The sequence below is a fragment of the Salmo salar genome, chromosome 25 (genome assembly GCF_965601325.2).
Source record: "Salmo salar chromosome 25, fSalSal1, whole genome shotgun sequence".
Classification (NCBI taxonomy): Eukaryota; Metazoa; Chordata; class Actinopteri; order Salmoniformes; family Salmonidae; genus Salmo; species Salmo salar.
Genome location: NC_138315.1, coordinates 7,913,652 through 7,985,740, shown reverse-complemented (window position 1 = coordinate 7,985,740; position 72,089 = coordinate 7,913,652). Strand labels below are relative to the sequence as shown.

Genomic DNA, 72,089 nt, shown 5'->3' with positions numbered 1-72,089 from the left:
GAACACATACACCACAAAGGAGGACATTCTTGACACTGTCAGAAGTCTGAGGCACAGAGGAGGTAGACCCCTTAACACTGGGGCAGCCCTCCAATACGTACGGGACAATGTCTTTACTGCCTCCTCTGGAAGCAGAAGCCAAGAGGGCGTCCCTCAGATGCTGATACTGCTGAGTGGGGGAAGGTCCAGTGATAATGTTGACATACCAGCTTCTGCCCTGAAAGAGAGTGGGGTCTTGATCTTTGCCATTGGAACCAGAAATTCCAGCAGAGAGGTTCAAAGGATTGCCACTGATCCTAGTTTTTCCCAGTCTGTTTCTGAATTCTCTGACCTCCCCAGCGTCCAGGAGCAGTTTTTCTCCTCACTCATAACTGTACAAGTTGAGGCCACACCCATAACCCCAAGAGTCATAGGTAAGAACGGATGCGTTATCTAGGACAACTAAAGCAACACACATATTTCAGTCTCAGGTTCATTGAAGCAATGTTAACATATTTTCTGTTTTGTTTCTGAAACTCTTAGTGGACCAAAGCATTGCCAGAAAGGATGTAGTATTCCTGCTGGATGGTTCTGATGGCACTAGGAATGGCTTTCCAGCAATGCGTGACTTTGTTCAAAGAGTGGTAGAGAAACTCACTGTGGAGGAGAACAGAGATCGAGTCTCTGTGGTCCAGTATAGCAGAGAATCAGAGGCCCACTTCTATCTGAACACTTACACAACAAAGGAAGACGTTGTGGACACCGTAAGAGGCCTGAGGCACAAAGGAGGGAGACCCCTCAACACTGGGGCAGCTCTCCAGTATGTCAGGGACAATGTCTTTATTGCCTCCTCCGGAAGTAGGCGCCTTGAAGGTGTTCCACAGATTCTGATACTGCTGAATGGTGGAAGGTCCTTTGACAATGTAGATACACCAGCGTCTGCTCTCAAGGAGCTTGGTGTCTTGGTGTTTGGAATTGGAACAAGGAGCTCTGATAGCAGAGAATTACAAAAAATATCCTATGACCCCAGTTATGCTCTTTCCGTGTCTGAATTTACTGACCTCCCCAACGTCCAACAGCAGCTTCTTTCTGCTATGAGCACTGTCATTGTACAGGTCACAACCATGACACCAACAGTAATACCAACAATACTAGGTAAGAAAAATATGGTTTTGATCAGTTCCATTTGAGTCTCTTATATCAGGATTTGAGTATTAGATAGCTTACACATTTTAGGTAGATGCCTCCCGTGGCCTTTCATGTTGGATTTATTTCATACCTCTGTAGGAATGTTCTCTATGATAGCACTCAGTCCAATGCACACATTGCCACTTTCTTTGAGTGGCTGTTTGAGATTAGGGAAAGGGATGACTTTCATGTGATAGAAGAAGCTTTGTCCTGTTTTTCCCTTACCTATGCAACATTTAATAAAACTCTTTTTCTGAACATTCACATTCTCTAGTTGAGAGTCAGGCTCCCAGGAGGGATGTCGTGTTCTTGCTGGATGGATCTGATGGCACTAGGAGTGGATTCCCAGCAATGCGGGACTTTGTTCAAAGAGTAGTGGAGACACTCGGTGTGGATGAGAACAGAGATCGCGTGGCTGTGGTCCAGTACAGTAAAGATCCAGCAGCCCAATTCTATCTGAACACATACACAACAAAAGGAGAGATTCTCAACACTGTAAGAGGTCTGAGACACAAAGGTGGGAGACCTCTTAACACTGGAGCTGCTCTCCAGTATGTGAGAGACAATGTCTTTACTGTCTCCTCCGGAAGTCGACGCATTGAAGGTGTTCCACAGTTACTGATTCTGCTGAGTGGTGGAAGGTCCTTTGACAATGTTGACACTCCAGCTTCTGCTCTGAAGGAGCTTGGGGTCTTGATCTTTGGAATTGGAACAAGGAGCTCCGATAGCAGAGAATTGCAGAGGATATCACATGATCCCAGTTACGCTCTGTCTGTCTCTGACTTCACTGACCTTCCAAACATCCAGCAGCAACTTCTGTCCTCGGTGGAGGCAGTTGTTATTGAGGTTACGCCAGAATCGACAACAGATTTAGGTATGTGTCATCACTGTTAATTGAGAGTCAGGAAGTGTTAGTAAAATGTCAGCTGAGTCTTAGAAAGGACGGTTTAATTTGACCACAAGCCCCACATTTCAACAGTCTGATTGACATAATCTATTTATTTTCTCAGTTGATCATGACACCTCCAGAAAGGATGTGGTATTCCTTGTGGATGGTTCTGATGGCACAAGGAATGGATTCCCAGCAATGCGTGATTTTGTTCAGAGAGTAGTGGGGAAACTCAATGTGGGAGGAGACAAAGACCGCGTTTCTGTTGTCCAGTACGGTAGAGATCAAGAAGTTCATTTCTATCTGAACACATACACCACAAAGGAGGACATTCTTGACACTGTCAGAAGTCTGAGGCACAGAGGAGGTAGACCCCTTAACACTGGGGCAGCCCTCCAATACGTACGGGACAATGTCTTTACTGCCTCCTCTGGAAGCAGAAGCCAAGAGGGCGTCCCTCAGATGCTGATACTGCTGAGTGGGGGAAGGTCCAGTGATAATGTTGACATACCAGCTTCTGCCCTGAAAGAGAGTGGGGTCTTGATCTTTGGCATTGGAACCAGAAATTCCAGCAGAGAGGTTCAAAGGATTGCCACTGATCCTAGTTTTTCCCAGTCTGTTTCTGAATTCTCTGACCTCCCCAGCGTCCAGGAGCAGTTTTTCTCCTCACTCATAACTGTACAAGTTGAGGCCACACCCATAACCCCAAGAGTCATAGGTAAGAACGGATGCGTTATCTAGGACAACTAAAGCAACACACATATTTCAGTCTCAGGTTCATTGAAGCAATGTTAACATATTTTCTGTTTTGTTTCTGAAACTCTTAGTGGACCAAAGCATTGCCAGAAAGGATGTAGTATTCCTGCTGGATGGTTCTGATGGCACTAGGAATGGCTTTCCAGCAATGCGTGACTTTGTTCAAAGAGTGGTAGAGAAACTCACTGTGGAGGAGAACAGAGATCGAGTCTCTGTGGTCCAGTATAGCAGAGAATCAGAGGCCCACTTCTATCTGAACACTTACACAACAAAGGAAGACGTTGTGGACACCGTAAGAGGCCTGAGGCACAAAGGAGGGAGACCCCTCAACACTGGGGCAGCTCTCCAGTATGTCAGGGACAATGTCTTTATTGCCTCCTCCGGAAGTAGGCTCCTTGAAGGTGTTCCACAGATTCTGATACTGCTGAATGGTGGAAGGTCCTTTGACAATGTAGATACACCAGCGTCTGCTCTCAAGGAGCTTGGTGTCTTGGTGTTTGGAATTGGAACAAGGAGCTCTGATAGCAGAGAATTACAAAAAATATCCTATGACCCCAGTTATGCTCTTTCCGTGTCTGAATTTACTGACCTCCCCAACGTCCAACAGCAGCTTCTTTCTGCTATGAGCACTGTCATTGTACAGGTCACAACCATGACACCAACAGTAATACCAACAATACTAGGTAAGAAAAATATGGTTTTGATCAGTTCCATTTGAGTCTCTTATATCAGGATTTGAGTATTAGATAGCTTACACATTTTAGGTAGATGCCTCCCGTGGCCTTTCATGTTGGATTTATTTCATACCTCTGTAGGAATGTTCTCTATGATAGCACTCAGTCCAATGCACACATTGCCACTTTCTTTGAGTGGCTGTTTGAGATTAGGGAAAGGGATGACTTTCATGTGATAGAAGAAGCTTTGTCCTGTTTTTCCCTTACCTATGCAACATTTAATAAAACTCTTTTTCTGAACATTCACATTCTCTAGTTGAGAGTCAGGCTCCCAGGAGGGATGTCGTGTTCTTGCTGGATGGATCTGATGGCACTAGGAGTGGATTCCCAGCAATGCGGGACTTTGTTCAAAGAGTAGTGGAGACACTCGGTGTGGATGAGAACAGAGATCGCGTGGCTGTGGTCCAGTACAGTAAAGATCCAGCAGCCCAATTCTATCTGAACACATACACAACAAAAGGAGAGATTCTCAACACTGTAAGAGGTCTGAGACACAAAGGTGGGAGACCTCTTAACACTGGAGCTGCTCTCCAGTATGTGAGAGACAATGTCTTTACTGTCTCCTCCGGAAGTCGACGCATTGAAGGTGTTCCACAGTTACTGATTCTGCTGAGTGGTGGAAGGTCCTTTGACAATGTTGACACTCCAGCTTCTGCTCTGAAGGAGCTTGGGGTCTTGATCTTTGGAATTGGAACAAGGAGCTCCGATAGCAGAGAATTGCAGAGGATATCACATGATCCCAGTTACGCTCTGTCTGTCTCTGACTTCACTGACCTTCCAAACATCCAGCAGCAACTTCTGTCCTCGGTGGAGGCAGTTGTTATTGAGGTTACGCCAGAATCGACAACAGATTTAGGTATGTGTCATCACTGTTAATTGAGAGTCAGGAAGTGTTAGTAAAATGTCAGCTGAGTCTTAGAAAGGACGGTTTAATTTGACCACAAGCCCCACATTTCAACAGTCTGATTGACATAATCTATTTATTTTCTCAGTTGATCATGACACCTCCAGAAAGGATGTGGTATTCCTTGTGGATGGTTCTGATGGCACAAGGAATGGATTCCCAGCAATGCGTGATTTTGTTCAGAGAGTAGTGGGGAAACTCAATGTGGGAGGAGACAAAGACCGCGTTTCTGTTGTCCAGTACGGTAGAGATCAAGAAGTTCATTTCTATCTGAACACATACACCACAAAGGAGGACATTCTTGACACTGTCAGAAGTCTGAGGCACAGAGGAGGTAGACCCCTTAACACTGGGGCAGCCCTCCAATACGTACGGGACAATGTCTTTACTGCCTCCTCTGGAAGCAGAAGCCAAGAGGGCGTCCCTCAGATGCTGATACTGCTGAGTGGGGGAAGGTCCAGTGATAATGTTGACATACCAGCTTCTGCCCTGAAAGAGAGTGGGGTCTTGATCTTTGCCATTGGAACCAGAAATTCCAGCAGAGAGGTTCAAAGGATTGCCACTGATCCTAGTTTTTCCCAGTCTGTTTCTGAATTCTCTGACCTCCCCAGCGTCCAGGAGCAGTTTTTCTCCTCACTCATAACTGTACAAGTTGAGGCCACACCCATAACCCCAAGAGTCATAGGTAAGAACGGATGCGTTATCTAGGACAACTAAAGCAACACACATATTTCAGTCTCAGGTTCATTGAAGCAATGTTAACATATTTTCTGTTTTGTTTCTGAAACTCTTAGTGGACCAAAGCATTGCCAGAAAGGATGTAGTATTCCTGCTGGATGGTTCTGATGGCACTAGGAATGGCTTTCCAGCAATGCGTGACTTTGTTCAAAGAGTGGTAGAGAAACTCACTGTGGAGGAGAACAGAGATCGAGTCTCTGTGGTCCAGTATAGCAGAGAATCAGAGGCCCACTTCTATCTGAACACTTACACAACAAAGGAAGACGTTGTGGACACCGTAAGAGGCCTGAGGCACAAAGGAGGGAGACCCCTCAACACTGGGGCAGCTCTCCAGTATGTCAGGGACAATGTCTTTATTGCCTCCTCCGGAAGTAGGCGCCTTGAAGGTGTTCCACAGATTCTGATACTGCTGAATGGTGGAAGGTCCTTTGACAATGTAGATACACCAGCGTCTGCTCTCAAGGAGCTTGGTGTCTTGGTGTTTGGAATTGGAACAAGGAGCTCTGATAGCAGAGAATTACAAAAAATATCCTATGACCCCAGTTATGCTCTTTCCGTGTCTGAATTTACTGACCTCCCCAACGTCCAACAGCAGCTTCTTTCTGCTATGAGCACTGTCATTGTACAGGTCACAACCATGACACCAACAGTAATACCAACAATACTAGGTAAGAAAAATATGGTTTTGATCAGTTCCATTTGAGTCTCTTATATCAGGATTTGAGTATTAGATAGCTTACACATTTTAGGTAGATGCCTCCCGTGGCCTTTCATGTTGGATTTATTTCATACGTCTGTAGGAATGTTCTCTATGATAGCACTCAGTCCAATGCACACATTGCCACTTTCTTTGAGTGGCTGTTTGAGATTAGGGAAAGGGATGACTTTCATGTGATAGAAGAAGCTTTGTCCTGTTTTTCCCTTACCTATGCAACATTTAATAAAACTCTTTTTCTGAACATTCACATTCTCTAGTTGAGAGTCAGGCTCCCAGGAGGGATGTCGTGTTCTTGCTGGATGGATCTGATGGCACTAGGAGTGGATTCCCAGCAATGCGGGACTTTGTTCAAAGAGTAGTGGAGACACTCGGTGTGGATGAGAACAGAGATCGCGTGGCTGTGGTCCAGTACAGTAAAGATCCAGCAGCCCAATTCTATCTGAACACATACACAACAAAAGGAGAGATTCTCAACACTGTAAGAGGTCTGAGACACAAAGGTGGGAGACCTCTTAACACTGGAGCTGCTCTCCAGTATGTGAGAGACAATGTCTTTACTGTCTCCTCCGGAAGTCGACGCATTGAAGGTGTTCCACAGTTACTGATTCTGCTGAGTGGTGGAAGGTCCTTTGACAATGTTGACACTCCAGCTTCTGCTCTGAAGGAGCTTGGGGTCTTGATCTTTGGAATTGGAACAAGGAGCTCCGATAGCAGAGAATTGCAGAGGATATCACATGATCCCAGTTACGCTCTGTCTGTCTCTGACTTCACTGACCTTCCAAACATCCAGCAGCAACTTCTGTCCTCGGTGGAGGCAGTTGTTATTGAGGTTACGCCAGAATCGACAACAGATTTAGGTATGTGTCATCACTGTTAATTGAGAGTCAGGAAGTGTTAGTAAAATGTCAGCTGAGTCTTAGAAAGGATGGTTTAATTTGACCACAAGCCCCACATTTCAACAGTCTGATTGACATAATCTATTTATTTTCTCAGTTGATCATGACACCTCCAGAAAGGATGTGGTATTCCTTGTGGATGGTTCTGATGGCACAAGGAATGGATTCCCAGCAATGCGTGATTTTGTTCAGAGAGTAGTGGGGAAACTCAATGTGGGAGGAGACAAAGACCGCGTTTCTGTTGTCTCGTACGGTAGAGATCAAGAAGTTCATTTCTATCTGAACACATACACCACAAAGGAGGACATTCTTGACACTGTCAGAAGTCTGAGGCACAGAGGAGGTAGACCCCTTAACACTGGGGCAGCCCTCCAATACGTACGGGACAATGTCTTTACTGCCTCCTCTGGAAGCAGAAGCCAAGAGGGCGTCCCTCAGATGCTGATACTGCTGAGTGGGGGAAGGTCCAGTGATAATGTTGACATACCAGCTTCTGCCCTGAAAGAGAGTGGGGTCTTGATCTTTGGCATTGGAACCAGAAATTCCAGCAGAGAGGTTCAAAGGATTGCCACTGATCCTAGTTTTTCACAGTCTGTTTCTGAATTCACTGACCTCCCCAGCATCCAGGAGCAGTTTTTCTCCTCACTCATAACTGTACAGGTTGAGGCCACACCCATAACCCCACCAGTCATAGGTAAGAACGGACGCGTTATCTAGGACAACTAAAGCAACACACATATTTCAGTCTCAGGTTCATTGAAGCAATGTTAACATATTTTCTGTTTTGTTTCTGAAACTCTTAGTGGACCAAAGCATTGCCAGAAAGGATGTAGTATTCCTGCTGGATGGTTCTGATGGCACTAGGAATGGCTTTCCAGCAATGCGTGACTTTGTTCAAAGAGTGGTAGAGAAACTCACTGTGGAGGAGAACAGAGATCGAGTCTCTGTGGTCCAGTATAGCAGAGAATCAGAGGCCCACTTCTATCTGAACACTTACACAACAAAGGAAGACGTTGTGGACACCGTAAGAGGCCTGAGGCACAAAGGAGGGAGACCCCTCAACACTGGGGCAGCTCTCCAGTATGTCAGGGACAATGTCTTTATTGCCTCCTCCGGAAGTAGGCGCCTTGAAGGTGTTCCACAGATTCTGATACTGCTGAATGGTGGAAGGTCCTTTGACAATGTAGATACACCAGCGTCTGCTCTCAAGGAGCTTGGTGTCTTGGTGTTTGGAATTGGAACAAGGAGCTCTGATAGCAGAGAATTACAAAAAATATCCTATGACCCCAGTTATGCTCTTTCCGTGTCTGAATTTACTGACCTCCCCAACGTCCAACAGCAGCTTCTTTCTGCTATGAGCACTGTCATTGTACAGGTCACAACCATGACACCAACAGTAATACCAACAATACTAGGTAAGAAAAATATGGTTTTGATCAGTTCCATTTGAGTCTCTTATATCAGGATTTGAGTATTAGATAGCTTACACATTTTAGGTAGATGCCTCCCGTGGCCTTTCATGTTGGATTTATTTCATACGTCTGTAGGAATGTTCTCTATGATAGCACTCAGTCCAATGCACACATTGCCACTTTCTTTGAGTGGCTGTTTGAGATTAGGGAAAGGGATGACTTTCATGTGATAGAAGAAGCTTTGTCCTGTTTTTCCCTTACCTATGCAACATTTAATAAAACTCTTTTTCTGAACATTCACATTCTCTAGTTGAGAGTCAGGCTCCCAGGAGGGATGTCGTGTTCTTGCTGGATGGATCTGATGGCACTAGGAGTGGATTCCCAGCAATGCGGGACTTTGTTCAAAGAGTAGTGGAGACACTCGGTGTGGATGAGAACAGAGATCGCGTGGCTGTGGTCCAGTACAGTAAAGATCCAGCAGCCCAATTCTATCTGAACACATACACAACAAAAGGAGAGATTCTCAACACTGTAAGAGGTCTGAGACACAAAGGTGGGAGACCTCTTAACACTGGAGCTGCTCTCCAGTATGTGAGAGACAATGTCTTTACTGTCTCCTCCGGAAGTCGACGCATTGAAGGTGTTCCACAGTTACTGATTCTGCTGAGTGGTGGAAGGTCCTTTGACAATGTTGACACTCCAGCTTCTGCTCTGAAGGAGCTTGGGGTCTTGATCTTTGGAATTGGAACAAGGAGCTCCGATAGCAGAGAATTGCAGAGGATATCACATGATCCCAGTTACGCTCTGTCTGTCTCTGACTTCACTGACCTTCCAAACATCCAGCAGCAACTTCTGTCCTCGGTGGAGGCAGTTGTTATTGAGGTTACGCCAGAATCGACAACAGATTTAGGTATGTGTCATCACTGTTAATTGAGAGTCAGGAAGTGTTAGTAAAATGTCAGCTGAGTCTTAGAAAGGATGGTTTAATTTGACCACAAGCCCCACATTTCAACAGTCTGATTGACATAATCTATTTATTTTCTCAGTTGATCATGACACCTCCAGAAAGGATGTGGTATTCCTTGTGGATGGTTCTGATGGCACAAGGAATGGATTCCCAGCAATGCGTGATTTTGTTCAGAGAGTAGTGGGGAAACTCAATGTGGGAGGAGACAAAGACCGCGTTTCTGTTGTCTCGTACGGTAGAGATCAAGAAGTTCATTTCTATCTGAACACATACACCACAAAGGAGGACATTCTTGACACTGTCAGAAGTCTGAGGCACAGAGGAGGTAGACCCCTTAACACTGGGGCAGCCCTCCAATACGTACGGGACAATGTCTTTACTGCCTCCTCTGGAAGCAGAAGCCAAGAGGGCGTCCCTCAGATGCTGATACTGCTGAGTGGGGGAAGGTCCAGTGATAATGTTGACATACCAGCTTCTGCCCTGAAAGAGAGTGGGGTCTTGATCTTTGGCATTGGAACCAGAAATTCCAGCAGAGAGGTTCAAAGGATTGCCACTGATCCTAGTTTTTCACAGTCTGTTTCTGAATTCACTGACCTCCCCAGCATCCAGGAGCAGTTTTTCTCCTCACTCATAACTGTACAGGTTGAGGCCACACCCATAACCCCACCAGTCATAGGTAAGAACGGACGCGTTATCTAGGACAACTAAAGCAACACACATATTTCAGTCTCAGGTTCATTGAAGCAATGTTAACATATTTTCTGTTTTGTTTCTGAAACTCTTAGTGGACCAAAGCATTGCCAGAAAGGATGTAGTATTCCTGCTGGATGGTTCTGATGGCACTAGGAATGGCTTTCCAGCAATGCGTGACTTTGTTCAAAGAGTGGTAGAGAAACTCACTGTGGAGGAGAACAGAGATCGAGTCTCTGTGGTCCAGTATAGCAGAGAATCAGAGGCCCACTTCTATCTGAACACTTACACAACAAAGGAAGACGTTGTGGACACCGTAAGAGGCCTGAGGCACAAAGGAGGGAGACCCCTCAACACTGGGGCAGCTCTCCAGTATGTCAGGGACAATGTCTTTATTGCCTCCTCCGGAAGTAGGCGCCTTGAAGGTGTTCCACAGATTCTGATACTGCTGAATGGTGGAAGGTCCTTTGACAATGTAGATACACCAGCGTCTGCTCTCAAGGAGCTTGGTGTCTTGGTGTTTGGAATTGGAACAAGGAGCTCTGATAGCAGAGAATTACAAAAAATATCCTATGACCCCAGTTATGCTCTTTCCGTGTCTGAATTTACTGACCTCCCCAACGTCCAACAGCAGCTTCTTTCTGCTATGAGCACTGTCATTGTACAGGTCACAACCATGACACCAACAGTAATACCAACAATACTAGGTAAGAAAAATATGGTTTTGATCAGTTCCATTTGAGTCTCTTATATCAGGATTTGAGTATTAGATAGCTTACACATTTTAGGTAGATGCCTCCCGTGGCCTTTCATGTTGGATTTATTTCATACGTCTGTAGGAATGTTCTCTATGATAGCACTCAGTCCAATGCACACATTGCCACTTTCTTTGAATGGCTGTTTGAGATTAGGGAAAGGGATGACTTCCATGTGATAGAAGCAGCTTTGTCCTGTTTTTCCCTTACCTATGCATCGTTTAATAAAACTATTTTTCTGAACATTCACATTCTCTAGTTGAGAGTCAGGCTCCCAGGAGGGATGTCGTGTTCTTGCTGGATGGATCTGATGGCACTAGGAGTGGATTCCCAGCAATGCGGGACTTTGTTCAAAGAGTAGTGGAGACACTCGGTGTGGATGAGAACAGAGATCGCGTGGCTGTGGTCCAGTACAGTAAAGATCCAGCAGCCCAATTCTATCTGAACACATACACAACAAAAGGAGAGATTCTCAACACTGTAAGAGGTCTGAGACACAAAGGTGGGAGACCTCTTAACACTGGAGCTGCTCTCCAGTATGTGAGAGACAATGTCTTTACTGTCTCCTCCGGAAGTCGACGCATTGAAGGTGTTCCACAGTTACTGATTCTGCTGAGTGGTGGAAGGTCCTTTGACAATGTTGACACTCCAGCTTCTGCTCTGAAGGAGCTTGGGGTCTTGATCTTTGGAATTGGAACAAGGAGCTCCGATAGCAGAGAATTGCAGAGGATATCACATGATCCCAGTTACGCTCTGTCTGTCTCTGACTTCACTGACCTTCCAAACATCCAGCAGCAACTTCTGTCCTCGGTGGAGGCAGTTGTTATTGAGGTTACGCCAGAATCGACAACAGATTTAGGTATGTGTCATCACTGTTAATTGAGAGTCAGGAAGTGTTAGTAAAATGTCAGCTGAGTCTTAGAAAGGATGGTTTAATTTGACCACAAGCCCCACATTTCAACAGTCTGATTGACATAATCTATTTATTTTCTCAGTTGATCATGACACCTCCAGAAAGGATGTGGTATTCCTTGTGGATGGTTCTGATGGCACAAGGAATGGATTCCCAGCAATGCGTGATTTTGTTCAGAGAGTAGTGGGGAAACTCAATGTGGGAGGAGACAAAGACCGCGTTTCTGTTGTCTCGTACGGTAGAGATCAAGAAGTTCATTTCTATCTGAACACATACACCACAAAGGAGGACATTCTTGACACTGTCAGAAGTCTGAGGCACAGAGGAGGTAGACCCCTTAACACTGGGGCAGCCCTCCAATACGTACGGGACAATGTCTTTACTGCCTCCTCTGGAAGCAGAAGCCAAGAGGGCGTCCCTCAGATGCTGATACTGCTGAGTGGGGGAAGGTCCAGTGATAATGTTGACATACCAGCTTCTGCCCTGAAAGAGAGTGGGGTCTTGATCTTTGGCATTGGAACCAGAAATTCCAGCAGAGAGGTTCAAAGGATTGCCACTGATCCTAGTTTTTCACAGTCTGTTTCTGAATTCACTGACCTCCCCAGCATCCAGGAGCAGTTTTTCTCCTCACTCATAACTGTACAGGTTGAGGCCACACCCATAACCCCACCAGTCATAGGTAAGAACGGACGCGTTATCTAGGACAACTAAAGCAACACACATATTTCAGTCTCAGGTTCATTGAAGCAATGTTAACATATTTTCTGTTTTGTTTCTGAAACTCTTAGTGGACCAAAGCATTGCCAGAAAGGATGTAGTATTCCTGCTGGATGGTTCTGATGGCACTAGGAATGGCTTTCCAGCAATGCGTGACTTTGTTCAAAGAGTGGTAGAGAAACTCACTGTGGAGGAGAACAGAGATCGAGTCTCTGTGGTCCAGTATAGCAGAGAATCAGAGGCCCACTTCTATCTGAACACTTACACAACAAAGGAAGACGTTGTGGACACCGTAAGAGGCCTGAGGCACAAAGGAGGGAGACCCCTCAACACTGGGGCAGCTCTCCAGTATGTCAGGGACAATGTCTTTATTGCCTCCTCCGGAAGTAGGCGCCTTGAAGGTGTTCCACAGATTCTGATACTGCTGAATGGTGGAAGGTCCTTTGACAATGTAGATACACCAGCGTCTGCTCTCAAGGAGCTTGGTGTCTTGGTGTTTGGAATTGGAACAAGGAGCTCTGATAGCAGAGAATTACAAAAAATATCCTATGACCCCAGTTATGCTCTTTCCGTGTCTGAATTTACTGACCTCCCCAACGTCCAACAGCAGCTTCTTTCTGCTATGAGCACTGTCATTGTACAGGTCACAACCATGACACCAACAGTAATACCAACAATACTAGGTAAGAAAAATATGGTTTTGATCAGTTCCATTTGAGTCTCTTATATCAGGATTTGAGTATTAGATAGCTTACACATTTTAGGTAGATGCCTCCCGTGGCCTTTCATGTTGGATTTATTTCATACGTCTGTAGGAATGTTCTCTATGATAGCACTCAGTCCAATGCACACATTGCCACTTTCTTTGAATGGCTGTTTGAGATTAGGGAAAGGGATGACTTCCATGTGATAGAAGCAGCTTTGTCCTGTTTTTCCCTTACCTATGCATCGTTTAATAAAACTATTTTTCTGAACATTCACATTCTCTAGTTGAGAGTCAGGCTCCCAGGAGGGATGTCGTGTTCTTGCTGGATGGATCTGATGGCACTAGGAGTGGATTCCCAGCAATGCGGGACTTTGTTCAAAGAGTAGTGGAGACACTCGGTGTGGATGAGAACAGAGATCGCGTGGCTGTGGTCCAGTACAGTAAAGATCCAGCAGCCCAATTCTATCTGAACACATACACAACAAAAGGAGAGATTCTCAACACTGTAAGAGGTCTGAGACACAAAGGTGGGAGACCTCTTAACACTGGAGCTGCTCTCCAGTATGTGAGAGACAATGTCTTTACTGTCTCCTCCGGAAGTCGACGCATTGAAGGTGTTCCACAGTTACTGATTCTGCTGAGTGGTGGAAGGTCCTTTGACAATGTTGACACTCCAGCTTCTGCTCTGAAGGAGCTTGGGGTCTTGATCTTTGGAATTGGAACAAGGAGCTCCGATAGCAGAGAATTGCAGAGGATATCACATGATCCCAGTTACGCTCTGTCTGTCTCTGACTTCACTGACCTTCCAAACATCCAGCAGCAACTTCTGTCCTCGGTGGAGGCAGTTGTTATTGAGGTTACGCCAGAATCGACAACAGATTTAGGTATGTGTCATCACTGTTAATTGAGAGTCAGGAAGTGTTAGTAAAATGTCAGCTGAGTCTTAGAAAGGACGGTTTAATTTGACCACAAGCCCCACATTTCAACAGTCTGATTGACATAATCTATTTATTTTCTCAGTTGATCATGAAACCTCCAGAAAGGATGTGGTATTCCTTGTGGATGGTTCTGATGGCACAAGGAATGGATTCCCAGCAATGCGTGATTTTGTTCAGAGAGTAGTGGGGAAACTCAATGTGGGAGGAGACAAAGACCGCGTTTCTGTTGTCCAGTACGGTAGAGATCAAGAAGTTCATTTCTATCTGAACACATACACCACAAAGGAGGACATTCTTGACACTGTCAGAAGTCTGAGGCACAGAGGAGGTAGACCCCTTAACACTGGCGCAGCCCTCCAATACGTACGGGACAATGTCTTTACTGCCTCCTCTGGAAGCAGAAGCCAAGAGGGCGTCCCTCAAATGCTGATACTGCTGAGTGGGGGAAGGTCCAGTGATAATGTTGACATACCAGCTTCTGCCCTGAAAGAGAGTGGGGTCTTGATCTTTGGCATTGGAACCAGAAATTCCAGCAGAGAGGTTCAAAGGATTGCCACTGATCCTAGTTTTTCCCAGTCTGTTTCTGAATTCTCTGACCTCCCCAGCGTCCAGGAGCAGTTTTTCTCCTCACTCATAACTGTACAAGTTGAGGCCACACCCATAACCCCAAGAGTCATAGGTAAGAACGGATGCGTTATCTAGGACAACTAAAGCAACACACATATTTCAGTCTCAGGTTCATTGAAGCAATGTTAACATATTTTCTGTTTTGTTTCTGAAACTCTTAGTGGACCAAAGCATTGCCAGAAAGGATGTAGTATTCCTGCTGGATGGTTCTGATGGCACTAGGAATGGCTTTCCAGCAATGCGTGACTTTGTTCAAAGAGTGGTAGAGAAACTCACTGTGGAGGAGAACAGAGATCGAGTCTCTGTGGTCCAGTATAGCAGAGAATCAGAGGCCCACTTCTATCTGAACACTTACACAACAAAGGAAGACGTTGTGGACACCGTAAGAGGCCTGAGGCACAAAGGAGGGAGACCCCTCAACACTGGGGCAGCTCTCCAGTATGTCAGGGACAATGTCTTTATTGCCTCCTCCGGAAGTAGGCGCCTTGAAGGTGTTCCACAGATTCTGATACTGCTGAATGGTGGAAGGTCCTTTGACAATGTAGATACACCAGCGTCTGCTCTCAAGGAGCTTGGTGTCTTGGTGTTTGGAATTGGAACAAGGAGCTCTGATAGCAGAGAATTACAAAAAATATCCTATGACCCCAGTTATGCTCTTTCCGTGTCTGAATTTACTGACCTCCCCAACGTCCAACAGCAGCTTCTTTCTGCTATGAGCACTGTCATTGTACAGGTCACAACCATGACACCAACAGTAATACCAACAATACTAGGTAAGAAAAATATGGTTTTGATCAGTTCCATTTGAGTCTCTTATATCAGGATTTGAGTATTAGATAGCTTACACATTTTAGGTAGATGCCTCCCGTGGCCTTTCATGTTGGATTTATTTCATACCTCTGTAGGAATGTTCTCTATGATAGCACTCAGTCCAATGCACACATTGCCACTTTCTTTGAATGGATGTTTGAGATTAGGGAAAGGGATGACTTTCATGTGATAGAAGAAGCTTTGTCCTGTTTTTCCCTTACCTATGCAACATTTAATAAAACTATTTTTCTGAACATTCACATTCTCTAGTTGAGAGTCAGGCTCCCAGGAGGGATGTCGTGTTCTTGCTGGATGGATCTGATGGCACTAGGAGTGGATTCCCAGCAATGCGGGACTTTGTTCAAAGAGTAGTGGAGACACTCGGTGTGGATGAGAACAGAGATCGCGTGGCTGTGGTCCAGTACAGTAAAGATCCAGCAGCCCAATTCTATCTGAACACATACACAACAAAAGGAGAGATTCTCAACACTGTAAGAGGTCTGAGACACAAAGGTGGGAGACCTCTTAACACTGGAGCTGCTCTCCAGTATGTGAGAGACAATGTCTTTACTGTCTCCTCCGGAAGTCGACGCATTGAAGGTGTTCCACAGTTACTGATTCTGCTGAGTGGTGGAAGGTCCTTTGACAATGTTGACACTCCAGCTTCTGCTCTGAAGGAGCTTGGGGTCTTGATCTTTGGAATTGGAACAAGGAGCTCCGATAGCAGAGAATTGCAGAGGATATCACATGATCCCAGTTACGCTCTGTCTGTCTCTGACTTCACTGACCTTCCAAACATCCAGCAGCAACTTCTGTCCTCGGTGGAGGCAGTTGTTATTGAGGTTACGCCAGAATCGACAACAGATTTAGGTATGTGTCATCACTGTTAATTGAGAGTCAGGAAGTGTTAGTAAAATGTCAGCTGAGTCTTAGAAAGGACGGTTTAATTTGACCACAAGCCCCACATTTCAACAGTCTGATTGACATAATCTATTTATTTTCTCAGTTGATCATGAAACCTCCAGAAAGGATGTGGTATTCCTTGTGGATGGTTCTGATGGCACAAGGAATGGATTCCCAGCAATGCGTGATTTTGTTCAGAGAGTAGTGGGGAAACTCAATGTGGGAGGAGACAAAGACCGCGTTTCTGTTGTCCAGTACGGTAGAGATCAAGAAGTTCATTTCTATCTGAACACATACACCACAAAGGAGGACATTCTTGACACTGTCAGAAGTCTGAGGCACAGAGGAGGTAGACCCCTTAACACTGGCGCAGCCCTCCAATACGTACGGGACAATGTCTTTACTGCCTCCTCTGGAAGCAGAAGCCAAGAGGGCGTCCCTCAGATGCTGATACTGCTGAGTGGGGGAAGGTCCAGTGATAATGTTGACATACCAGCTTCTGCCCTGAAAGAGAGTGGGGTCTTGATCTTTGGCATTGGAACCAGAAATTCCAGCAGAGAGGTTCAAAGGATTGCCACTGATCCTAGTTTTTCCCAGTCTGTTTCTGAATTCTCTGACCTCCCCAGCGTCCAGGAGCAGTTTTTCTCCTCACTCATAACTGTACAAGTTGAGGCCACACCCATAACCCCAAGAGTCATAGGTAAGAACGGATGCGTTATCTAGGACAACTAAAGCAACACACATATTTCAGTCTCAGGTTCATTGAAGCAATGTTAACATATTTTCTGTTTTGTTTCTGAAACTCTTAGTGGACCAAAGCATTGCCAGAAAGGATGTAGTATTCCTGCTGGATGGTTCTGATGGCACTAGGAATGGCTTTCCAGCAATGCGTGACTTTGTTCAAAGAGTGGTAGAGAAACTCACTGTGGAGGAGAACAGAGATCGAGTCTCTGTGGTCCAGTATAGCAGAGAATCAGAGGCCCACTTCTATCTGAACACTTACACAACAAAGGAAGACATTGTGGACACCGTAAGAGGCCTGAGGCACAAAGGAGGGAGACCCCTCAACACTGGGGCAGCTCTCCAGTATGTCAGGGACAATGTCTTTATTGCCTCCTCCGGAAGTAGGCGCCTTGAAGGTGTTCCACAGATTCTGATACTGCTGAATGGTGGAAGGTCCTTTGACAATGTAGATACACCAGCGTCTGCTCTCAAGGAGCTTGGTGTCTTGGTGTTTGGAATTGGAACAAGGAGCTCTGATAGCAGAGAATTACAAAAAATATCCTATGACCCCAGTTATGCTCTTTCCGTGTCTGAATTTACTGACCTCCCCAACGTCCAACAGCAGCTTCTTTCTGCTATGAGCACTGTCATTGTACAGGTCACAACCATGACACCAACAGTAATACCAACAATACTAGGTAAGAAAAATATGGTTTTGATCAGTTCCATTTGAGTCTCTTATATCAGGATTTGAGTATTAGATAGCTTACACATTTTAGGTAGATGCCTCCCGTGGCCTTTCATGTTGGATTTATTTCATACCTCTGTAGGAATGTTCTCTATGATAGCACTCAGTCCAATGCACACATTGCCACTTTCTTTGAATGGCTGTTTGAGATTAGGGAAAGGGATGACTTTCATGTGATAGAAGAAGCTTTGTCCTGTTTTTCCCTTACCTATGCAACATTTAATAAAACTATTTTTCTGAACATTCACATTCTCTAGTTGAGAGTCAGGCTCCCAGGAGGGATGTCGTGTTCTTGCTGGATGGATCTGATGGCACTAGGAGTGGATTCCCAGCAATGCGGGACTTTGTTCAAAGAGTAGTGGAGACACTCGGTGTGGATGAGAACAGAGATCGCGTGGCTGTGGTCCAGTACAGTAAAGATCCAGCAGCCCAATTCTATCTGAACACATACACAACAAAAGGAGAGATTCTCAACACTGTAAGAGGTCTGAGACACAAAGGTGGGAGACCTCTTAACACTGGAGCTGCTCTCCAGTATGTGAGAGACAATGTCTTTACTGTCTCCTCCGGAAGTCGACGCATTGAAGGTGTTCCACAGTTACTGATTCTGCTGAGTGGTGGAAGGTCCTTTGACAATGTTGACACTCCAGCTTCTGCTCTGAAGGAGCTTGGGGTCTTGATCTTTGGAATTGGAACAAGGAGCTCCGATAGCAGAGAATTGCAGAGGATATCACATGATCCCAGTTACGCTCTGTCTGTCTCTGACTTCACTGACCTTCCAAACATCCAGCAGCAACTTCTGTCCTCGGTGGAGGCAGTTGTTATTGAGGTTACGCCAGAATCGACAACAGATTTAGGTATGTGTCATCACTGTTAATTGAGAGTCAGGAAGTGTTAGTAAAATGTCAGCTGAGTCTTAGAAAGGACGGTTTAATTTGACCACAAGCCCCACATTTCAACAGTCTGATTGACATAATCTATTTATTTTCTCAGTTGATCATGAAACCTCCAGAAAGGATGTGGTATTCCTTGTGGATGGTTCTGATGGCACAAGGAATGGATTCCCAGCAATGCGTGATTTTGTTCAGAGAATAGTGGGGAAACTCAATGTGGGAGGAGACAAAGACCGCGTTTCTGTGGTCCAGTACGGTAGAGATCAAGAAGTTCATTTCTATCTGAACACATACACCACAAAGGAGGACATTCTTGACACTGTCAGAAGTCTGAGGCACAGAGGAGGTAGACCCCTTAACACTGGGGCAGCCCTCCAATACGTACGGGACAATGTCTTTACTGCCTCCTCTGGAAGCAGAAGCCAAGAGGGCGTCCCTCAGATGCTGATACTGCTGAGTGGGGGAAGGTCCAGTGATAATGTTGACATACCAGCTTCTGCCCTGAAAGAGAGTGGGGTCTTGATCTTTGGCATTGGAACCAGAAATTCCAGCAGAGAGGTTCAAAGGATTGCCACTGATCCTAGTTTTTCACAGTCTGTTTCTGAATTTACTGACCTCCCCAGCGTCCAGGAGCAGTTTTTCTCCTCACTCATAACTGTAAAGCTTGAGGCCACACCCATAACCCCAAGAGTCATAGGTAAGAACGGATGCGTTATCTAGAACAACTAAAGCAACACACATATTTCAGTCTCAGGTTCATTGAAGCAATGTTAACATATTTTCTGTTTTGTTTCTGAAACTCTTAGTGGACCAAAGCATTGCCAGAAAGGATGTAGTATTCCTGCTGGATGGTTCTGATGGCACTAGGAATGGCTTTCCAGCAATGCGTGACTTTGTTCAAAGAGTGGTAGAGAAACTCACTGTGGAGGAGAACAGAGATCGAGTCTCTGTGGTCCAGTATAGCAGAGAATCAGAGGCCCACTTCTATCTGAACACTTACACAACAAAGGAAGACGTTGTGGACACCGTAAGAGGCCTGAGGCACAAAGGAGGGAGACCCCTCAATACTGGGGCAGCTCTCCAGTATGTCAGGGACAATGTCTTTATTGCCTCCTCCGGAAGTAGGCGCCTTGAAGGTGTTCCACAGATTCTGATACTGCTGAATGGTGGAAGGTCCTTTGACAATGTAGATACACCAGCGTCTGCTCTCAAGGAGCTTGGTGTCTTGGTGTTTGGAATTGGAACAAGGAGCTCTGATAGCAGAGAATTGCAAAAAATATCCTATGACCCAATTTATGCTCTTTCCGTGTCTGAATTTACTGACCTCCCCAACGTCCAACAGCAGCTTCTTTCTGCTATGAGCACTGTCATTGTACAGGTCACAACCATGACACAAACAGTAATACCAACAATACTAGGTAAGAAAAATATTGGTTTGATCAGTTCCATTTGAGTATCTTATATCAGGATTTGAGTATTTGATAGCTTACACATTTTAGGTAGATGCCTCCCGTGGCCTTTCATGTTGGATTTATTTCATACCTCTGTAGGAATGTTCTCTATGATAGCACTCAGTCCAATGCACACATTGCCACTTTCTTTGAGTGGCTGTTTGAGATTAGGGAAAGGGATGACTTTCATGTGATAGAAGAAGCTTTGTCCTGTTTTTCCCTTACCTATGCAACATTTAATAAAACTCTTTTTCTGAACATTCACATTCTCTAGTTGAGAGTCAGGCTCCCAGGAGGGATGTCGTGTTCTTGCTGGATGGATCTGATGGCACTAGGAGTGGATTCCCAGCAATGCGGGACTTTGTTCAAAGAGTAGTGGAGACACTCGGTGTGGATGAGAAGAGAGATCGCGTGGCTGTGGTCCAGTACAGTAGAGATCCAGCCGCCCAATTCTATCTGAACACATACACAACAAAAGGAGAGATTCTCAACACTGTAAGAGGTCTGAGACACAAAGGTGGGAGACCTCTCAACACTGGAGCAGCTCTCCAGTACGTGAGAGACAATGTCTTTACTGTCTCCTCCGGAAGTCGACGCATTGAAGGTGTTCCACAGTTACTGATTCTGCTGAGTGGTGGAAGGTCCTTTGACAATGTTGACACTCCAGCCTCTGCTCTGAAGGAGCTTGGGGTCTTGATCTTTGGAATTGGAACAAGGAGCTCTGATAGCAGAGAATTACAAAAAATATCCTATGACCCCAGTTATGCTCTTTCCGTGTCTGAATTTACTGACCTCCCCAACGTCCAACAGCAGCTTCTTTCTGCTATGAGCACTGTCATTGTACAGGTCACAACCATGACACAAACAGTAATACCAACAATACTAGGTAAGAAAAATATGGTTTTGATCAGTTCCATTTGAGTCTCTTATATCAGGATTTTAGTATTAGATAGCTTACACATTTTAGGTAGATGCCTCCCGTGGCCTTTCATGTTGGATTTATTTCATACCTCTGTAGGAATGTTCTCTATGATAGCACTCAGTCCAATGCACACATTGCCACTTTCTTTGAATGGCTGTTTGAGATTAGGGAAAGGGATGACTTCCATGTGATAGAAGCAGCTTTGTCCTGTTTTTCCCTTACCTATGCATCATTTAATAAAACTCTTTTTCTGAACATTCACATTCTCTAGTTGAGAGTCAGGCTCCCAGGAGGGATGTCGTGTTCTTGCTGGATGGATCTGATGGCACTAGGAGTGGATTCCCAGCAATGCGGGACTTTGTTCAAAGAGTAGTGGAGACACTCGGTGTGGATGAGAAGAGAGATCGCGTGGCTGTGGTCCAGTACAGTAGAGATCCAGCCGCCCAATTCTATCTGAACACATACACAACAAAAGGAGAGATACTCAACACTGTAAGAGGTCTGAGACACAAAGGTGGGAGACCTCTCAACACTGGAGCAGCTCTCCAGTACGTGAGAGACACTGTCTTTACTGTCTCCTCCGGAAGTCGACGCATTGAAGGTGTTCCACAGTTACTGATTCTGCTGAGTGGTGGAAGGTCCTTTGACAATGTTGACACTCCAGCTTCTGATCTGAAAGAGCTTGGGGTCTTGATCTTTGGAATTGGAACAAGGAGCTCTGATAGCAGAGAATTACAAAAAATATCCTATGACCCCAGTTATGCTCTTTCCGTGTCTGAATTTACTGACCTCCCCAACGTCCAACAGCAGCTTCTTTCTGCTATGAGCACTGTCATTGTACAGGTCACAACCATGACACCAACAGTAATACCAACAATACTAGGTAAGAAAAATATGGTTTTGATCAGTTCCATTTGAGTCTCTTATATCAGGATTTTAGTATTAGATAGCTTACACATTTTAGGTAGATGCCTCCTGTGGCCTTTCATGTTGGATTTATTTCATACCTCTGTAGGAATGTTTTCTATGATAGCACTCAGTCCAATGCACACATTGCCACTTTCTTTGAGTGGCTGTTTGAGATTAGGGAAAGGGATGACTTCCATGTGATAGAAGCAGCTTTGTCCTGTTTTTCCCTTACCTATGCAACATTTAATAAAACTCTTTTTCTGAACATTCACATTCTCTAGTTGAGAGTCAGGCTCCCAGGAGGGATGTCGTGTTCTTGCTGGATGGATCTGATGGCACTAGGAGTGGATTCCCAGCAATGCGGGACTTTGTTCAAAGAGTAGTGGAGACACTCGGTGTGGATGAGAACAGAGATCGCGTGGCTGTGGTCCAGTACAGTAGAGATCCAGCCGCCCAATTCTATCTGAACACATACACAACAAAAGGAGAGATTCTCAACACTGTAAGAGGTCTGAGACACAAAGGTGGGAGACCTCTCAACACTGGAGCAGCTCTCCAGTACGTGAGAGACAATGTCTTTACTGTCTCCTCCGGAAGTCGACGCATTGAAGGTGTTCCACAGTTACTGATTCTGCTGAGTGGTGGAAGGTCCTTTGACAATGTTGACACTCCAGCTTCTGCTCTGAAGGAGCTTGGGGTCTTGATCTTTGGAATTGGAACAAGGAGCTCTGATAGCAGAGAATTACAAAAAATATCCTATGACCCCAGTTATGCTCTTTCCGTGTCTGAATTTACTGACCTCCCCAATGTCCAACAGCAGCTTCTTTCTGCTATGAGCACTGTCATTGTACAGGTCACAACCATGACACCAACAGTAATACCAACAATACTAGGTAAGAAAAATATGGTTTTGATCAGTTCCATTTGAGTCTCTTATATCAGGATTTTAGTATTAGATAGCTTACACATTTTAGGTAGATGCCTCCCGTGGCCTTTCATGTTGGATTTATTTCATACCTCTGTAGGAATGTTTTCTATGATAGCACTCAGTCCAATGCACACATTGGCACTTTCTTTGAATGGCTGTTTGAGATTAGGGAAAGGGATGACTTCCATGTGATAGAAGCAGCTTTGTCCTGTTTTTCCCTTACCTATGCATCATTTAATAAAACTCTTTTTCTGAACATTCACATTCTCTAGTTGAGAGTCAGGCTCCCAGGAGGGATGTCGTGTTCTTGCTGGATGGATCTGATGGCACTAGGAGTGGATTCCCAGCAATGCGGGACTTTGTTCAAAGAGTAGTGGAGACACTCGGTGTGGATGAGAACAGAGATCGCGTGGCTGTGGTCCAGTACAGTAGAGATCCAGCCGCCCAATTCTATCTGAACACATACACAACAAAAGGAGAGATTCTCAACACTGTAAGAGGTCTGAGACACAAAGGTGGGAGACCTCTCAACACTGGAGCAGCTCTCCAGTACGTGAGAGACAATGTCTTTACTGTCTTCTCCGGAAGTCGACGCATTGAAGGTGTTCCACAGTTACTGATTCTGCTGAGTGGTGGAAGGTCCTTTGACAATGTTGACACTCCAGCTTCTGCTCTGAAGGAGCTTGGGGTCTTGATCTTTGGAATTGGAACAAGGAGCTCTGATAGCAGAGAATTACAAAAAATATCCTATGACCCCAGTTATGCTCTTTCCGTGTCTGAATTTACTGACCTCCCCAACGTCCGACAGCAGCTTCTTTCTGCTATGAGCACTGTCATTGTACAGGTCACAACCATGACACCAACAGTAATACCAACAATACTAGGTAAGAAAAATATGGTTTTGATCAGTTCCATTTTCTCTCTTACATCAGGATTTGAGTAGTTGATAACTTACACATTTTAGGTAGATGCCTCCCGAGGCCTTTCATGTTGGATTTATTTCATGTTTCATTTATTTCCTTCTTTCAATAAAAAGAAGGAAGGGAAGCGCTGCTAAGGTACATAAAAGTAGGTTTGGTTGACAGAAGGTGCTCTTTGGTAAAGGGGTAAATTGTCCATCAAAAAGAAAGCAGGACCAAGGCTCTCTCACTCACTCTCTCTGGTCTATCTCTCTGCATCAGGCCTCCCTAAAGCCAAGGTTGCTGATATTGTATTCTTGGTGGATGGCTCCATCAACCTGGGCAAGGACAACTTCAAGGAGGTGATGGGGTTCATCCAGAACCTCATCGACCTCTTCTTCACTGAGCGTGACAACCTACAGATTGGCCTGGCGAGCTACACCACCGACGTCACCGACGTGTTCTACCTCAACACCTACAAGAACAAGGATGACATAATCGACGCCATCAGCCGTACCGAGTACAAGGGCGGCCGCAGGATCAACACGGGCACCGCCATCCACCACGTGCAGGAGAACCACTTCATCAAAGATAAAGGCAGCAGGAAGGATGAGGGCATCCCCCAGATCCTGATGATCATCACTGGCGGAAGGTCAGCCGACGACAGCAAGACCGCAGCTCTGGCGTTGAAGGCCACCGGCGTGCGCATCTACGCTGTCGGCGTGGGTGACATTGAGGACGAGTTGAACAACCTGGCGAGTGAGGCCTCCACAGTGGCCAGGGCTAGCACGTTTGTGGAGCTCTCTGAGCTCAACGAGCAAATCCTTGAGACATTGGACGACGAGGTGAAAGGAATCAAGCTGTGCAATGGCGTGAGCCAGGAGCCATCAAAAAGTGAGGACCATTTTACTTTTTCTTCCTTAGTGTTGGTATCAGGGGGACATAACATGGCATGTCTACTTCACTTCCTAATGCTTGTTTTACTTACGTTCACTTTCATATAGAACATTGATTAAAAAAAATACAAAACAACATCTACATTAAAAGTTGTGGTACAGAGAAGCTCCAAACACCAACAACAAACCAACCTCACCGTATCTCCTCTCTCTCTCTCTCTCTCTCTCTCTCTTTCAGCCTGCAGTCTGGAGGTGTTGGTAGGCTTTGATGTGTCCTCACCAAACATCTTCCAGGCCCAGAGGATCCTGGAGTCCAAGATGGGTGCCATCCTCCAAAGGATCACCAAGATGACGGGCATCAGTTGCTCGTCGGGCCAGATCCCATTGATCCAGGTGGGCATCCTGGCCATGGATGCCGCCTCAGAACCCGTCCATCTGGAGTTCACGGACAACGCCGACATGCTGTTTGAGGCCTTCCGGGCACTGCGCGCCCGCGGACCCTACTTCCTCAACGCCAAGACCATTGCCGCATATGGTTCCAGGTTCAAAAGCCGAGCAGCAGATACAGTCAAGGTGTGTCTGTTTTTCTCTTTTTTTAACTTCATGTAATTATCTTCATAAACATGGAACTGTGTGAGAGCAGATTTGAATTCTGTCATTTTAAGTTCGACTTGAGAGTAAAGCAAACAAATTTAAACAATTCATGATTAATGAAATTAAATGATTGTCCACCCCCTGCACAGGTTGTGATCCATCTGACTGATGGTCTGGATGGCCAGTATAATGAAATGAAGAGACAGGTTGAAGAACTTAAGATTTCAGGTGAGAATTATTATGTCTGGATAATAAGCAGTTGAAACTGCATTAACTGAGAAACATCCTGGACAAAGGGAATAGAATCTGAGTCTTATGTGTGTTGTGCCATGCTAGGTGTGAACAGCTTTATCCTGGTGGGTCTGGAGCGGGTACCCAGGTTTGAGGAGGCTGTGCTCCTGGAGTTTGGCCGTGGCTTCAGGTACACCAGACCCCTCAGAGTTAATGTCATGGACTTGGACTACGAGCTTCTGGAGGAACTGGTGAGTGGTGTCTTGGGTTGCAAAGCTACATGTAATTTACAAAAGTTACCAGAATCTTCTGTAATTAACAGGTAAGCTATGGCAATCTATGATACATTTTGTAATTTATACTTGAATAACTTTTAAAAATGTATTCATATATAATATTCACTGTTTTTTATCTGTGTCCATATAATACATTTGTTTCTAGTGGATAGACCATATGGTTCAAGAGAAAATATCCTTATTAATGAAAAAAGCACCTAATCCAAAATCTAATCAAAAACTCTTCCAACTATTGTCTTTTTCACAACTGCCATCAGTTTGGCCCCAACAAAGACCTATTGACATGGTATAATAAATTAAAGCGATTAAAGAAAAATATATTGAATATTTCATGCTGATTCCCTCATATTAAACTCCAATGGTATTCATTAAGTTGATGGTTTATATTTAAGATAATGTTTTACAGCATTGTCATTCTCTTCTTATTTTTAAATAATTATAATCATTTTTTAGTTGATTTTTTAAATATATTTTACATGTGATAAGGCCACACAGAGGGCCAGAGATAATGACAGACACTTGTGATAAAATTAAGTAACCAAAAATGCCACTAGATGTAATCTGATAAAATTCTATATCCTTGAAAGTGACCAAAATTCTGGTAGTTTACTGGTAAAATGTCAACCCCAGTGGTGTTACAGTCACTCACTACTGAAATGTTACCTGTTCTTGTACTTGTACCTATACTGTACCATACAGCCCAACTGCCATGTAACCCAACTTTGCCACACAAATGCTTTGAGGAAATAACCTGGAGAAATACTAAGGACTAAGCTATAGTATGACCACATTGAACATCTAAAGGAAGATAATTTAAGTCCCAGTCAAGTCACAGAGATGCACATTTTGATTGAGTGGATAATCAACCAATTATTTTGGCTGTACACAATTGTTTTTGTTCCGTCTTCAATTCCAACTTTGTAAACTTTCCAATTTACAGGACAACATTGCTGAGAGGGAGTGTTGCGCGGTGCCATGCAAATGCACCGGCACAAGGGGAGACAGAGGAGCAGTTGGACTTGGAGGACTGAAGGTTACTAATGTTCTTTATTATTATTACTTGACCTTAAGTATGCTAATATACATGTAAGTGTGAAAAAAATTCTAGGAACATTTTTCTGTAGACGATGAAAGGCCTTGTGCTTTACTATTGTGAGTTAGTTATACAGTGTACATTTATGCATAATATGCTACTTATCTTGCAGGGTGGTCCAGGCGGAGCAGGTGGAGCAGGGCATCCCGGAGATGAGGGTGGATCCGTAAGTCCGATTTATGTTCATACTGCATCTAAAACCTTTTTAACCCCACAAATATATGTGCAGCTTTCTTTCTGTCTTCTTTAGTAAGACTGTGCCCTCAGTCCACACTATACACCTGCTCTGAAGTTTAATAGTAATAATTCCAGATGCTCAAAGTGCAATCAAATCAAATTGTTTTTGTTGCGTGCACAGGATATAGCAGGCGTAAAACAGTGAAATGCTTCCTTACAAGCTCTTCCGCAACAATGCAGTGAATACTAGGTCACAAATGTGTAGGACCCTAGGTTGATGCACGGCAACCATCGTCCATCTCAATGTTATTCAATACAGTGTACGCTATGTTTTGTTACATGAAATCTCTTACTTCTCATCCTCTGACAGGGAGACAGAGGTCCTCCTGGTGTCAACGGAACGCAAGGTTTCCAGGGATGTCCTGGACAGAGGGGCATCAAGGTAAGTACCCACTTAGCACCACTGTATCAATCAACAGGTTAGTTGATGTGAAATCATAATGGAATGTAGTGCCTTTTTTGGTATAAAATATTTACCAATAGATATCTCTTTTTCTCTATCTTGATCAGGGTGGTCGTGGGTACTCTGGAGAAAAGGTGAGTTTTTGAAATTGAGAAATCATTACTTACAGTGCCTTCAGAAAGTATTCACACCCCTTGACTTAAAAATATATATAGCAAATAAAACACGAATATATCTTGATTAGATAAGTATTCAATTACATGTTAGAATCATTTTTGGCAGTGATTACAGATGTGAGTCTTTCTGGGTAAGTCTCTAAGAGTTTTGCCACCTGGATTGTACAATACTTGCACATTATTATTATTTTTTATTCTTCAAGCTCTGTCAAGTTGGTTGTTGATCATTGCTATACAAACATTTTCATGTCTTGCCATAGATTTGCAAGCCGATTTAAGTCAAAATTGTAACTAGGCCACTCAGGAACATTCAATGTCGTATGTGAAAGCAACTCCAGTGTATATTTGGCCTTGTGTTTTTGGTCATTGTCCTGCTGAAAGGTGAATTTGTCTCCCAGTGTCTGTTGGAAAGCAAACTGAACCAGGTTTTCCTCTACTGAGGGACCTTACAGATAATTGTATATGTTGGGTACAGAGATGAGGTAGTCAGTTATTGCACACAGAGTTAGTACATGTAACTTATTATGTGACTTGTTAAGCACATTTTTACTCCTGAACGTATTTAGGCTTGCCATAACACATGGGTTGAATACTTATTGACTGAAGACATTCAACTTTTCATTTTTTTATAAATGTTTTAAAATGTCTAAGAACATAATTCCACTTTGACATCATGGGGTATTGTGTGTAGGCCAGTGACACAAAATGTTAATGTAATCTATTTTAAATTCAGACTGTAAAATAACAAAATGTTGAAAAAGTCAAGGGGTGTGAATACTATCTGAAGGCACTGTATGTTGAAATGATAATAGATACAGTATAATGATCACATAATATTGATGATTGTTTGAATGTTAATGATGAGTATCAACCCCCAACAACCCTTGTCTTCTATCAGGGTGAATTTGGAGAGATTGGCCTGGATGGCATCAATGGAGAAGAGGTAAGAAAAACTTAACTTTAAGATATTTTAAACTATGGCATGGACTGTCCTACCGAACTTCAAGGGAACAGTTACAGCTTTTAAAATCTTGGTCTCATGCCAGAAGGGCTTTTGAAATCCACTCTATAATCCACCATCTTACATAGCAAAATGTACCGTAAATCCAACTTTGAGTGGTTTTGCTTGAAAATGTTCCCACAAAACAGACCCACAGTAGTAGAGACAAATATGATGACTTATGATGAACTTTTAGACCACACTGTAATGTGTGGCTGACTGATTTATTGCCTTCCACTAGGGCAAGAGTGGAGTCGCTGGACCCCCAGGAGACAGAGGAAACCCTGGGAGAAGGGTGAGTCCTCTTATGGTCATTGCAACTTCACAAATATAATGTTTTGATACTTTTCCATGCATTCATTAATTTTCATGATTCTGATATGGCTATCACTCACATATACTTCTGTGTTTCTGTGTTCAGGGACCCAAAGGAACTAAAGGACTTGCAGGAGACATCGGGGATACCGGAATCCGAGGAGATCCTGTGAGTATCCTCTGACCGCTTTATTCCAGATCAGAGCTTGCTTTCTTTACATAATGATTTTATTCAGGGCCAGGGATGGGTACATTGATCCTGGTTCGATCGTCATTTGGTATTACCTTATAATGATATCAGGACAAGTAATGATTGGGATTCTTGTGGTAAATATAACAGAGAAACAAACTAAACTAGTCAACCAAGTATTTCTACCACATCATTAAGAGCCAAACTGATTCTGAATCTGATTCCATTTGCTTTATGTTTCCTAGGGAACCACAGGGCAAGATAACAACGTGGCTGGACCTAAAGGAGACCCAGGCGATGTCGGCCCAGTGGTAATGTCTTCCTGACTCTCTTCCTCTCGCCAAAGTATAATGTGAACTACTTTGGAGATTACAGTGTTTTGTATAGGAAATTAACTATCCAGTATCCAGGTATTCTTGATGTTTTGAGTGCTTTTTTGCCATTGCACAGTGAGTATGAGTGAGCATGTTCATCACTCATTTCCTGTTTAAATAGTCACTTAAATAGTTTCTCTCACTGATGTACTTTGTCTTGAATCCTAGGGAGAGCCAGGGGACGATGGTAAGATGGGAGGCCCCGGTGAACCAGGCAGGACGGTAGGACCACTCTCTCTCTTCTTCTCTATTACTAAAAACTATTGTCTGATATTTGGCTTAATGTTTCGTTAAACACAATAGCTGGGTCGTTCCACCAATTTGGTACCTTTTGAGTGTAACTTGGTAATAAAACAACATTTGATTTCACCTCATTTTAATATTTTGTCATAAAGAACACATTTTAATCAAATTGAAGTTTTCCCATCTCAAGAGACAAAAGAAATAAATGACTATAGTAAGTGCCTGTTAAGTGACAAATAAAGTAACAGGGTTGACTGTAACAGGGTTAACCTTAACAATGTTGACAATTTTAACATTTTAATATTTTGTCATAAAGAACACATTTTAATCAAATTGAAGTTTTCCCATCTCAAGAGTTAAAATAAATAAATGACTATAGTAAGTTCCTGTTAAGTGACAAATAAAGTAACAGGGTTGACTATTACAGGGTTAACCGTAACAGGGTTGACAATTTTAACATTTAATATTTTGTCATAAAGAACACATTTTAATCAAATTGAAGTTTTCCCATCTCAAGAGTTAAAATAAATAAATGACTATAGAAAGTTCCTGTTAAGTGACAAATAAAGTAACAGGGTTGACTGTTACAGGGTTAATCGTAACAGGGTTGACAATTTTAACATTTTAACATTTTGTCATAAAGAACACATTTTAATAAAACTGAAGTTTTCCCATGTCAAGAGGTAAAATAAATAAATGGCTATAGTAAGTGCCTATTAAGTGACAAATAAAGTAACAGGGTTGACTGTAACAGGGTTAACCGTAACGTGGTTGACAATTTATTCTTAAATCAGCCATGAATCCCCTTGTGACATTGGGAATGGATGCTTGTTGTGTGCAACAGGGAGTGGCAATCGCAAGCTTCACAAAATAATAACATTATTCAAACATTTCTAGCCTGTCAATATATGTGACCGACCGGCTCGTTTCGGTCTTCTGTCGCAACATTTGAAATTGTGTTTTTTCAAGTTGGATAAAAGTAGAGACTCAGAGCCCTTGAATATTTTGGTATACCTACTGGAGAGCTTTTCTTTGTCTACACCCATTCGGCATCATTCAGACCCTATTAAGCCTTAGCCCCACCCATCTCTTTAAGGATTCCCATGTGAGGCCATGTGCTAAAAAGAATGAATACGGTAGTGTACTAAACAACCTAGAGATTTTAAGACTAAAATACGTCTATTAACATGTTTGTAGATATTTGTCACAGTGACATCCAACATCAAACTCGTCATTGTCGTCATGAAAAAGTATAAACATAAAAACTACAGGCTGCATGACATCAGCAGCCTGGTAGTCCAAAATGACATAACGTGTGTATTTTAAAACCAATAAACCCATTTGTTTAACCTCTTACATCTAGACGTTCCGCTAGCGGAACACCTGCTCCAATATCCAATGATAGGCGTGGCGCGAATGACATATTCCTCAAAAATACAAAAACTTCAATTTTTCTAACATATGACTATTTTACAGCATTTTAAAGACAAGACTCTCCTTTATCTAACCACACTGTCCGATTTCAAAAAGGCTTTACAGCGAAAGCAAAACATTAGATTATGTCAGCAGAGTACCCAGCCAGAAATAATCAGACACCCATTTTTCAAGCTAGCATATAATGTCACATAAACCCAAACCACAGCTAAATGCAGCACTAACCTTTGATGATCTTCATCAGATGACACTCCTAGGACATTATGTTATACAATACATGCATGTTTTGTTCAATCAAGTACATATTTATATCAAAAACCAGCTTTTTACATCAGCATGTGACGTTCAGAACTAGCATTCCCACCGAACACTTCCGGTGAATTTACTAAATTACTCACAATAAACGTTCACAAAAAACATAACAATTATTTTAAGAATTATAGATACAGAACTCCTTTGTGCAATCGAGGTGTCCGATTTTAAAATAGCTTTTCGGTGAAAGCACATTTTGCAGTATTCTGAGTAGATAGCCCAGCCATCACGGCTAGCTATTTTGACACCCACCAAGTTTAGCCCTGACCAAACTCCGATTTACTATTACAAAAGTTTGATTACCTTTGGTGTTCTTCGTCAGAATGCACTCCCAGGACTGCTACTTCAATAACAAATGTTGGTTTGGTTCAAAATAATCCATAGTTATATCGAAATAGCAGCGTTTTGTTCGTGCGTTCAAGACACTATCCGAAGTGTAAATAAGGGTCACGCGCACGACGCATTTCGTGACAAAAAAAATCTAAATATTCCATTACCGTACTTCGAAGCATGTCAACCGCTTTTTAAAATCAATTTTTATGCCATTTTTCTCGTAAAAAAGCGATAATATTCCGACCGGGAAAGCGTGTTTACGTACAAAGAGAGAGAAAATAAAAGCATGGGATCCCCTCGTGCACGAGCCTGAGTCTCATAGTACTGTGACCGGCCACTATCCAAACGCGCTAATGTTTTTCAACCAGGGCCTGCAAAGCCACGATTCAGCTTTTTGCCGCCTTCTGAGAGCCCATGGGAGCCGTAGGAAGTGTCACGTAACAGCAGAGATCCCCTGTTTTGGATAGAGATAATCAAGAAGGCCAAGAAATGGTTCTCAGGTTTTGGCCTGCCAAATGAGTTCTGTTATACTCACAGACACCATTCAAACAATTTTTGAAACTTTGGAGTGTTTTCTATCCAAAGCTAATAATTATATGCATATTCTAGTTTCTGGGCAGGAGTAAAAATCAGATTCAATCGGGTACGTTTTTTATCCGGCCGTGAAAATACTGCCCCCTAGCCATAACAGGATAAAAATGTATTTTGTATAGGTCAATCTAGCAAACCAGGCAACTAAAAGCAACTTTCTGAACAATATTCTGGTTAGTTTCTAGCTTGTTAGCTAGCTAGCTAATGTGAAGTTAGCTGGCTAGCCAGTTCAAATAATGGCCATATCATATAGCTGACAACGTCTTAACTTCAGCTAATTTGTAGTAATTATTACAGGAAAATAAACACAACAAGATCATTGTTTACAAGTTAATGGCGAGCTAATTACAGAAAATAGCTTACGGTTGTGAGTGTAATGAAATAAAAGCTGGGCATTCTACCGGAGAATTTTTAAACTTGGACACTGTCTCGTTGGCCTAACGTTATATCTTAATTTGACTTTGGAACAGGTCATATTGTTCTTCACATTACCGTCTCTGGTAAACACACACTATATAAAATAAAATCTAAGTGTATTTGTCACATGCGCAGGATACAGAATGTGTGTCATAAGTTTCGTCGTCTGAGGAGTAATAAATATCGGACCAATACGCAGTGTGGTAAGTGTCCATACTTAACTTTTATTTTTGAAACGTGAACACTAAACAAAACAAGAAAAACGAACGACAGTCCTGTAAGGCTACACAGCTATACAAAGAAACATCCACCCACAAACACAAGAGAAAATAAACCCACTTAAATATGGCCTCCAATTAGAAGCAACAACAACCAGCTGCTTCTAATTGGAGGTCGTTCCCAAAACGAACATAGAAATAGAGAAACTAGAAAACCCACATAGAAATAGAAAACATAGAACATAAACCAAAAACCCCGAAACACACAAAACAAACACACCCCTGTCACGTCCTGACCAACTACAATAACAAAATGCCCCTTTACTGGTCAGGACGTGACATTGTGTAAATGGTATATAGTGAAATTATTACAGTGGAGTCTTTTGTTTAGACATATAGCTAACATGTAGCTAGCTAAACAATGAACCATAATCCCAACTCCTAACATTACTACACTGCAAGAATCTGCAGGTAGCTAAACAAACTAGGTTCAATGTTAGCTAGCTAATTAACATTAGGCTATAACTAGCAATGCAAATGGCTCTGCGATACAAATAATATTACTACACAGATCATACACGTAACATTAGCTAGCAAGCCAGTCAGATAACATTAGCTAACAGTATGCTTTAACTTGCAATAAAAATGACTTTCTGACAAAATTAGAAATGTATCATATCTGAAAATGTAGCTAGCTAGACTCTGTTACCTGTATACATGGATGAACGCTTCTCCCTCTCTGTCATGGATGCCATGGTTGCCCTTACTTTAAAGCTGTAATCCGGAGACAGGTGTTTTATACAACAGCCTTCTATGTGTTCTGTTTTTGACTCCCTCCGCATATTTTCAATCAATCGCCAGAGTTTTCTCCATCTCCGTAGCTATCATACTCTGTTTCCACCTGGCATTCCACTGATTTCAAAACTCGGTTGTCCAGAAAGTGGAGAGCATTAGCAAAATTTGTGCAGTTCTTTGTGATATCTTTCAAAAAAGCTGCTTTAAAAAGGATTACCTACACATATGAAGCAGCTCATATTACAGACAGAAGCGTGCTACATGGCAGACCAATCCGAACTCATCTCTTGGCATATCCAGCCCAGCCATTATCTCATCCAATCATGGCTAGCGTGAAGGTTCCTGTCTTTTCCATGACTAAACCAACTAGGCTCGTAATTTAACAATTGTATTCGTATTTACAGATGGCATACAAGTTTGTAATTAAGGCACATGAAAGTTCAAATGTTCCAGAAGGCATTTCTGCCATTTTGATTAAAAAAAATTATGTTTACATTCAAATGCCTCTCCTGTGAAGTAGTGACACGTGACATACACCTACTTTCCTGAAACAAGTCACATATGGGTAACAGGGTTAACATGTTACGCTTGACCAGCTCAGTTTTACACCACAAAAAAACTGAAAATAGCCTAAAATAGTAAAACTGGCTCACTTCACCTGCCTGTATGATTTGATGTTCGGTGTTTCTTTCGAATAATTTAAAAAAAGAAACTGTTTCACCATATTAAAACTACAGTTCAGTTCACATAACAGGGTTGGCCTTAAAACGAGTTACAGATGTAAATGAATCACTAATCACATTATATAAATAATAATCTTCAGAAATGACATTGTCAAAGCAACAAAATATCTAGGGATTTACAATGATGGTGAAACTTGGAGAGATTTTGTGATTAAGTGGGTTAAAATCTTCCTAGAAGTGACACAGGGTTGACAGAGGGAAATGTCAAAATGCTGAATTAGGCACTTTAGCAAGCCTTTATCAATATAATAAATTGGATATATTGAATAATCCATGTGATCTAAATGAAAGTATAACAGGCTTTTAAAATTAAATTGTTCTACTTAAAATGTCAAAATGTACTCATTTTGTGGAACTACCCAGTTAAGCTATGCACCACCACATTATGAGGTAACTCAGTAATAACAGTGGCTGTTTAATTTGTTTCTTTCCTGTTTGGATTATATTAGGGTTCTGATGGTAGAAGAGGCCCACCCGGACAAGCTGTAAGTGAACCCTGAACCTGACCACTTGATGCGTTGCTTAAGAAAGCCTAATGTTTCATAACCAAGCTACATTACTGTATCTGCCATCAGGGAAACCAGCACTTTCACATCCCATCACCCGTTGCTATCTGCATATCTACGACACTTCACATGCACTTGTCAGACTTATGGCCACACTACATACACCCACACTGCATACGTACTGTACCTACTAGCATGTGTGTGTAGCATTTGCAGTAGCATATATGTAGCACATAGCATAATAACATTACCCACACTTAGCAAACTTAACATCAACAAACATCCATTTCTTTCGATGATCAAACGTAGCATATCTAGCTAGCAGCTGTCCTTACTTACATTGGGCTGACTTTCCTTAGTGTTAGCAACTCAATTATCTACAGTAAACCCAATTCATCTAAATTCAACAACCTGATCATGTTTACTGAGGTCCACTCTCCGTGGGGTCATAAGAAAGCGGATGTTTCTGGTTTTCAGGGATACAGTATTTTCAACGGAATTTCCATTTCCCCTAGAAAACGGAAGTGAGGACTCCGCTTAGGCGGCTTTTTATGCCTGCTAAAAAGATGGTTATCTGAGGTCTAATCATACACTGAACTTAATCGAGACGAGACATGGGTTTCTCTTATGTTATAGGGAAACCCTGGCAAACCCGGAGGTAACGGTGTGCAGGGAGAGCCTGGTATCGGAGGATCCAGGGTAAGTGCATCCATCCACTCTGTGTGTTTCTAGACTTGTTGACAGAACATTGTGTAGCTTGAGCTGTGCGTGTATATCCTCCCATGCTAGATTTTATTAATTACTTTCACCACACTTTTATTGGTATGAGTCATTATGTGGGCTTTCCAAGTAGCCATGTCTATACTGGAGCTAGGTGGCCAACAGGCAATTGTACTTCAGGTTCAAATCACACTCACTTTGTAACTAAACACATTTTTTTATCCACCAAATCCATTGATCACTTTGATTCAACAGGAGACCGGTTTCTGATTTAGATGTGTGTTTGTGATGCTTTGTCCTATTTAGGGCCCAGCTGGACCAATTGGTGCACCTGGAACCAGAGGTGAGGACGGGAACCCTGGACCAAGGGTAAGGGAACTACCAGAGCCCTTTTAAATGTGACACATTTCTGATATTGGCATAATGGCAGGTTCTGCAGTATGTTAAGACCTTAGTCTCTACTGTGTATCAAGACATAACGCTTCTAAAAGGAATAGTGGCGAAAACGTTAGTTCTAGTTAATGTAGATTGTATATCTATCTACCCATTCATCTTTGACCTAATTGTTTCAAAGTGGCCTCCCAAGTGGAGCAGCGTTCTAAGGCACTGCATCGTAGTGAGGCGTCACTACAGACCCAGGTTCAATCCCGGGCTGGGTCGCAGCCGGCTGCGACCGGGAGACCCATGAGGCGGCACACAATTGGACCAGCGGCGTCCGGGTTAGGGGAGGGTTTAGCCGGCTGGGATGTCCTTGTCCCATCGTGCTCAAGCGACTCATGTGTGTACAGTGTTTCCTCTGACACATTGGTGTGGGTTAAGCGAGCAGTGTGTCAAGAAGCAGTGCAGCTTGGCAAGGTCATGTTTTGGAGGACACATGGCTCTCGACCTTCGCCTCTCCCGAGTCCCTACGGGAGTTGCAGCGATGGAACAAGACTGAAACTACCAATTGGATATAACAAAATTGGGGAGAAAAAAAGGAGTCAAAAAAAAAATATATGTGTCAATGTGCCACAGAGTGATGAATTACCATAGGGTTTTAGTCCTCTTTGATATAAGAAGTTTGTATGTTGACACATTTTAAGTTTGGACTTTGAGCTGTACTGTACATCACCATATGACTTGATGAAAAGGCATCTAATTGTGAATAATTGTAAACACAAACAACTTGCGGTCGGAAAGAAGCAACACATGTTGTCTAGGAAACACAGACAAAATGAATACCTCCCAGCTGGCACACATTTCACATGTGCAGTGCATTTGGAAAGTATTCAGACCCCTTGATTTTTTTCACATTTTGTTACGTTACGGCCTTGTTCTAAAAATGATTCAAACATCTTTTCCCTCATAAATGTACACACAATACCCCATAATGACAAAGCAAAAACAGGCTGTTATAATTTTGCGCATGTATAAAAAAATGTAGTCAGATCCTTTACTCAGTACTTTGTTGAAGCACCTTTGGCAGCGATTACAGCCTCAAGTCTTCTTGAGTATGACACTACAAGCTTGGCCCACCTGTATTTGTGGAGTTTCTCTCATTCTTCTCTGCAGATCCTCTCAAGCTCTGTCAGGTTGGATGGGGAGCGTTACTGCACAGCTATTTTCAAGTCTCTCCAGAGATGTTAGAATGGGTTCAAGTCCAGGCTCTGGCTGGGCCACTAAAGGACATTGAGACTTTTCCCGAAGCCGCTCTTGCATTGTCTTGGCTGTGTGCTTAGGGTCATTGTCCTGTTGACAACCTTCGTCCAAGTCTGAGCAGGTTTTCATCAAGGATCTTTCTGTACTTTGCTCCGTTCATCTTTGCCTCAATCCTAACTAGTTTCCCAGTTCATGCCACTAAAAATCATCCCCACAGCAGGATGCTGCCACCACCATGCTTCACTGTAGGGACGGTGCCAGGTTTCCTCCAGACGTGACGCTTGGCATTCAGGCCAAAGAGTTCAATCTTGGTTTAATCAGAACAGAGAATCTTGTTCCTCATGGTCTGAGAGTCTTTAGGTGCCTTTTGGCCAACTCCAACTCTGTCATGTGCCTTTTACTGAGGAGTGGCTTACATTTGGCCACTCTATCATGAAGGCCTGATTGGTGGAGTGCTGCAGAGATGGTTGTCCTTCTGTAAGTTTCTCCCATCTCCACAAATTAACTCTAGAGCTCTGTCAGTGACCATCGGGTTCTTGGTCTTGGTGGTTTCAAACTTCTTCCATTTAACAGTGATGGAAGGCCACTGTGTTCTTGGAGACCTTCAATGCTGCATACATTTTTTGGTTCCCTTCCCCAGATATGTGCCTCAACACAAACTTGTCTCTGAGCTATATGAACAATTCCTTCAACCTCATAGCTTGGTTTTTGCTCTGGCATGCACCACAGGTGGACTCCAATCAAGTTGTATGAACATCTCAAGGATGGTCAATGGAAACAGGATGCACCTGAGCTCAATTTCGAGTCTCATAGCGAAGGGTCTGATTACTTATATAAATGTGATGTTTCATTTTTTTTACATTTAATACATTTGCTAAAATGTCTAAAAACCTCTTTTCACTTTGTCATTATGGGATTTTGTGTGTAGATTGATGAGAAGTTTTTTCCAATCAACTTTAGAATAACGCTGTAACATAACAAATTGTGGGAAAAGTCAAAGGGTCTGAAACATTTTCGAAGGCACTGTACGAAAACAGGCATTGCTTCAGCATCGATGTAACTTCTTAGATGACAGTGTCATGGGTGTCAATGGTGATAAGATTTCTCAGATTTTTAAATGTTTTATTCCAGGGCCCAGGAGGAGCCCAGGGACCCCCCGGAAACAATGGCAGGAGAGGACCTCTCGGTCGCAAGGTACTGAACTTAACTGATCATCATTGGCATCGCTCTAGTCGAGCTAATGCTTCAGTCATCCCGGGCCTCGTTTAGGTTACAGTAGAATCACATTGGCCTAAGCCTCCCACTTTCCTGTTACTGGACACACATACGCAGCCTATTAGAGTCAACATAGAATGCTCCCTAACAAAACATCCAGGCCCGTGTGTCACGTCTACTTCAAATTAAAGGGGTGAATGCATGTAAATCTAGATGAAATCTCTGCACGACTCAGAAGGAATGTGCTCTCTCTCTCTTGCTCTGCCTCTCTCTTCCATCTCTCCTCTCTCTTTCTTTTTATATCTCTCCCTGTGAACTATCTCTACTATCTCTCTCTCTCTGGCTGTATCTCTGTATCTTTCTTTATAGGGTGAGCCAGGAGAGCCCGGACCCAAAGGCATCGTGGGACCTCTGGGACCTCGTGGTGAGCCTGTAAGTCATTACATCACATCCTGTCAGCTCAACACAACTGGAACCTAGGGAAGGTTAACCAACTGACTATTAATCAGATTGTAGATTACATGAGATCAACATACATTGAGATGGATACAATAAAAATACACAAGTGTAATAAATCATATTGATGTTATTGCAGTTGGAATTATCTTCTTACCCTTCTTATCCTATGAAATTGATACATTTATGAGATGTATTGTTTCATTTGTAGCCCTATGGAATGGTGTTCTTATGAATTTAGGCTTAGAGCAGTGTGACACTTTGATTTTCTCCACATTCTCTACCTTTCTCCTGAAGTGTGTACTTGCACACTCTTAACCATAGTTTTAAGCATTGGATTGGTGTAAGCAATAAGCATTGGCAGGAGGGAGTTTCCACCAATGTTAAAGGGATAGTTCACCCAAATTCCAAATGTACAGTACTTTCGGAAAGTATTCAGACCCTTTGATTTTTTCCAAAATATGTTACGATACAGCCTTATTCTGAAATGGATTACATTCAATTTTTTCCTCTTCAATCTACACACAATACCCCATAATGACAAAGCAAAAACAGGTCTTTAGACATTTTTGCAAATGTATTAAAAATAAAAACTGAAATTTATTATTTACATAAGTATTCAGACACTTTACTCAGTACTTTGTTGAAGCACCTTTGGCAGTGATTACAGCGTCGAGTCTTGGGTATGATGCTACAAGGTTGGCACACCTGTATTTGGCGACTTTCATTCTTCCCTGCAGATCCTCTCAAGCTCTGTCAGGTTGGATGGGGAAAACCACTGCACAGCTATTTTCAGGTCTCTCCAGAGATGTTAGATCGGGTTCAAGTCTGGGCTCTGGCTGGGCCACTAAAGGACATTCAGAGACTGGTGCCGAAGCCACCTCATGGCTTGGTTTTTGCTCTGACATGCACTGTCAACTATGGGACCTTATATAGACAGGTGTGTGGCCTTCCAAATCATGTCCAATCAATTGAATTTACCACAGGTGGACTCCAATCAAGTTGTAGAAACATCTCAAGGATGATCAATGGAAACAGGATGCACCTGAGCTAAATTTCGAGTCTCATAGCAAAGGGTCTGAATACTTATGTAAAAAAGGTATTTCTGTTTTTTATAAGTGCTAAAAACCTTTTTTCGCTTTGTCATTATGGTGTATTGTGTGTAGATTGATGAGGAAATATTTGTATTTAAACCATTTTAGAATAAGGCTGTGATGTAACAAAATGTGGGAAAAGTCAAGGGGTCTGAATGCTTTCTGAATGCACTGTATATAATGGTTTTCTTACCCTATACGCCGGTAAGACAGCAATCCATACCTTGGTTTCTTTTACCGGGCCAGATCAATGTTAAATCCATGTGAGGAAGTGTGTAAGTACACACTTGTAACGCGGGTCGTATAAAGGGGACCAAGGCGCAGCGTGTAGAGTGCTCATATTTACTTTTAATGAATATACTTAAACAAAAACAACAACACGACCGGCAAGAAAATAACTACCCACAAAACCCAGGAAGAAAAACCCCTACTTAACTTCTATGGGCTAGGTGGCACGTCACCGTCCCACTCTATTCAACAGCCAGTGGAAGAGCGTGGCGCGAAATACAAAACCTCAAAAATGCAATAATCTAACCACATTGTCCGATTTCGAAAAGGCTTTACAGCGAAAGCAAAAAATTACATTATATTAGGAGAGTACATAGCCACAAATAATCACACAGCCATTTTCCAAGCAAGCATATATGTCACATAAACCCAAAACACAGCTAAATGAAGCACTAACCTTTGATGATCTTCATCAGATGACACTCCTAGGACATTATGTTATACAAACCATGCATGTTTTGTAAAATCAAGTTCATATTTATATCCAAAAACAGCTTTTTACATTGGCATGTGATGTTCAGAACATGCATTCCCACCCAAAACTTCCTGTGAATTTACTAAATTACTCACCATAAACGTTGACAAAATACATAACAATTATTTTAAGAATTATAGATACAGAACTCATTTATGCAATCGCTATGTCAGATTTTAAAATAGCTTTTCGGCGAAAGCTCATTTTGCAATATTCTGAGTACATAGCTCAGCCATCACGGCTAGCTATTTTGACACCCGCCAACTTCGAGGCTCACTAAACTCAGAATTACTATTAGAAAAATTGTATTAGCATTGCTGATCTTCGTCAGAATGCACTCCCAGGACTGCTACTTCCACAAGAAATGTTGTTTTTGTTCCAAATAATCCATAGTTATGTCCAAATACCTCCGTTTTGTTCGTGCGTTCAGGTCACTATCCGAAGGGTAACGCACGAGCGCATTTCGAGACAAAAAAATACTAAATGTTCCTTTACCATACTTAGAAGCATGTCAAACGCTGTTTAAAATCAATTTTATGGTATTTTTCTCGTAAAATAGCGATAATATTCCAACCGGACAATAGTGTATTTATTCAAAGAGAAAAAGAAAAAACAGCATGGTCGCAGGACCGCGCATCTCCAATCTCTTTGTCACTAGGCAGACCACTGACAAACTGTGCTAGTATACTCTGCCCACAGACAGGAGACGCCTCAATCCGCTTTCTGAAGGCTTTAGAGAGCCAATGGAAGCCTTAGAAAGTGCAACGTAACCCCAGAGATACTGTAGTTTCGAAAGGGACTAGAAAGAAGAACTACAATTTCTCAGACAGGCCACTTCCTGCTTGGAATTTTCTCAGGTTTTTGCCTGCCATATGAGTTCTGTTATACTCACAGACACCATTCAAACAGTTTTAGAAACTTCAGAGTGTTTTCTATCCAAATCTACTAATAATAGGCATATTCTCTGGGAAAGAGTAGTAACCAGTTTAAACCAGTTTAAATCGGGTACGTTTTTTATCCGGCCGTGAAAATACTGCCCCCTAGCCCAGACAGGTTAAATATGATCTCCAATCAGAGGCAACGAGGATCAGCTACCTCCAATTGGAGATCAACCCAAACAACCCCAACATAGAAATAGAAAAACTAGAACTTAAACATAGAAATAGAAAACATAGAACAACCCAAAACACCCCCTGTCATGCCCTATAGAAAATGACATCTTACTAGGGTCAGGACGTGACAACACTTCAGGAGACAGGTAGAGAATCTGGACTCAACCTTAGACGTGCTCCAGGCTCCTAGGCCTCCTGATGGTAATCTGGATTTCACAGTCACGGCCAGTTCAAGGAGCAGCAGGATTTATGTCTCTGAGCTCCTCTCGCTCCTCAGAACCTGGAGTGTGTGTCTTTAATCTCTCAACTGAAGGTCTCCCTAATACCAAACATTCTATCTCGTTTCATTAGCTTCTTACATGATCTGTCCCCATTCTGTGAGTTAGTACATGGTACAAGTACAGGGCTTTCCAACCCTGTTCCTGGAGCATTACTCTCCTGTAGGTTTTCGATCCAACCATAGTTGTAACTAACCTGATTCAGCTTATCAACCAGCTAATTATTAGAATCAGGTATGGAAGATTAGGGTTGGAGAGCCCTGTATTTGTACATACTATCCTCGTACTCTATTGATCAGTTTCGATAAGACAGTTCTATTTCTCAACCATTACCCCAGGCTGTATATTAGACCTGGGTTTAAATACTATTTGAAACTTGCAAATACTTTGAGTATTTTCTTGTGCCTGCCTGGAGTGCCATATGGGCAGGGTAGGAACGTTTGGGACCATTTCATTACTTATGTTGCCCCAGGCAGGCTCAATCAGGCACAGTGAAAGTATTTGATGATTTTGAATACTATTTGAACCCAGGTCAGCTGTACTTACAGTGACATTGTTCAGTGTTAGTTTAACGCACATGGTACTTTTAACTATAAGATTGGGTCAGTAGACAATACTGTGCCATCTTTCAAATTGCAGTAAGCACAGTATCCTCTTCTTACAGGGCGAAGATGGTCGAGATGGATTTGGAATCGCAGGGCCCAAAGGAAGAAAGGTAAACAATCATACATTTGACAAAATACAATTTGCAACTGTTTGTACTGTATGTCCCTCATATTCATCTGTTCAGTCCAAGCTGTCCAATCTGCACCTAAAGAATTCATGTGATCATGTTGTATAATGTTGTCTGGAGCAGCCTACTACTTTTAAATATCCAACAAAATCAATCAATCAATCAATGTTCTATGTTATAATGAGCTTGCATGATATCTTAAATATATGCTCAAATGAACAGACAAGTGTCTTCCTTACAGGGTGATGAGGGCTTCCCAGGATTCCCAGGACCAAAGGTAATGTCAAGAACATAATCACTGTCAGATTTTATTCAGTTAAACTGAAGAATTGTTAAAATTAAGAATAGAGCTCCTTTTCACTCAAATAATCTCAGGTTGTCCTGTAATATGGGCTCTCTTGAATTAGTCACTTTTGACACAAGGGTTGTGTTCACTAGGGCACACCGTAGCAAAATGTGTTGCACTGGAAAATGATAACGATAATTTCTTATTAGACAAGTTCACATGGTACCTTCCTTTTTCGAGCCATTTTCTTCAGTTTCTTGCCAAATTAACATGACCAAGGTGTCTGTCTTATTGTTCCCTGTGACAGTTCCCACACTGATGTTTCTGTCACCATACAGGGAGCGGCAGGTGATGGCGGAACCAATGGCGGACCAGGACCCATAGGAAACCGTGGCCAGAGGGTGAATGTTTTAGCTGGGGTGGGAGACTGGGATTAGGAGTGCTGTGTGCTCTGGGAGTTTCTTAACTGCTATTATAACTAAAACAACCACTGATAAGTGTTTGTTTTACCTACCTCAGTTGACTGCACAGACTGTAAGTTGCTCTGGATAAGAAAGTCTGTTAAATGACCAAGATGTGAATGTAAAAATATCAGGGTAGAGTGTACCATATGTGTACAGTATGGGTCAATTATGTGTATGTTTGGAATGTAATCATACACAATGATGTTGTAAATCTAACTTTTTATGCTGTTGTATTGCTCTTATAGGGTGTTTCAGGAGAAATTGGTACTCCAGGTCAGAAGGGAGAGGTTGGATACCCCGGGCCTTATGTAAGCACTGACTTAACTGTACATCATAGATCCCTTTCCCGTACCCAGATTAATCCTGGTCCTGGACTGAAAGGCATGTTCAATCGACATTCTCCATTTAGAATGCCTTTTAGTCCAATACTAGGCTTAATCTTGGTCCAGGAAACCAGCCCCATGTGTTCACAACCCGGAGAGACCCTTTATAAACTTATTCTCTCCTTTGCTCTGTACAATAGTCCATAACTGCATAAAGATTCATTCATAGTCATGACTAATAGTCTAAGACTAGTTAGTAGTCTAGTAAAATAATTTAAAAAATAATTTAAAAAAATAATTAAAAAAAAAACAAAAAAAAAACATAAGTATTACGACCCTTTACTCAGTACTTTGTTGAATCCCCTTTGGCAGCGATTACAGCCTTGAGTCTTCTTTGGGTATGATGCTACAAGCTTGGCAAACCTGTGTTTGGGGAGTTTCTCCCATTCTCTGCAGATTCTTTCAAGCTCTGTCAGGTTGGATGGGGAGTGTCGCTGCGCAGCTATTTTCAGGTCTCTCTAGAGATGTTCGAGGGGGTTCAAGTCCAGGCTCTGGCTGGGCCACTCAAGGACATTCAGAGACTTGTCAAAATCGAATCAAATCAAATTGTATTTGTCACATGCGCCGAATACAACAGATGTAGACCTTAAAGTGAAATGCTTACTTACAAGCCCTTAACCAACAATGCAGTTTTAAGAAAAGTGTTAAGAAAGTATTTAATAAATAAACTGAAGTAATGTGCGATGACACAGGTTAGTCGAGGTAATTGAGGTAATATGTACATGTAGGTAGATGTAAAGTGACTATGCATATATAATAAACAGAGAGTAGCAACAGTGTAAAAATGGGTTGGGGGGGTCATTGCAAATAGTCTGGGTAGCCATTTGGTTAGCTGTTCAGGAGTCTTGTGGCTCAGCCTTGTCAATGAGAATGAGGGGCATGCATGGCCCACCTTTTCTTGTAGTCCACGATCATCTACTTAGTCTTGATCACTTTGAGGGAGAGGTTGTCCCTATAGCCTGTCTTATCGTTGTCGGTGATCAAGCCTACCACTGTTGTGTCGTCTGCAAACTTGATGATGGTGTTGGAGTCCTGCTTGGCCATGCAGTCATGGGTGAACAGGAAGTACATGAGGGGACTGAGCACGCATCCCTGGGGATCCCCCGTGTTGAGGATCAGCGTGAGATGTGTTGTTATCTACCCTTACCACCTGGGGGCGGCCCGTCAGGAAGTTCAGGATTAATTTGCAGAGGGAGGACTTTAGTCCCAGGGTCCTTAGTTTAGTGATGAGCTTTGAGGGCACTATGGTGTTGAACGCTGAGCTGTAGTCAATGAATAGCATTCTCACGTAGGTGTTCCTTTTGTCCAGGAGGGAAAGGGCAGTGTTGAGTGCAATAGAGAATGCGTCATCTATGGATCTGTTTGGTCGGTATGCAAATTGGAGTGGGTCTATGGTTTCAGGGATAATGGTGTTGATGTGAGCCATGACCAGCCTTTCAAAGCACTTCATGACTACAGACGTGAGTGATACGGGTTGGTAGTCATTTAGGCAGGTTAACTTGGTGTTCTTGGGCACAGGGACAATGGTGGTCTGCTTGAAACATGTTGGTATTACAGACTCAGGAACAGGTTGAAAATATCAATGAAGACACTTTCCAGTTGGTGCTCGGAGTACACGTCCTGGTAATCCGTCTGGCCCTCCGGCCTTGTGAATGTTGACCTGTTTAAAGGTCTTACTCACATCAACTACGGAGGGCGTGATCACACAGTCGTCTGAAACACCTGGTGCTTTCATGTATGCTTGTGTGTTGTTTGCCTTGAAGCGCGCACAGAAGTCATTTAGCTCGTCTGGTAGGCTCGTGTCACTGGGCAGCTCATGGCTGTTCTTCCCTTTGTAGTCCGTAATCATTTGCATCCCTACCACCTCTGACGAGTATCGGAGCCGGTGCACTAGGATTCAATCTTAGTCCTGTATTGACACTTTGCTTGTTTGATGGTTAGTCAGAGAGCATAGCGGGGTTTCTTATAAGCATCCGGGTTAGAATTCTGCTCCTTGAAAGCGGCAGCTCTACCCTTTAGCTCAGTACGGATGATGACTCTAATCAATGGTTTCTGGTTGGGGTATTTACGTACAGTCACTGTAGGGACGATGTCATCGATGCACTTATTTATGAAGCCAGTGACTGATGTGGTGTACTCCTCAATGCCATCTGAAGAGTCCCGGAACATATTCAGTCTGTGCTAGCAAAACAGTCCTGTAGCTTAGCATCTGCGTCATCTTACATCTTCCGTATTGACGAGTCGCTGGTACTTCCTGCTTTAGTTTTCGCTTCTAAGCAGGAATCAGGAGGATAGAGTTACAGTCAGATTTGCCAAATGGAGGGCGAGGGAGAGCTTTGTATGCGTCTCTGTGTGTGGAGTAAAGGTGCTCTAGAGTTGTTTTCCCCTCTGGTTGCACATTTAAAATGCTGGTGGAAATGAGGTAAAATGGATTAAGTTTTTCCCTGCATTAAAGTCCCCGGCCACTAGGAGCGCCGCCTCTGGATGAGCATTTTCTTGTTTGCTTATGGCCTTATATAGCTTGTTGAGTGCAGTCTTAGTGCCAGCATCGGTTTGTGGTGGTAAATAGAAAGCTACAAAAAATATAGATGAAACTCTCTTGGTAAATAGTGTGGTCTTCAACTTATTGTGAGATACTCACGCAAAACCTCAAGACTTCATTTGTATTAGATTTCGTGCACCAGCTGTTATTGACAAATAGACACAGACCACCACCCCTTGTCTTACTGGAGACAGCTCTTCTATCTTGCCGATGCACGGAAAATCCAGCCATCTGTATGCTGTCCATGTCGTTGTTCAGCCACGACTCGGTGAAACATGAGATATTATAGTTTTTAATTTCCCGTTGGTTGGATAGTCTTGATTGGAGCTCATACAGTTTATTATCCAATGATTGCACGTTGGCTAAAAGGACTGATGGTAGAGGCGGGTTACCCAAAGCCACTGCTGTGTTTGGTGCTCTTGGCTGTGCACTTAGGGTTGTTGTCCTGTTGGAAGGTGAACCTTCACCCCAGTCTGAGGTCCTGAGCGCTCTGGAGCAGGTTTTCATCAAGGATCTCTCTGTACTTTGCCACATTCATCTTTCCCTCAATCCTGACTAGTCTCCCAGTCCCTGCCTCTGAAAAACATCCCCACATCATGATGCTGCCACCACCATGCTTCACCATAGGGGTGGTGCCAGGTTTCCTCCAGACGTGACATTTACGCTTGGCATTCAGGCCAAAGTATTCAATCTTGGTTTCATCAGACGAGAGAATCTAGTTTTTCATGGTCTGAGAATCCTTTAGGTGCCTTTGGCAACTCCAAGTGGGCTGTCATGTGCCTTTTTCTGAAGAGTGGTTTCCTTCTGGCCACTCTACCATAAAGGCCTGATTGGTGGAGTGCTGCAGAGATGGTTGTCTTTCTGGAAGGTTCTCCCATCTCCACAGAGGAACTCTGGAGCTTTGTCAGAGAGACCATCGGGTTCTTAGTCACCTCTTTGACCAAAACCCTTCTAAGCTCGATTGCTCAGTTTGGCCGGGTGGCCAGCTCTAGGAAGAGTCTTGGTGGTTATAAACTTCTTCCATTTAAGAATGATGGAGGCCACTATGTTCTTGGGGGCCTTCATTGCTGCAAGAATGTTTTGTTACACTTCTCCAGATCTGTGCCTCAACACAGTCCTGTCTCGGAGGTGTGGGACCTTATATAGACAGGTGTGTGCATTTCCAAATCATGTCCAATCAATTTAATTTACCACAGGTGGACTCCAATTAAGTTGTAGAAACATCTCAAGGATGATCAATGGAAACAGGATGCACCTGAGCTCAATTTGAATTCTCATAGCATAGGGTCTGAATACTTATGTAAATAAAGTATTTCTGTATTTAATACATTTGCAAGAATTTCTGAAAACCTGTTTTTGCTTTGTCATTATGGGGTATTTTGCTTAGATTGATGAGGATTTTTTTTTCATTTAATCCATTTTAGAATAAGGCTGTAACGTAACAAATGTGGAAAAGGGGAAGCGAACTGAATACTTTCTGAATGCACTGTACAGCATGTCACATTATAAATAACCATAAATATACTTCTGTAACATTTACAGTCTTTGGAGGTTTGCCAAGTAGAATATGTATTGTTTATAACGTCAATATAATCTGTTCATTATTTATGTAATTGACACAAATAATGGTGTTGTTGTCTAGAGAGGTGCCAGGCCTGAGAGTGTAGCCTATTGCTTTGTCTCCTTCCAGCTGTGTCCGTCTGTTGTTCAACTCTGCTGTTTTTCTTCCCACAGGGCCAGAAAGGACCGAGAGGACCTGGCGTTGTGGTGGGAGTCCATTTATCAGACAGAAAACATTTTGTATAGGAAAAATTTGACCAAAGTTTACATGTGTGGAATATGTATATGTCTTAACATCAGTTTTAAATTGTTCCTTTTCTCCTCAGCAATGTGACTTGGTAAAGAAAATCAGAGACAACTGTCGTAAGTATAAAATGCTTACACTGATTAGCATGTAATATACCTTATTTAACTGATTCATTGGTGCCGAAAAGGGCGGCCAGGACCCCCCACTTTAATGTCACCCTCCAATTTTATGTCGTGTAAAACCACCTTAGATGCACACTGCATAACCCACCTCCCTCTCCTGCTCTGGCACTCATACACTTGACATAGGAGTATTAATGCCCCAAAACCTGTTTTCTTTTTCGTTTTATTCTTAGCTTGCTGCTATGGTCAGCAGGAGTGCCCACTCTACCCTACCGAGCTGGCCTTCGCCCTGGACACCTCCGATGGCGTGGGTAGGCCTGCCTTCAACAACATGCGTGACGCCGTGCTCCGCCTGGTTGGCAACATCACCATCGCCGAGAGCAACTGCCCGCGCGGCGCCCGAGTGGCCCTCACCCTCTACAACAATGAAGTTACCACCGAAATCCGCTTTGCAGACGGGCTGAAGCGGCGCGCACTCGTGCAGCGTGTGGAGGGCCTCCAGGCATTACAGACACGCAAACAGCGTAGCCTGGAGACAGCCATGAACGTCTTGGCGCAGAACACCTTCAAGAGGGTGCGCAGCGGCTTCCTCATGAGGAAGGTGGCCATCTTCTTTGTTAATGGGCCAGTGAAGGATCAGCGGGCAGTAAGCGCAGCCGCCCTACGCCTCTATGACTCCGGCATCGCCTCAGTGTTCCTGACCAACAAAGAGGATGGCCAGCTCACCAGAGCTCTGAAGGTAATGTAAAGCAGGTAAAGGAGCAGACAAGAGGCAGAAAAATAGGCTCTGTCACCAGAACACAGAGCAGGTTTATAATTTTGGCTCTGCTCTAATGTCTGCACCAGCATACTGTAGAATGAGGCAATGTATTCTGCATGCAATGTGGTAGTATAGATATTGAAATGTAGTTATTGTTCTGGTACCTGAAAGTAGTATACAACACTTAAAAATGAATTTACAGAGATGTCTTGTCAGCTGACCTGAACATGTTTTTGACATGTTGTTACCTCCTCTCTTTGTGTCAGATGAACAGCACTGGGTCAGCACTGGGTCAGGTGATTGTGCTGCCCAATCCCGGAAGTGCACAGTACAACTCAGCTATCCAAAAGGTCATGAACTGCCACATCTGCCTGGGTAAGAGCTTTTCTCATATCCTTAGAGACTAACTTCAAACAAATTCTGCAATGAACTGTTATTTGAATTCCTATGCAACAACCAATACATTGTGCATTCTTGTTTTCTAAATTTTTTATGGAACACTATTTATTTTTAATGGTGTTACTGATTTTCCCACACTTTCCTTCTGATCATAGTAATTCTATTGTAAGCTAATTGGATGCACATTGCCTGCCATTGACAGTTGCAGAAAATTGCTTTCTAAACAAATCCAGTGGGACATAATGAAAACCATAACAAGCCAAAATGCCTGAGCCCATTTATGTGTTCCTTTGTTCTCCAGACTCCTGCGCCCCGGACCAAATGTGTGACTATGTTCCCCCTCAGCAGTCAAGAGACAGGAGGGCCTCCACCACCGATGCGGACATTGACATGGCCTTTGTCATGGACAGCTCCGAGACCACCCACCTCACCGTCTTCACTGAGATGAAACGCTACGTTGCACACATCGTAGAGCATTTGGAAGTCTCGTCGGACCCCATGGCATCCATCCACCACGCCCGTGTGGCCGTAATCCAGCATGCACCCTATGAGTTCCTGCGCAACAGCAGCGGCTCACCCATCCTTGTGGATGTGGGCCTAACTGACCACCGCTCGGCCCAGGACATCCGCAACTTCCTGCTTGAGAAGACGCCCCAACTGGAGGGTGGGCGGGCGCTGGCAGTGGCCATCGAGCACACAGTGGAGCAGGTGTTTGAGAAAGCACCCCACCAGCGAGACCTCAAGGTTCTGATGTTGTTTGTGACAGGCCCCGTGGAGCAGGATGAGGAGCGGCTGGTTGCTGTGGCCACCGAGGCCAAGTGTAAGGGCTATTTCTTGGTCATCTTGGGTGTGGGCGAGAAGCTGGGTGCTGGGGACACCCGCGTGCTGACGCGCATGGCCAGCGAGCCGTCCGACGTCTTCTTCAAGAGGCTGACCAGCACCACGCACTTCTACGACAAGCACATTCAGAACTTTGGCCGACTGCTGCCCAAGTATCTCAGCAGTGAGTGCATTATTTTACACTGTTGCTGTCTATTGAGTATCTGTTTGATTTATGTTAATCTTGTATTCACTGAAAACAGGTTTTTCATAGACAAAGCAAATTCAATAATTAGATTGAATGCACATACTTGTGGACACATTGATTGTCGTTCTGGTTTTAATTGTGGAAACCACTTACAAACACCTTTAATGGCCTTTTTGTCAGGTTGATACTGTATGTGAACATTGTCCTTTTCCTCTTGTGTCTGCAGTTGAGAACGTTTTCTACATGTCCCCTGAAGTCTCCAAAAACTGTCACTGGTACCAGAGTGACCAGCCATTCCCCAAGTTCCCCTTCCCCAAGTCACACCACAGCCAAGCGTGAGTATTCAGATCATGTTTATCACGTGTATAGTTACTAAATTGTTTATCATGTTTGTCATGTAAATCGCTATATAGATAACTTTATGTATTGGTAGAATCCTATATAACATGTGTCAATAATCCACTCTGCGTAGGAAACATCAAAAACACGAAAAACACCAGGCAGTCCATCCAAGAAAGCACAACGGTACATGAAATAGCAGGGTTTACCACCAGTTCAATAAATCAATACCAGTCATGTTTTGTCTCCCGTGGTGGTTCAAAGACTAATCATTTGTGAATGTGTATGTTTTTATCTGTGTGTTTTTTTTATGCCTGTATGTGTGTATGTTATGTGTGTATGTGTTTTATGTCTGTGTGTGTGTCAATATGTTTTATCCCTAGACCAAGACTCAGACGAGTTGCACGTAGCCAATGTTACTTCCAGCAGCCTGACCCTGCGCTGGGCCAGCCCGGACCCCAAGCACATGGCCTACTTTAAGGTGGTGGTGACGCGCCTGCGTGACAACACACTGGTGTTGAGGAGAAATGTGACGGGCACGGAGCTCACTGTTGGTGGCCTGGAGAGCGCCCAGACCTACCACGTCGTGGTGACCACACACACCGCCCAAGGCCACGTTGCGGCCACCCACAAAGGCACTATTACTACCAGTAAGTCCATGATACACACCACAACGATTGTCTGGTCTGCTTAGGTTTTACCCGTTTTCCCCCAGCAATGGTGATGTCAACCTGAAAATCATCGTTAATGACAGTTTTGCCTGAGCAATTGATAGAAATGTGTATACTGTACAGTAGGCCTATATCGGTTTGTTTCGGAAAACCATCTTTCTTTCTTTCATATATTTTATTGGAATGTTTTTTGTGTGCAAAGCAAAACAAAACATGCCACCTGGTGGCAGACTAGCCACACAACATCCATCAATATCTGTATAACTGAATCCACTGACCATTATTATGTAATATCTGATTGGACAGAAGCAGCAGCAGAGCATAAGGTCACTGCCCCCATGGAGGTGACAGGTATCATGGCCACTACACCACTGGACAAACCAGAGATTGGTGAGTGACACCTGTGTGTGTGTGTGTGTGTGTGTGTGTGTGTGTGTGTGTGTGTGTGTGTGTGTGTGTGTGTGTGTGTGTGTGTGTGTGTGTGTGTGTGTGTGTGTGTGTGTGTGTGTGTGTGTTTGGTTTTACTATCCTTGTAGGGACTGAAGTCCTCACAAGGATAGTAAAACAAGGAAAATTCGGACAAGTAGGGACATTTCGCTGGTCCCCACAAGGAAAAAAGGCTATTTTAGGTTTAGGGTTAGAATTAGGGTTAGGGTTTAGGGATTAGGTTTAGGATTAGGGGTTTGGGGCTAGGGTTTAGGGAAAATCAATTGTTTGGTCCCCAAAAGGACAGTAGAACAAACGTGTGGCGAGGGTTGGCATGTGTGAGCGAGGGTTGGCATGATTCAAACCATGTTTTGGGCCTTTAAAAAGTGGGCCTTTAAAAAATGTGCCTTTTTAATCTATATTCAGAAGGGGCCGACTGGCCATCATGCTAAATGGGCTGGTAAATTTTTAGCCCAGTTGGCCCATCTAACTTTTTAGCACAAAATGCTCCTTATCTGGTTAATAATGGGGGCCTCAAGGAAAAATAAATCTACCTGAGGAATGTTTCAGTTGCATGTAACTTCTTATTTAGACTTTTTTTGGAAGTATGTACCAGCTGTGACGGCAGTAAATGACTATAGTTACTAATCGACACATCATATTTGTTGAGTTACGAACATATTTTGACATGATTAACCTTGAAAAGCTGGTGAATGGCTCTGCTCTGCTTATAAGCCACTATAAAGTCACCTTTGATTGCTCCAGGGGGCCCACATTGATTTTGTGTCACTCATATAGAGATATCATATGAAGATGGCATAAGTCATGGCAAAATGTGTAGAATTGCAAAAAACATGCTTTTAAACACAAAAGTTACTCACTACCCCATGACAAAATTTGTATGAGACCAAATCTCGCTTAAATCCTACAGTATATATAAAATAATATATGGAATTTAGCTGATGCGTTTACAATGCAGAAATATTGATGTGCTGCTCATAATGCTGTACGATCCTGGAGGGAAAAGTGTGTTACATATATGAAGCCCTATGTTGCTGTACATTATAAGTGATTATGGTTATACTTATAATATATTAGGAGTACTGATATACATAATTATCAGTCATTGTGTGTCTATAACTGTGATTATAATGCATTATTACTCTATCTTAGTGCATTATGAGTACATGTATAATGCATTATACATATGCGCTTCATAGAAAGTGTTGCCTATTGTCAGGCTACGGTGGAAAAAACCTGCGTCACATATAATGCTGTTCAATACGTCATCCAAATGCTTTGTGAGACAGCTGACATTGAAGTCACTTCCTCCTCAAGCAACATGTCTAGGTTTCAGGCAGGAAACCCTCTCAATTCAAGCATGATTTCAATTCAGTCCTCTTGCCCAGTGCTGTGGAAAACTCTGATACTAAATCTACACTGTAGCAGGTTAATTTCCTCTGTGTTCACTCTACAAACAATGAGCCCCTTTGTGTCTGGCAAAGAGTTCATATTATGATCTATAGTACTGTAAACTATATCCAAGATCTTGAGTTTGAAGAAGGAATGGCTTGTGGTAGGGAGTGCCTTCTCTCAAGTTGTCGATCATATTCACCATATTCATCTCTATTATGTTGCAATTTATTTCCTATTGGATCAACTGATGCAGTTGATTCCCGTGTGTCACACATTCATTGACCTGCCTATGCTCTCCTCCCTCACAGCGGCCTTGACAGGAGTGGAAATTTGTCAGTTCCCCAAAGAGGAAGGCACCTGCGCAAAGTTTGTTCTCAAGTGGCACTACGACCCCCTTAGCAAGAACTGCACACGCTTCTGGTACGGAGGCTGTGGCGGCAACCAGAATCGCTTCGAAACTCACGAGGAGTGTGAGAAGGCCTGTGGAAAAGCAGGTGGGTCTCACTAGTCATCATATCTGTTTCTGTGTGTGTGTGTTTGTGTCTGTATGTCTATCTGTTATGCCAGTGCCTGACCATCTATCTGTCCATTCATCCATCTAGTCTGTCTATTTGTACAAGCATTATATCTAGTCACCGGTGTCTGCCTGTTTGCCAGTCCGTCTATTTGTCGATATGTCCATCTATTTAATCATTGGTCTGTATATTTATATATCAATCTAGCTGTTCCGTTGTTACCCATCTGCTTTTAGTCAGATACGTTTATTGGGACTTAACTAAGCATGACAGGTTGCCAACAGTGGAACATAAACGGTTTTGCTTCCATATGGGTGGGTAAACAGAGGATAATGTACAGTAGTACACACCTTATCAGAGGTAGATGTTCCATCTGTCAATCCATCGTCTAAAATGTATTTCTCGGGGACAGACATGTTATTGCAAATATTGTGTATGTGTAAATAAATGCTCAGTGGAGTTTTCCTTCAATCTTGTCCTGAGGGCAGCTCTGCCTCGAGGGCAGAAGGCATGGGATTGGTTGGATGAAAGCCGTGCAAACAGCGGGCGGCGCTCACAGCGACGAGTGAGAATAAAAGGAAAGAGAAGAAAAGGCTCCCTAGGTGGTAGGTTGGTGGTAGAACGGGGGCGTATCAAAGTTACTTTGTATATGAGTTTTCATATTCAAAGTTGCTCTTTGGAATCTTACCACAACACCTAACCTTCACCAATAACATTTATTTTCTAAACTTAACCCAACCCCTAACCCTAACCTTAGCCAATTGGGATTACTTGTCACATTTCATGCCTAACCATAACCAAACACGTGTTTCTGCCGTTGAGGCGGACCTGCCCTCAGAACAAGATAAATGAAATGCAGGTAGAATTGTTTTTGTTTAAAAATCATGTCTGTCTTCTTTCCTGCTTTTCACCGACAGCACCTGTCAACCAAGGAGTCATTGCCGCAATAAAAACGTAGGAGGACATTGATTCATTCTCAACATATACCTCTACCGAGGAGATTCTGAGGAAAATCAACAAAAATGGCCAACGAGAAGCTATACCAAAGGAGAGGTGGCTGCACTGGATTCCACAAACAGCATTTGATCAAAATAAGTATTGAAGTAGTCTATATCACAAAAAGAAAGAAAGCAAATCAATTTGCTGCATGATTTTTCCTACTGGTGCTATATAGTGTTTTTATTTTATTTTTCTCTCTGGTTGAGTTGCGGAGTACATCCAGTGTTTGTAATGTAACATTTCCGGAACAGTTACAGAATATGTTTTTCATTAAAAAGTTAAACTCATAATTTTATTAAGTAATGTGTATGAATATCTTGGGACATAGATTATCAATAAATCCTTATTTACATACGCACCTGCACATACACTCACAGGTCCACAATGACTTTGAAAGAGTCATCATACTTTTATATTACTTCTCTATATCCCCCAATACAGACTTTCATCACCATGCAGATGTTTACACAAGTCCAATCTAGCAGTGTGTATATAATAACATTTAAACCAATTTCTCAGCATGGAAAGGAATTCATCATGTAATGTAAATGCACTTCTGGAACCACTGCCTCAAACACACAAGTTCCAGTTTTTGAATATGGAATGTACTTATCAAGTTGTTAGTGTTTTTTTGTTTTGTTTTACTTAACTTTGTGTTTCATCTGGGAACGGGGGAAATAAACATTTATTAGACTTTCTAATAAACTTGAGCATTGGATTTCTTCTTTTTGCTACATGACTCAGTTTGAGAGCAAAGCTCTTTACTGTCCCTGGAGACTGTGAAATGTTAGACTGACCAAAAAAGAGAGAGGACAAAAGCCAAAAAAACAAAGACCTAACAGAGTGAGAGATCCTGTGTGTGAGTGTGTGTGCGTGCGTGCTTCTGTGTGAGTGTGTGCGTGTGTGTGTGCGATACTGACGCAACATAGGATAGTTTTTAGATAATTCATGAGAGGAGTGGGAAAAGGCCAAAGCAAAGCACTTACTGTCAAACAGAAGTCATTTGAGGCAAGGGATTGATCACCTAACCACTATAGAAATCCAGATGATATACTCTAGGTGAAATAGACCTACTAGGCACCATTTAAGTATTATGTTCCACTGTTGAAGATATAATTGCCATGGTATGATTGGCTTTATACTGTGCTCATTAAGTTGCTGCACTCATCTAAGTGATCAAATTCTTGTTAATTGTGACAAGCGAAAGTATTTCTCTGTGGTCTATTATACATTTTTATCACAACATCAACCTGTCTTGACTGGTCTAGCTAAGTATGACTGGTACAGTAGACCATACTTTATTCTTCTGAGGCTAAATGGATGAGAGACACTGAACCTTGCCTGTCACAGGCAGAGATAACGCTGGCCAAATAGTTTGCAGGGACCCTCTGTAAATGAGAATGTGTTCTCAGTCGACTTACTTGGTAAAATAAGGGTTAAATAAAAATAAATAAAAATCTTTGTAACACTAAGACTGCACTTTCATGCTGGCTGCCTGTGTAGAAACGGGTCAAGTCCAAGGAGCTCAAACTGTTCTGGGGACTGTGGAGGAGGAAAGGTGATTTATGAATTTGGGCTCAGTAGTGTTAGAGAAGGGGTCCAGTGACCCCCCTAACTCAGCACAATAACTCCAGATGTTCTACCTCTGCAGTTGTTTTGATGGCCAAGATATGACTGTTCCCTTCACAAAAATCCTCCTTAAAAACGCAAAACAATTAAGCCCTGTCGCAAATGAGACATTTGGATCAGGGAATGAGGGGAAAGGCATCCAACTCCCTAACCTCTTTTTAATGTTGATCACTATGGTAACTCAACAAGCAACAGTGTCACAACATATTGACTGAACTTTCTGTGAGAAGAATTGATCAAATGATTACTGGAAGGAGAAGTTGTTTTTTGATTGGATCTTTCAGGACTGCCCATGTTTTATATTTAAAAAAATTGTGTTTAGACTAAGTACGTTATCAAACAGTAGAATTATAGTACTGTAATTGTTATACTTATACATGTAATCTGGATAAGCTTATAAACATGTAATAGTGTACACTTTCTGAGTAAGCCCTGTTGGCCGTGTGGGACTATTGTACAGTACCTCAAGGAAAATGACCTCATGGCTGTGATCTATTTGCTGATGAGGGAGTGTTGAGATATCCCATGCGAAGTGTGCAGAGGCTTACTTGTCACAAAGCACTTATTAAAATACGTGCTTGGTGACTTTATGTAACCATTCGCTTAGCATGCATTCACTAGTGAACAGTCTCCACTCAAATTAGCTGCTGGCAATTAGAAGTGAGACATGGGGTGTACTCACTAGGGACCAAAAGGAATCAAATGGGCTGAAACTGGGAGAGACTAATGTGAATTTGTCTGTTTGCAAAACATTTTGCTACAGTGTGCACTAATGAATGGAGCTGTTTATATGAGGAGTGTGGCGTACCGTTATTTTATTCTTCAGAATGTTCAGGTTAGTTTTGTAAAGCAAATCAAAAACTGTTAAACTGTTCTCAACAGCTGTGTGTCTAATGGCATGGAATCAAACACCACACACACACACAAACCATTATGCACTCTGGCACATACAGACATACTGGATACAAGCCTCCTTCTGTTTTCCAGTTGGGTTTGCTCACGCAAGCTTTTTGTGCTTGCTCTGCATTCTCTTTGTTTGTAAAAGCATCCCCATCCTGAATAACACATTTAATGTCCACTGATCAATAGTTTAAGCTGTGATAAATAACCAGCATGTGTTCCAAGTGTTGCCTCTTATAGCTCATCCAAGAGAGGCTCACACAGCTTGACAAACACATGCACAGACTCCCAGTGCAGTTACGTGAACTTGATGAGCAGCGTGTGGATTTCACAGTGACAGATGCATTGTTTTGTGTTGTTTTCCCCAACATATTTTCCTGTGCTGCCACAGCTGAGCCCAAGCTAGCTAGCTCCTCCATGGTTCTCCAAGAGTTGTGGTTTGTCCTCAGAGAGTTGTCAGCCGTCCATGTAGAACAGAAACGAGGGCCACGCCAGACTGGCACCAACCATGTCAGAGTTTCCGTTGGGCATGATGAGTGACTAAGCGTTGTACTGCTGTGCATTCAGCGTGGGCCAAAGAAAACGTCCCTCTCCTTGTCACTATGCCACCACCGTCTACCGAATTATCTCCCTTTACTAAAAACATCCACCCTCAGCGCTATTAACCTCACTTTATCATGGTCTTGGTTTCCAGTTGACAGTGTAAGTGACAGGGTTCACAGAGAACTGCGTTCAAAACCATAGAATTAGTCATTTTTCTGTCTACAACCACGGTCGCCTACTAGTTCTCCGTATTTCGAAAGGCAGGTGTGTGACTAACCTCAGTGTGGGGAGTTTGCATCATCATCCTGTCACAGAGTGCCGACAATTGGTCATTTCATTGCAATTCCAGCCATTATAAGTCATGGTAAATGTTGTGATGAATGTTCGTAGGGGACTAATGACACCAAGTAGGGTAACACTTTATTTGGATAGTCCATCTGTAGATGCTCTACAGCAGGGGTGTCAAACTCATTTCATGGAGGCATGGTGTCTGCTGGTTTTTGTTTTTTCCTTTCAATTGAGACCTAGGCAACCAGGTGAGGGGAGTTCTCTACTAATCAGTGACCTTAATTCATCAGTCAAGTACAAGGGAGGAGCGAAAACTCACAGACACTCTGCCCTCCGTGGAAAGAGTTTGACATATGCTCTACAGACAATCAGTAATAACATGTCAACAGCATGTCTTTAGCCTTTCAGTAATATTTTAACAGTATATCCCATCACTTGCACAAATATCAAGCCCATTTATAGATGATCTACAAACAATCAGGAGACTATGAGCAGCATCTCAACTGAAAATCAGTTACAATTTAACAGCATATGTGTTGTCATTCTAGTAACTATCTGTATACAGTATACGCTTTGGGACTATCCAAATAAAGTGAAAAACAAGTTTTCAGCTGAGTTGACGGTCTACATACTATCTAGTTCACATTCAAATATGTATCAACTGAAGAGCATGTTCAGTGCATTCACTAACACCCCAGTAACCATCTATAGGTATGCATTGGAACAATCTAAATAAAGTGAAAGTCTCTTTAATTAAGGTAATATGCTCAACACATGCAAACGTGCAACTGTTGTTGGGATGAATGAAATGAAATTTTGAGACTGGAGCACCTGGGGAAATAAATAAACAGGGAAACAAACAATTACTATACTTAAACTTGTCTTTCCTGTTGTTGATGAAGAAACGCATCAGAGGCATAAAGTTCAAATCAATCTTTTAATTAACAGAAATCAAAAGATTGTCTATCCACATTTTTGGCCTAATGGCTACTGGCTGCCAGTGCAAGTCGGGCAGTTGCCCAGGTGCCCAGTGAGTGAGAGAGCAGCACCAAGGTAGTTAATTTCAACCAACACAAAGTTTTAGTATACTGTAAATGTGCCCCTGAAAGTGTGTGCCTCCACTACACACTTTTCGGGTGCATATGTACAGCAGTGTTGCATGGTCATTTCACTGCCTTTTCACAAGCCAATGTGGAATGTTGAATTTATTTTCTTCTGCCGCTCAAGTCTAGTTTCTCTATTACTACTCAAGTCTAGTTTCTCCCAGCAGTCTAAGGTTTGATCCCAGGCTGTGTCACAACAGGCCGTGATCGGGAGTCCCATAGAGCGGCACACAATTGGCCCAGCATCATCCGGGTTAGGGGTGGGTTTGGCCAGGGGGCTTTACTTGGCTCATCACGCTCTAGCGACTCCTTGTGGCGGGCCGGGCGCCTGCAGGCTGACCTCGGTCGTCAGTTGAACGGTGTTGCCTCCGACATATTTGTGCGGCTGGCTTCCGGGTTAAGAACCGTGGTTTGGCGGGTCATGTTTCGAAGGATGCATGACTCGACCTTCACCTCCTGAGCCCGTTGGAGAATTGCAGCGTTGAGACAAGATTGAAATTGGGGAGAAAAAAGGGGTAACATTTTTTTTTAATGAATTTGGCTCTAGTGTTTAAACCATTTTGACTATAAGCTATTATGAGCCCAAATCCTGAAAGATAAGACTCTCTGGAACATACATGTGCCTTCTGATCCCCTCTAGGGAGTGTAAACATTTTTGGGCCCCCATCAGAATATAGCACTGTCATACCCCTTCTAAGGATAGCCTTTCCACTTCTTATTTAATCTTGCTCTAATGACTGACTGGGTTCGAAACCAGGTCTCCTGCATGTCACAAGACTGGATTACCCCACGTAGCTAAAGCCTATAGGGATAAATTCAGGAAGCTGACATTTCTCATGACACACTGCTTGCTTAAAGCTGCAATTTGTAACTTTTTGGCTGACACAACCAAATGCACATAGACATGTGTGTTATAGATCTGTCATTCTCATTGAAAGCAAGTCTAAGAAGTGTTAGATCTGTTCTATGTGCGCTATTTCTATGCTTCCCATTCTTAAGTTTTGTTTTTGCGTCTTTTACATTTGGTTTTGCACACCAGCTTCAAACAGCTCAAAATACAATATTTTTGGTTATGGAATGATATTTATCAGCGGTTTAAATGGTAAATGATTCTCTACACTATACTTGCTTGTTTTGTCACATAAACTGACTATTAGAATTTTAGCAAGCAGGAAGTGGCGAAGCAATTTCTGCATAGTGCATCTTTAATGAGTACCACTTCCCCCTAATTAAGCTCATACCGAGACTCGAGCTCAGGACCTCTACCTCGCAAACACACGTTACCTACTTCCTGAAGCTTTCCAAACCACCGCACTTTTGAAAAAGGCCTTCTTCAATAATTATTGTGCAAGGGGCGACACTTCAGGCTGAGGAGTGAGTTTCACAGGTCCCCATCTAATACAAGTCTTCAAGATCAGCGGCATGTGTTTGTGGATGCAAAGGGAAGCCAGGCTTCCCCAAAAAATGTACAAGAAAAAAAGTGCCCCTCTGTCTCTGTATGTGTAGCCCATCTTTCTGATGCTGTCTGGTAAAAAATAATATGATTGTTGCCACCCGTAGCTTTGAATGCAAGGGAAGCCAGCAAGCATTTGGCCTCCCTTGATAAAAAAAATGCAACAACAGACATCAGCGTTGAACTAAATTGAATAAGCTCAACTGTGAATGGTCCTGGCGCACCAAAAGAAAGTGTCAAGGGAAGCCGGTTTGGATTTTGCTTCACACCAGTCACATCAAGCCAAACGTCATTTGACAGAAAAAAAAACTTGTTGTTGCATCTAGTTGTGTTGTTGTCCTCCAGTGGCTCGCTAGCTAGCAAAAATGTTCTCTTTCCTAAATTAGCCATGGACGGAGATAAAGATTCGGACTTCTGGTTTTACTTAATTCTCCGTAATGGCCAATGACTATAATGGCGATTCTGATCCAACCATAAATTCATACATTTGGCTTGAGGATAGAAGTTTAATATGTAGCTAGATGTAGAAGGCTAATGTTAACTAACTGGCTAATAGTTGCCCATGAAAGGAAGTTAGGCTAGCGAGCAAGCATTTTAGTCAGATAACCTAGGACTGTACGACAGTGTCATAGATTGTTTCACAACATGAAAGTGAGGAGGATGGCATTGGCGTTTCTTTACAACTAGGGTGAGTCAACATTTGTTCTACTTATGCACACACACACACACAGACATAAATCAGTAGCATGGACAGCCACATGATATATAGCTTACGTCAATTGGACAATTGTTTTTGGAATATTTTAGTTGTCACTATACTTTAATGTTGTTGAAATGTTGAATACAACAACGACCTTACGGTGAAAAGCTTACCTACAAGCCCTTAAAATTGCTTACTTACAAGCCCTTAACCAACAATGCAGTTCAAGAAATAGAGTTAAGACAATAATTACTATATAAACAACAGTTAAAAAAAAATAATAACACAGGCTATATACAGGGTGTACTGGTACCGAGTCAATGTGCGGGGTTACAGGTTAGTTGAGATCAATGTAAATAGTCCGCATGGCCCTTTGATTAATTGTTCAGAAGTCTTATGGCTTGGGGGTAAAAGCTATTAAAACCTTTTTGGGCTAGGGGGCACTATTTTCACGTCCGGATGAAAAGCGTGCCCAAAGTAAACTGCCTGTTACTCAGGCCCAGAAGCTAGGATATGCATATAATAGTATATTTGGATAGAAAACACTCTAAAGTTTCTAAAACTGTTAAAATAATGTCTGTGAGTATAACAGAACTGAAATGGCAGGCAAAACCCCGAGGACAAACCATCCCAAAAAAAAACACTGATTTCAATGGCTGGCACTTTTATTATAAGGCGAAATCCTCCCCGATTGCAATTCTTAGGGCTTCCACTAGATGTCAAAGAGTTTCAGGCAGTTTTTTTGAAAAATGAGGTAGAAGTTGTAGTTTTTGTAAGTGGCTCCCATTTTGGCTTGTAGTGTTTCCATGCTCATGGACGAGTGCACGTTCTTTTTGTTTATCTCCGGTAAAGACAATAACGATTCTCTGTCTTAAATTGTATCGTTTATTTCCGTATAAGGGTACCTAAGGTTTGATTATAAACGTTGTTTGACTTGTTTGGATAAGTGTATTAGTAACGTTTGGGATTCATTTTGTATGCATTTTCATGGAGGGAAACCAGTGGATTATACACTGTAGCGCGCCAGCTAAACTGAGTTTTTATGGTTATAAAGAAGGACTTTATCCAACAAAAGGACCATTTGTAATGCAACTGGGACCTTTTGGAGTGCCAACAGAAGAAGATCTTCAAAGGTAAGGCTTATTTTATATATCGCTATTTCTGACTTTCGTGTCGCAACTGCCTGGTTCAAAAATGATTTGTCATGCATTTGTATGCGGGGCGCTGTCCTCAGATAATCACATGGTATGCTTTCGCCGTAAAGCCTTTTTGAAATCTGACACCGCGGCTGGATTAACAAGAAGTTAAGCTTTATTTTGATGTATTGCATGTGTATTTTAATGAATGTTAAATATTTACAATTCTGTATTTTGAATTTGGCGCCTGCAATTTCACCGGATGTTGTCGAGGTGTGCCGCTAGCGGCACGCCTAGTCCAAAGAGGTTTAAGGAGCCTTTTGGACCTAGACTTGGTACTCCAGAACCGCTTGCCGTGCGGTAGCAGAGAGAGCAGTCTATGACTTGGGTGACTGGAGTCTCTGACAATTTTTTGTGCCTTCCTCTGACACCGCCTACTATATAGGCCCTGGATGGCAGGAAGCTTGACCCCAGTGATGAACTGGGCCGTATGCCCTACCCTCTATAACGCCTTGCGGTCGGATGTCGAGCAGTTGTCATACCAGGCGGTGATGCAACCGGTCAGGATATTCTCGATGGTGCAGCTGTAGAACTTTTGGCGAATCTGGGGACCCATGTCAAATCTTTTCAGTCTTTTGAGGGGGAAAAAGTGTTTTCATGCCCTCTTCACGACTGTCTTTGTGTGTTTGGACCATGATAGTTTGTTGGTGATATGGACAACAACCCACTCCACTACAGCCCCGTCAATGTGAATGGGGGCATGTTCGGCCCTCCTTTTCCTGTAGTCCACGATCAGCTCCTTTGTCTTGCTCACGTTGAGGGAGAGTTTGTTGTAGTGGCACTACACTGCCAGGTCTCTGACCTCCATCCCTATAGGCTGTCTCATCATTGTCGGTGATCAGGCCTACCACCGTTATGTCATCAACAAACTTAATGATGGTGTTGGAGTCATGCTTAGCCATGCAGTCACAGGTGAACAGGGAGTACAGGAGGGGACTAAGCACGCACCCCTGAGGGGCCCTGTGTTGAGGATCAACTAGGTAGATGTTTTGTTGCCTATCTTCACCACCTGGGCACGGCCCGTCAGGAAGTCCAAGTTCCAGTTGTAGAGGGAGGTGTTTAGTACCAAGGTCCTTAGTTTAGTGATGAGCTTTGTGCACACTATGGTATTGAACACTGAGCTGTAGTCAATGAACAGCATTCTCACATAGGTTTTTCTATTGTCCTTGTCCAGGTGAGAAAGGGCAGTGTGGAGTGCACTGCAGTGCTAGCTAGCTGTAGCTTATGATTTCACTACTAGATTAATTATCTGATCCTTTTATTAGGTGGACAACATGTCAGTTCATGCTACAAGAGCTCTGATAGGTTGGAGGACATCCTCCGGAAGTTGTCATAATTACTGTGTATGTCTATGGAAGGGGGTGAGAACCACGAGCCTCCTAGGTTTTGTATTGAAGTCAATTTACCAGAGGAGGACGGAAACTAGCTATCCTCCAGCTACATGTTGCTACCCTACAGAGTGCTGTTGAGGCTACTGTAGACCTTCATTGCAAAACCGTGTGTTTAAATCAATAATTTGGTGGTGTGAATATATTTAGTATAGTTTTATCTGAAAAGGTAAACTTTTTTAATGTTTCACTATTTTAATTTTTCTGGAATTCACTGAGGAGGATGGTCCTCCCCTTCCACCTCTGAGGTGCCCCGCCACTGCTTCAGGTCTTGGGCAAGTTAGCTCATCACATGCATGGATCACCAAACCACCTCTGTTGCATTCTCATCATTCTCACTGTTTGCCACAGAACGTGTTGTTGTTGTGCAGTAGGCTTGATTTCAAACCCTGTCAGTTATATTGGTGGACTGATCTCTGAGTATGATATCAAAGTGGGGTGAAACGTAAGCGAGGTGGTTCAATGAACCACACTCTTTTGATGAAAGCCTTGCTGGAGAATTGAAGACTTGTGTTAGCTTCCTGAACTCATCCCCTCAGGCTTAGCTTAGTGGTGTAACACATTCTTGTGGCACGCAGGAGACCTGGTTCAAACCTGGTTCGAACCCAGTCACAAGAGCAAGATTAAATAAGGAGTGGAAAGACTATCCTTAGAAGGTCTATGACAGTGCTATTAAACTATATTCTTATAGGGGCCAAATTGTGGTTCCCTTTCAGTCTGTCACTTGGTATAACATACTATGGAGAGTCAACAACAAATCTTACTCACCTGAAGAAAACTGAAATCACGCCCAACGGGCCAATGGATGCCATAATAGCGAGACTTGCATACATTTCCTCAATTCTCAGCTCTTCAACTCGCCTGGAGGAAGAGCATGTCAACCAACTTTTCAAGCACACGAAGGCTACGAGATTCGGCTCTGACTTAGGTGTCTGTTAGTGAGGAAAAAGTACACATCCCCTTAGATGTTGCGAGTATTGGGTCTAACTAATTTCTGCTATGCTTGTGGAACTAATGCTTCCTTGCTTGGGAAGGATTTGTGTTTGCTTTACAGCCCACTATTTTATGCTCCTGCTCTTTAAGCCAGTGCTGCCTTGCTTGAGGTTAACCAGCCGAGTTTGAGCCACCGACCGTGCCCTATGGCATGTGGTTTCACAATGAAAATTAAAGATACTCACAAGTGCTGTCCTGTTTGCCTGCGGTGGAAACAAGATCAGGAGGCCTTGGCTTGGAACAGTTCGTGTGACCATTGTCTCCGGCTGGGTTCAACATCCATTGGGTGTCGGGCTGACTTTGTGAGGAAGAGTGAGGCTGCTGGCAAAGGGTCTTCTGGTGAGGCAACATTGGGAATGGGGTTGTCTAAGGCCGGTGGAGAGCAGCAGCGGTGGTCGGAGTTGATAGAGGTGTCATGCCAGCCGAGTGAGTCTCATTCCGGTTTCTCTGCCAGTGTTCAGAGTCCGGATTCCGGGGATAATATATTATTGTAGTGGGGTAATAATTATCATATATGCATATTATACAGTATTTACCTCACATGCGACTCATAAGACTAAGCAAATAGCCTATTAAAATGTTTATCTGATTAAGATCAAGGAATGTTCACGAGGAGTGAATATCAAAGTAAGTATTATTCAATAACTTTGCAAAATGAATGGATTCACATACAACGCCTAAAGCATTATTCTAGGAATATACTGTAGGTCCTAAGGTTAACTTACAAGACAAAGCATGAACAAAGAGATGCCGACTAAGCCAGAGGCCTAGAACATGAGAATGTATCATACCTCCTTCCTCCAATGGACAGGATACAGGATAAGAGAGAGAATAACAGACCTTAATTCCATTTATACCATCTGAAGGTGTAACCTTCTCAACCCAAAACCAACAACCATTGAACAATCAAATGATACCAAGTTTACAGAGTAACATGACCACCAAGGCCCAATCTCCACAGGGTGTCACAGCATCTAAAGGCGTGTGTGGGGGATGAAACCAATGTAAATAAGACAGATTTCCAGAGGGCATTGAAACCCCTTTGCACAGAGTAATTTAGAGTTCAGCCTTTACAGATAAAAGCAATCACAGATATCATTCATACATATAGATAGCTTCAGCGTCCTCTTTAGGGGACAGCTTTCAGATAGATGCCGAACATGGATATATTATAGCATTATTCTATCACACATTCAATAGCCAGTCCTCTGGATACTGTAACAAAGAAATACATTTTGGCCCCTCAGGGGGAAGGGCTGACCAGTCCTTGGGAATTGTCCTTTGTGTTTTCTTTGTGTTGCTGGACCATTTTCCATTCAACTCCAGGTAACAGAGAGCACATAAATTAGAGCCGAGCCTACTCTATCCCTGGTTGGCTCTGGAGGGTTTTCAGAGTGTGAATTGGATGACATCAGCCCAGGACAGTCTGAAGCCCCAGCTTTGGATTCGGAGTGGGAGAGTGAACCGTTGGTTGACGCTTGCGTCCCACCTACTCAACAGCCAGTGCAATCCCGTGGCGCGATATTCAAATACCTTAGAAATGCTATTACTTCAATTTCTCAAACATATGACTATTTTACACCATTTTAAAGACAAGACTCTCGTTAATCGAACCACACTGTCCGATTTCAAAAAGGCTTTACAACGAAAGCAAAACATTAGATTATGTCAGCAGAGTACCCAGCCAGAAATAATCAGACACCCATTTTTCAAGCTAGCATATAATGTCACAAGAACCAAAACCACAGCTAAATGCAGCACTAACCTTTGATGATCTTCATCAGATGACACTCCCAGGACATTATGTTATACAATACATGCATGTTTTGTTCAATCAAGTTCATATTTATATCAAAAACCAGCTTTTTACATTAGCATGTGACTAGCATGTGACTAGCATTCCCACCGAACACTTCCGGTGAATTTACTAAATTACTCATGATAAACGTTCACAAAAAATATAACAATTATTTTAAGAATTATAGATACAGAACTCCTTTATGCAATCACTATGTCCGATTTTAAAATAGCTTTTCGGTGAAAGCACATTTTGCAATATTCTGAGTAGATAGCCCGGCCATCACAGGCTAGCTATTTTGACACCCACCAAGTGTGGTACTCACCAAACTCAGAATTACTATTAGAAAAATTGGATTACCTTTGCTGTTCTTCGTCAGAATGCACTCCCAGGACTTCTACTTCAATAACAAATATCCAAATAGCGGCGTTTTGTTCGTGCGTTCAAGACACTATCCGAAGGGTAAAGAAGGGTGACGCGCCCGACACGTTTCGTGACAAAAAAAATCTAAATATTCCATTACCGTACTTCGAAGCATGTCAAACGCTGTTTAAAATCAATTTTTATGTGATTTTTCTTGTAAAAAAGCGATAATATTCCGACCGGGAAACCCTGTTTTCGTTCAAAGACCAAAAAATAAAAACATGGTGTCGGCTCATGCACGCGCCTCAGTCTCATTGTTCTCAGATCGACCACTATCCAAATGCGCTACTGTTTTTCAGCAATGGCCTGCAAAGTCACCATTCATCGTTCTGGCGCCTTCTGAGAGCCTATGGGAGCGTTAGAAAATGCCACGTTATGCCAGAGATCCGCTGTTTTGGTTAGAGATGATCAAGAAGGCCAAGAAATAGTCAGAGAGAGCGCTTCCTGTTTGGAATCTTCTCAGGTTTTGGCCTGCCAAATGAGTTCTGTTATACTCACAGACACCATTCAAACAGTTTTAGAAACTTTAGGGTGTTTTCTATCCAAATCAAACAATTATATGCATATTCTAGTTACTGGGCAGGAGTAGTAACCAGATTAAATCGGGTACGTTTTTTATCCGGCCGTGCAAATACTGCCCCCTATCTCCAACAGGTTAATGCGCCTTTTTTTGGAGCTATGTCATATCCATCCCAAGTGATCCATCCCAGATCACTTGGGATGGATTGCCCGTCTTTACCTCCTGTCCATGCAGGGATGAAACGTCACTTACCCATGTTAAAAGATTTCGCAGATGAGCTAAAGGCGACAGGGGATTTAAGTTTCAAGTTTTAATATCACGTGCACAAGTACAGTGAAATGCCCTTTATGCAAGCTCCAACCCCAATAACGCAGCAATCAATATCAATGTAGCACTAAAAATAACATGAGGTAGTAAAAAATAAGAACACAAGAAAGTAAGAACCTACAGTATATACAGGGTGAGTTCCAATACCATATTCACAATGTCTAGGGATACTGGAGTGATAAAGGTAGACATGTACAGGGGTAAGGTGACCTGGCATCAGGATATGCAGTTGAAGTCAGAAGTTTACATACACTTAGGTTGGAGTCATTAAATCTTGTTTTTCAACCACTCCACGCATTTCTTGTTAACAAACTATAGTTTGTGCATGACACAAGTAATTTTTCCAACAATTGTTTACAGACAGATTATTTCACTTATAATTCACTGTATCACAATTCCAGCGGGTCAGAAGTTTACATACACTAAGTTGACTGTGCCTTTAAACAGCTTGGAAAATTCCAGAAAATGATGTAATGGCATTAGAAGCTTCTGATAGGCTAATTGACATCATTTGAGTCAATTGGAGGTGTACCTGTGGATGTATTTCAAGGCCTAACTTCAAACTCAGTGCCTCCTTGCTTGACATCATAAAAAATCAAAAGAAATCAGCCAAGACCTCAGAAAAAAAATTGTAGACCTCCACATGTCTGGTTCATCCTTGGAAGCAATTTCCAAAAGCCTGAAGGTACCACGTTCATCTGTATAAACAATAGTACACAAGTATAAACACCATGGGACCACGCAGCAGTCATACCGCTCAGGAAGGAGATGCGTTCTGTCTCCTAGAGATTAACGTACTTTGGTGCGAAAAGTGCAAATCATTCCCAGAACAACATCAAAGGACCTTGTGAAGATGCTGGAGGAAACAGGTACAAAAGTATCTATATCCACAGTAAAACGAGTCCTATATCGACATAACCTGAAAGGCCGCTCAGCAAGGAAGAAGCCACTGCTCCAAAACCGCCATAAAAAGGTCAGACTAAGGTTTTCAACTGCACATGGGGACGAAGATTGTACTTTTTGGAGAAATGTCCTCTGGTCTGATGAAACAAAAATAGAACTGTTTGGCCATATTGACCATCGTTATGTTTGGAGGAAAAAGGGGGATGTTTGCAAGCCGAAGAACACCATCCCAACCGTGAAGCACGGGAGTAGCTGCATCATGTTGTGGGGGTGCTTAGCTGCACGAGGGAACGGTGCACCTCACCAAATAGATGGCATCACGTTGTAGGAAAATTCTGTGGATATATTGAAGCAACATCTCAAGACATCAGTCAGAATGTTAAAGCTTGGTCGCAAATGGGTCTTCCAAATGACATTGAACCCCAAGCATACTTACAAAGTTGTGGCAAAATGGCTTAAGGACAACAAAGTCAAGGTATTGGAGTGGCCATCACAAAGTCCTGACCTCAATCCCATAGAACATTTGTGGGCAGAACTGAAAAAGCATGTGCGAGCAAGGAGGCCTACAATCCTTACTCAGTTACACCAGCTCTGTCAGGAGGAATGGGCAAAAATTCACCCAACTTTTTGTGGGAAGCTTGTGGAAGGCTACCCGAAACGTTTGACCCAAGTTAAACAATTTAAAGTTAATACTACCAAATACTAATTGAGTGTATGTAAACTTCTGACCCAGTGGGAATGTGATGAAATAAATTGAAGCTGAAATAAATCATTCTCTTTACTATTATTCCGACATTTCACATTCTTAAAATAAAGTGGCTATCCTAACTGACCTAAGACAGGGTATTTTTATGAGGATCAAATGTCAGGAATTGTGAAAAACTGAGTTTAAATGTATTTGGCTAAGGTGTATGTAAACTCCCGACTTCAACTGTATAATAAACAGAGTAGCAGCATGATTGTATGTGATTGTATGTGAGTGTGTGCGTGTGTGTAGAGTCAGTATAAAGGTTTGTGCATGTTATGTGTGTTGGAATCTCAGTGTGCGTGAGTGTGTAGAGTCCTGTGTGTGTGAAAAATAAAATACAAGGGTTAACTCAGATAGTCTGTGTAGCCATTCTGTTAGCTATTTAGCAGTTTTATGGCTTTGGGATAGAAGTTGTTCAGGAGCCTGTTGGTGTCAGGACTGATGCACCGGTACTGCTTACTCTGAGGAAACAGAGAGAACATTCAGCCAGGCTGGTGTTACCAGGTTAAAACCTCTACGGGATCGTTGTCCCTATACCGGGACGGTTGATGCTAACGTGCGCTAATGTGACTAGAATGACGTCGTAAGTAACAGCAAACTTTCCAGGACATAGACATGTCTTATATGGAGAGAAAGCTTACATTCCTATTAATGTAACTGCAATGTCCAATTTACAGTAGCTATTAAAGGTACAAAATACCATGCTATGGTTTGAGGAGAGTGCACAACAACAAAAAACTTTTATCACTACAACTGGTTTGATACATTCACCTCTGAAGGTAAATCATGTACTTACATTTGGTAATCTTGCTCTGATTTGTCATTCTGAGGGTCCCAGAGATAAATTGTAGCATATTTTTATATTCAAAAGTAGGAACTAGGTTCTACAGTTTGAACCCCTGCTGTCTCTAGCTCCACACCCACCCCACCCGGCCATCTAGATGTGTGAAAGTTAGTGTATAAGCTACTGATCCATCATGTATGATATTACTGGGAGTGTGTAAACAAAAATGTTGTATTACCATATAATTTTTGTATGTTCTCTGTAGTTATGTACTTGAAAATGTATCAATTGACCAATTCGGCACATTTGGGCAGACTTCATACAAAATACTGTGCTGTATTGCAGTGCTTCACTGGATCAATCTGAAATTTTGCACACACACTGCTGCCAACAAGTGTCCAAAATAGAAATTGCGCCTAAACTGCAATATTATATTATGGCCTTTCTCTTGCATTTCAAAGATGATGGAACAATTCATTTTTTTGAAAACGCATGTTTTTTGTTTGTATTATCTTTTACCAGATATTCTCCTACATTAATTTCACATTTCCACAAACAGTGTTTTCAGTGTTTCCTTTCAAATGGTATCAAAAATATGCATATCCTTGCTTCAGATCCTGAGCTACAAGCAGTTCGATTTAGGTATGTCATTTTAGGCGGAAATTGAAAAAAGGGTCCGATCCTCATGGAAATAAATGTATTAAAATTGGAATGGAAAGGGTGCTCTACCAAATTGGAAGTCATCTGACTAGGTTGGAAATACAGTACCTTGCAGTTTCGAAAAGACCTCACTGCTGCCCGATGAGCCTATTTTTACAAAAAAAACTCAAAAGTGGCAGTAATAAAGCCTCTCCTGAAAAAGCTAAACATTGACCAGGAAAGTTATATCAAATTATATCAAATTATATCAAATCTCCCATTCCTCTCAAACATTTTAGAAAACACTGTTGCTCAACAATTCACTGCCTTTGTCACGGTTGTCGTCGGTAATGGAGGACCAAAACGCAGCAGGTATGTTTAAGCTCATCTTGAGGTTTATTTACTTCCCAAAATGAACACCAAAATAACAAAACAAGTGAACAAACGATATACAGACAGTCTGGCAAGGCACAAGGCTA

General features: G+C 42.7%; 6 protein-coding genes across 6 annotated transcripts; all 6 read left to right on the top strand.

The window, feature by feature from the left end:
- Positions 1-17,949: 17,949 nt before the first annotated feature.
- On the top strand, positions 17,950-18,731 carry LOC145864016 (collagen alpha-3(VI) chain; the record flags this gene model as incomplete). Its single annotated transcript, XM_082968853.1, has 1 exon — positions 17,950-18,731. A coding segment is annotated over one exon (639 nt), but the record flags the coding sequence as incomplete, so codon positions are not given.
- On the top strand, positions 18,692-19,423 carry LOC145864110 (collagen alpha-3(VI) chain-like; the record flags this gene model as incomplete). Its single annotated transcript, XM_082969260.1, has 1 exon — positions 18,692-19,423. A coding segment is annotated over one exon (633 nt), but the record flags the coding sequence as incomplete, so codon positions are not given.
- Positions 19,368-20,385, top strand: LOC145864109 (collagen alpha-3(VI) chain-like; the record flags this gene model as incomplete). Its single annotated transcript, XM_082969259.1, has 1 exon — positions 19,368-20,385. A coding segment is annotated over one exon (690 nt), but the record flags the coding sequence as incomplete, so codon positions are not given.
- Positions 20,302-21,134, top strand: LOC145864015 (collagen alpha-3(VI) chain-like; the record flags this gene model as incomplete). The annotated part of the gene is made up of 1 exon (XM_082968852.1): positions 20,302-21,134. A coding segment is annotated over one exon (675 nt), but the record flags the coding sequence as incomplete, so codon positions are not given.
- Positions 21,135-21,229: 95 nt separating this feature from the next.
- On the top strand, positions 21,230-21,895 carry LOC145864108 (collagen alpha-3(VI) chain-like; the record flags this gene model as incomplete). The annotated part of the gene is made up of 1 exon (XM_082969258.1): positions 21,230-21,895. A coding segment is annotated over one exon (666 nt), but the record flags the coding sequence as incomplete, so codon positions are not given.
- Positions 21,896-23,068: 1,173 nt separating this feature from the next.
- Positions 23,069-55,980, top strand: LOC106586061 (collagen alpha-3(VI) chain). Its single transcript, XM_082968851.1, has 35 exons — positions 23,069-23,698; positions 23,996-24,607; positions 24,848-25,182; positions 25,353-25,431; positions 25,540-25,685; positions 26,671-26,763; positions 26,936-26,989; positions 27,371-27,442; positions 27,571-27,597; positions 28,538-28,582; positions 28,881-28,934; positions 29,061-29,123; positions 29,390-29,455; positions 29,687-29,740; positions 35,054-35,089; positions 35,747-35,809; positions 36,137-36,199; positions 38,600-38,662; positions 39,053-39,115; positions 43,051-43,101; positions 43,361-43,396; positions 43,744-43,806; positions 44,115-44,177; positions 48,529-48,561; positions 48,681-48,717; positions 48,957-49,462; positions 49,750-49,858; positions 50,184-50,885; positions 51,136-51,244; positions 51,382-51,434; positions 51,632-51,898; positions 52,226-52,309; positions 54,070-54,255; positions 54,765-54,881; positions 55,194-55,980. Exons 1-35 carry the CDS (start codon positions 23,164-23,166, stop codon positions 55,232-55,234), a joined length of 4,980 nt encoding a protein of 1,659 aa, XP_082824977.1. The 5' UTR covers positions 23,069-23,163; the 3' UTR covers positions 55,235-55,980.
- Positions 55,981-72,089: the final 16,109 nt, after the last annotated feature.

Excerpts from the sequence above, each read along its gene's own strand:
- LOC106586061 (XM_082968851.1), top strand. The coding sequence starts at position 23,164 with ATGCGGGACTTTGTTCAAAGAGTAGTGGAGACACTCGGTGTGGATGAG. Across the intron at positions 25,432-25,539 it reads TGAAGAACTTAAGATTTCAG|GTGTGAACAGCTTTATCCTG; the intron begins GTGAGAATTATT and ends GTGCCATGCTAG. Across the intron at positions 48,718-48,956 it reads GAAAATCAGAGACAACTGTC|CTTGCTGCTATGGTCAGCAG; the intron begins GTAAGTATAAAA and ends TTTTATTCTTAG.